This window comes from Falco rusticolus, chromosome 6 (assembly GCF_015220075.1).
Source record: "Falco rusticolus isolate bFalRus1 chromosome 6, bFalRus1.pri, whole genome shotgun sequence".
Taxonomy (NCBI): Eukaryota; Metazoa; Chordata; class Aves; order Falconiformes; family Falconidae; genus Falco; species Falco rusticolus.
Window position 1 is genome coordinate 53127901 of NC_051192.1, and position 62199 is coordinate 53190099.

The 62199-nt window shown below is 43.1% G+C and overlaps 1 protein-coding gene across 1 annotated transcript; it reads right to left on the minus strand.

Moving 5' to 3' along the window:
* Nucleotides 1-29564: 29564 nt before the first annotated feature.
* DACT2 (dishevelled binding antagonist of beta catenin 2) lies at nucleotides 29565-43373 on the minus strand. Its single transcript, XM_037393081.1, has 4 exons — nucleotides 43041-43373; nucleotides 37086-37218; nucleotides 35352-35639; nucleotides 29565-32155 (listed from the first exon to the last, which is right to left on the minus strand). Exons 1-4 carry the CDS (start codon nucleotides 43275-43277, stop codon nucleotides 30366-30368), a joined length of 2448 nt encoding a protein of 815 aa, XP_037248978.1. The 5' UTR covers nucleotides 43278-43373; the 3' UTR covers nucleotides 29565-30365.
* Between the last annotated feature and the right edge of the window lie 18826 nt (nucleotides 43374-62199).

The window sequence follows — 62199 nt, forward strand, 5'->3', positions numbered from 1 at the left end:
GCTAGACCTTAGCTTTGGAAAAGCTCCTCTGACAGTGGAAGAGCTACTGAGATCCACACTGGGCAACTTGCAGGATGGGACCCATGGTGCCCCACTGCACAGGCCAATGCAAATATTGCAAAACTAAGGCCCTGCAAACCAAGAAAGGAAACATCTGTGTTAACAGAAGTGATCCAGAATACAATCTCCCATTCAGGAACACCATCAGGCCTCCTCTGAGTCCATGGCAAGTGGATGAGCCCTTCAGGTATTTTGCTTTGGAAGCTGCCACGCACTATCCAGCACCATCACCTTCAGTGCTTGCACAATAGTGTTTCCTTGAGCTGGAAGTCACAGCTGCTGGATTTATGATGCAATTTTATGAAGGGGGCAAGCTTCCGAACATATTTTAAAGTGACTTGGGGCAAAAATATCTCATACTTGATTTATTAAATGAATGAATTACAGACTAACTATCTTTCTGCAATAGTTTGTTTTAATATTTTAATTAAGATGAAAATCATTAATCCAATTTTACCTTAATGAATAAACACCTCAAGTCAGCATCTGTTTCAGAAGAAAGATTTCAGAGTAATTTTTGCCTAAAGAGATGGTGGCTTTTTTCCACTTTCAGACATGCCATTGCTCTCAGAGGTATAAGATGGAGAACGCAGGATGAAATAGATACTGTAATTAAAAGTATATGTCATTGCCAGAAGATCTTGGAGGATTTCTTCTCTTTTCAGACTGTCCCTATTTTCACAGAGCACTTATGGCTAGGTGATACTATACTATTCCATACATGTCTCTGGATTTCTAATAAAAACATACTTTGTTCCATTTAATTTCAGTCCTCAATACTGTCAGACTCTATAAGTATTAAGTTGAACTTCAGCTTAGAAAGAGCTGTTCCCTTAATTCAGTTCCATTTTCCTGTTTCTATACAGGTAATAAATATCCATTTTACAGGAAGACTCCTTTTATCTAGTAATTTATAGACATCTGGGTTTTTAAGCTTTGGTGAGTTTAGGATTCCTCAGATGGAAAAATAACAGAATAATTCTCAATGGAGATGTTGGTAGGTCTGATATATTTGCTGAGAACTGAAAAATCAAGATTTTTTTTTCCATTTTTAGTATGATGAAAAGAAACAGGTTTTTCTTGCAGTTTATGTGAATTCCTGCTTCATAAGAATTGTATATTTCAGACAAATCACTGCCCTTTATTTCCCTATAAAACACATTCCAATTTTTAGTACAAATTTTAGTAAGGTTTCAGATATTCAATTCCAAATAATAGGAAAGCTAGGCATTTCACAGGCTTTCTCCCCTAAATGAGTGATTAATTTTTAACTTCAGCAAACCTGTTAAAAGCTGAGCTTTCAGGCTCTGTTATGAATTTTGTTCCTGCTCTAGTGATTGCTCTGAGTGGTAAAGTGCAACCTGATTTATGACACAGGATTGTCAGTTGGGAAAGCAAAATGCTGAATGAAACCCCAGTCATGCTCTCTCCCATGTTGTTGTTGACTTGAATGGGACCAGGACTTTACCTCTGTTCTCAGCCCTAGACTTCATCTGATTTCATCTGATTTCATCTGAAAGGGTTCTGATGAATTAACATGGCTGAGGTTGAATTCAGGCACCTGAACTCAAAAGACTTGTGGCCCAAACAGCCGATCAATCTCAGAACACTTTGGCTGCAGAAACGGAGATGGTGCTGTGTGCTTAAGTGCCTTGTGCCGTGACGTTTCCCACTCCCGGCGTGCAAATCAGCTGATTTATGCAGCATGACTATCTTGTTGGACTGGTGAAGAGCAGTAGGAAGACTGGCCCTGGTCCCTCCTCCCAGGGCATTTAGCATCGATTGTGGTGCACATGAACAATGACCCAGATGAAGAGTGCGGTGAGGACACCTATACATGAAGAAAGCAACGGTTTCATATTGGCTTTGCCTTGTGTTTAGTTGGTTTTAGAGGCTACATGTTCTGACAGGGGCCAAATATCAAATAAAATGCTGCTAGTGGGATTCATGGAGTGACATTAGTTATTCATGACACATTTTAAGTTTCTTGTGACATTCTACATGCTGAAAAACACCTTCCTGAAGTTAAAAGTTTTCAAATAACCCTTGCAGAAAGGTAAGAGGAAAAGCAGAATGATTAGATATGCAAACAAAACCCTAACGAGTTCTGAAGGACTCTCGTTTATCAAAGAGCATTTCAAAACACGAACAGATCAGCGCTGTGGTGTGCCAGCTGCCAGAGCTCTCCTCCACCAAAGAGGCACAGTCAAATGCCTCTTTCCTTTGTGCAGTCAATCTTTATATAATTTCTGAAAAACATTCTCAAGTGCATCTCTAAAAATCATTTCAGGCAGCTGCCCCAGCTTTCCCTTGCCTACCAGGGGTTGTGTGGCACATTAGCCTCCTTGCCTTCAGAAGAAGTGAAAGGCCAAAAGTCCACAGAATAAACTGCAGATGAGGCAGACTAATTGGTCTTAAAATCGAAACACATGGCTTCTTTCAGGATCTTGACTTTTTAAATACTTGTTTAAAGTAAACATTTGCAATTCCTTATGAAAGGCACTTTCCTCCCTGAATCCTCTTGACCCTCAGTGACCTTTCTTACCAATTGCACATTGCTTTACCCTTGGGGATGATTGGATCTTAGGAGGTTTTTTTTTTTCTTTTTCTTCTTCTATTCCCCATATTTGTCTCCGAGGACTAGCTTAAGGACTGGCTCGAAGAAAGCTAACCTGGGTCAGAAGGACAGAAATGTGCCAGATGCCCACCTGAAACATCCACAGGGGTGTCTAAGGCTGGGGCTGGAGGGAAAGGAAGTCACACATGTGACATGTCACACATGTGACACACATGTCGTCACAGCACTTTGTATTAAAAAAAAAAAAAACGGGCCACAAAAAATAATCACTGAACACTGACTCACCACAGCTAAGTTTTCAAGCTCATCTTTGAACTGAAAAGCAGCTGGAATGCCTTGTGTCCCACCGGCAGAGGGGGAGTACGGGGAGGAAAAGGTGGCCTGAGGCAAAGTCATTGCTGAACAAGACATTTTAAAAATATGGCCTGTGGCTATTGTCTCCTCTGACAGCAAAAGGCTAACAAAAGTGATTGACTCCAGACTGTAATTGCTGGCGAAGGCAGGCAAACCCTCCCAGTTTGTCTCCAGGGTGTCAGCACATGAAAGCTGACTGAAGTCTCTCTGAAGTCACATTACTCATAATCTGTGTTCCGAGCTTGAAGGCACTCCCGAGAAGCCCTTGTGTCGTTGTTAGGCAGTGCCAGAGCTTGTGCCATGGCCAGGTGTCACACAGCCACTTGCGTCCCCACGCAGAGGGCGCAATGCTTCCTAACAGGACTGGGAGGAGTTGTTGTCTAAGTCCAGGCAACAATTGTTCCAGACTTTCTTTTCACTCTTGTTTGCTGAGAAGCTAGGAAGAAGATTAGTTCTTGTAAAGTACTTAATTTTCAAAAGCTCTGCTGCCTAATTCCTCTGGAGCGAGATGTCAGCCTGCTCCCTCCATCTTCAATGCACAGACTGGAACATGCCTACAGGGCTGTGGCACGTGGCAGGCAGCGCCCGCTGTCTGGAGCGGAGCAGAGGCAGCGGGAGCATCCCCACATCCCTGGATGCAGGTGAGAGGGAGTCATGGAGGTAATGAGACAGAGCAGTGCCACGCAAAAATAGCCATGTGAAGCGGGCTGGTAAATTGGCTGGACACAGCATCCCTGTCACTGGAGAGATCTGCATTTGCAACCAGCTCATGCAGCCCTATGTGACACTGTGCTGCTTTGTGCCTGACAGCCTGGGAAATTCTGTGCCCAGTAGCTCCCCGTATGCTATACAGAAGAAGATGGGCTATCTATACTGCACCTGACATCGCAACACACGTGCTTACCTGAACTGACTCCAACCTGCCTGCTGAGCAGCTGTGGGCAGGCTGAATAGGTATCTTGTCCAAATGAAGGGTATTTTGCTGCTTTTCATCCTCTGCTGAGTGTGGTCCTCCTCATGGTCTTCCAGAGATTTCTGTACCAGAGCAGTAAGTCCTGCTCTGAGACCTCAGCAAGCTGGCAAGGACCTGCAAGGCTAGGCAGGAAGATTTGTCAAGGAGGTAGGCTGTGCCTAGGTATGGGCACAGACTATATGAGAAGGGTACCTGCTTCCACCAGTGATTCGTCAACCCACAGCTTCAGTAAAGGATTCAAAAGGAAAAGAGACATGCCTATTACAGGGTGAGGGCTCTCCTTTGCAAGGACCTGAGCTGTGCAGGAATTCCCCATTCCACCAAGTCTGAATTAAGACCTTGAGTCCAGATTTTTCATGTTGTCAGGGATTGTGCTCACTTCTGTATTGCTGGATACTCTGTCCTCCTGGCTGAACCTGTTTCTGGTTTGTGTAACTTAAGATTCACGGGAGACACGTGGCTTGTCTTGTTGCATGTCTGCTAAGTGCTTTAACCACTGTGCTATGAAGTCACAGTTTTCTGATCTCGTTAATGTTTATTCTTGAAGAGTGGACTGACTTCAAAAGAAGAGCTCACCTCATATTCCCACAGCCTAAATGCTACATCTCCCACCAGATCTGGCTCTGGGCCCCTTTCTGAGCAAGGTAAAATAGGGCTTTAATGCTGGGTCTCCTAGGCTGCAGGAGAGTGCCCTAAGCTGAGGAAACAGTGAAAACAGATGCTTTGGTATTAGGAACCCTCTGAGAAGATGAAGTAGAGCATGTCCTTCAAGCAACAGACAGGCATAAGCAGTCTCTGAGCATCCCTCCAGGCCTTAGGCATTTGCCTGGTCTCTGTACAGCTTGGTGGTGTCAGAATGTGACTTCTCCATGTCCATGGACAAAGTCTTGGGTGTTTAGGGGCATTCAGATGTCAACTGGTCATACAGCATCTAAGTAGATGTCTAAAGCTGGATCCAATAGAGATGTTGATTTAAAGTATCAAAATAACCTTTTTTGTGGACCTGCTCTTTCATAGCAGCGAGCAAGCATGTTTTTCTGATAAAAAGTTATACTACTTTCTGTTTTCTCTCATTTTGAAGTAATCTTGTTGGTCAGTCCTGGATTAGCAAGAGATTCTTACATTAAAATCACATTTGTAGGTGAAGGGATAGTCTTATATGACATTGCTGACACCAGGAGAGTTTAAATGCATGTGTTACCTGAGATGGATTCAGTCTTCAGAAAAAAAAAAAAAAATTTAGATTCTCATTTGTATAATCAAGGAATAATTAGGAGATAGTAATTCAGTAAGTAATGTCTTATTGTAGGATTTAGAGCTAGAGATTGAACCCACAGTTACCAGACTCCTTCAGGATGTTCTCCTGTGCCCCATTTCTCCTCCATCTGCAAAATGAGGGATCTTCTCCCATCTGTGCCCAAGGTACAACTGTATCAAAGGCCTAGACGTAGTATAACCGATCTGATACCAGATGGGATTTTAGCTGACTTTAAATGGAAGAAGCAGTGCCAGCTAGGCTTGAAGTACAAGCGTGACCAAATGTGAGGGCTTGCTGTGGCTTAACTGAATAAGTTTATAAGCTTATTTGTCAGATTCTTTCATATACCAGGTCTCAAATCTGGTGCATATGGCCGTACAAACTGACAAATGTATGTCAAAAGTGTTCAATGTCACGTGCCAGCAGGCTGCACAGACATTTTATAGGGAACATTTTTTCAGAGAGCTGAAGGTACGCATGCCTATGCTTATCAACTATCTTTGTTGATGAAGTTATCCCTTCAACTATTTTTTTCCTTAAAGGAACCGGCATTTTATCTCACATTAACATAGCTCGTGGAACTCGCTGGGGAAAGTTCTCTCCTGCTTGCTGATAAAAAGGCCCCACAGCTCTCATTTTCACTGCAGGTGAGATGGAGATATGCATAACCTTGTCTCTGGCTATATCTAGACTGTGGGTCTTTCTTAGTCCTTTATCTACGTCTTGGTCTGGCTGGAGTGTGCTATAACTCCTTGCAGCTTGCATGCCTGGATTCCCTGCTCAGATATTTGGGAAAATTGTGCATGGCCAAACCCTTTTCAGCAAGGTGAGCCTGGGGCATCTTCTCTCCTAGCCTTTTTTGGGGGGTTCAGGGAGGGAGATGCTGAAGAGCTACACAGCAGGAAGAGCATCCTGGAACTCTACAGAGCAGGACAAGAGAGAGTTATTACTCTGAAGATTTTAATAGAAAAATATTACAGTTTCAACCTGAATTGAAGTTGTATTACTTATTCAAATATTGAGGCTGCCTCTCTATCTGTTGGATGAAGAAGCTGTACAACGTAAATTTCAAACTACCTTGGAAGTAACACGCTAAAGATGTGCAAAGAGGTTTCTTCATCTAAGTTATTTCTTTAGGTGCAGATAAGAAACTCCTTCTTCCCTACTCCCACCCTAAACCTCATCATGAACATTCAGCAAAAGCAACTCTCCCAGTCTCCCAAGAGGTAAGGCAAACTCTCTGCACTCCACCTGCTAGCAGTGACGCTAGCGTATTTATACACATATTCTTACATCAGTATGGTTCAGATGATGTTGAACGAGGAGAGCACCCATCTTGGGGGCTGTCCCTGTACTGTCAGGCTGTCCCGTGATCACACCCCTGACCTTTAAAAGAATTCTTTTTAATCGCAGAGGACCATGCTGGGAGGGGGCTGTCCCAATCAATGTCAGACACAGACACACAACTTCCCTGACATAATTTGGCAATACAACATAAACAAAAGACACACTTCATGGAAAAGGCATGAGGCACACCCTGACCCAGTTGCTCTGTGCGCTCACCACCCAACATACAAAAAGGCTGCATAGCTAGACGATTGCCATTAGCTGAAGTAAACACCACTTGAGCAAAAGTAGGAGGGAGTCATACCTCCTATTGAAATATTTGGGTCCTTTCTGAAATTGACAACTTTCAAATGTTTACTGTCTTTTTCCCAAGACCCTGTTTATGGTTACTGTTAGTACTGTGCAGTAGCAGTGCCACCCAGCACCCCTCTGTTTTCTCATGAATGAGATTTTGGATGGGTTTGTTCAGATTCTTTTTCTGGGGCAACATACCTCATGGAGAAGACAAAAAGGAAAATGACATTTACAACCAGAGACTCACTTTCTTGTTCAGTTTTAAAACTGATCCTGTTACAGTTTTCCCTTCATCTCAGCTTTTTCAACTCTCTTAAAAGAACTGGAAAGTGAAACATATTTTGGCTATTCCGATAATCAGGGAATCAACATATGAGGACTACCGGTACTTCTCCAAAGAGTGTATCACCCATAGCTCAAGGGCTGATTCCTGGCAGAGGAGGAGATGTTTAGGAGCTGCCATCTCACCTTTCATTGCCTTTTGAAATTCCTGCCCCCGCTACCTCCACCCCACCACCCCCCCCACCTCCCCACCCCACCACCCCCCCAGTTATCTGCACCACTGATGGCAGCCCACAGACCTCTGTGCAGTATGGGATTAGAGGAATACTCACCCCTTCTCTCACTATTTTTTAAATTAAAGTGGGAAAAGCATGCACAGGATCCTGAGCCCATGCCATGCTAAGCTGGTGCAGAACGAATGATCTTGCTGCCTTCTCCAGCAGCAGCACCAGCCAGGGCTCCTCTTCTTTTAAACTGCTATAAACCACATTCTGCCTCGCAAGAAATTATGAGCTTTTACTCTGGTTTCCTCACTGGCAGTCTATGAACGGAGTGCATCTGTAGAAGCTTTCACTGTGGTCAGTGGTGGTTGTTACTGTGGCTGAACTAGTAGAAATGGAACAACCCTGCTGCTTCAGGCAACTCACAGTGAGAATTTCTCCGTGTGGAAATTCAACAGTGAGAGTCCTGGGTATAAAATCTTTATTAAAATATGTCTGCCTGAAAATTACAGCTTAATAGACAATACTCATTTTAAAGACTGACTTTTAGATGATCATTAAGTACTCAGGCTCCTCAACATCTTCCTGACCAAGCAGCACAGAGACCCTGGCTTTTCTGCACCAGCTGTACGTGTGGGGGCACTTAGCTCCACGCTCTGCAGGACACTGGCTCGAGCCTTTGCCCAGGCCAGGCTGGGCTTCACTGCAGCAAGGACAGGGAGATGAGGGGACGTGACAGTGAGGAACAGGACTGCTCCCAGCAAGCAGAGAGGCTGCTGTGGCTTTCTGAGCTGAGCCATAATGGCACCACTGGGTTCCTGGGTGTGTTTTCCAGCCAACAAGCTCTGTTGCCATTTTAACTTACAGGTCTGTTCCAGCAATACTCACATGCTTTCCACTTTCTTGACTTATAGGAAACCTTAATTTCTGTATGACTGAATATACTAAGGTCTGCTTTGATATTCTGGCCATCTGAATATCTGGCCATCATTATCTCTTGTTATGCCCAGAGTAGCTGCCTCCTAACACGGCCTGAGCTGACCCTGGCTTCCCTCTGCTTGTCTGTGCTACCATAACAGCAGCCCTGAGATTAAATGAACACAGAAGACATTTACAGGGAGTCTTTTCTGGAAAGTGGAAGCCTCCCTAAACCTGAAACTGCAGAGATGCTGGTAGGATGCTGCTGACAGCACCCCAAATTGATCACATTCCTGTTGAATGACAAGTTATTAATCCTGGGCCTGGAGCTGTATTAGTGCAACTGTGCAGCATTGGTCTGGTTTGCAGAGCAGACACAATGAATCTTCTCCTGCTGGCTAAAATAGTGTGAACATGCCTCAGGGCATTTCCTTTCTAAAACAGGAAGGATAATACGTCCCCAAAAATTAGGATGTTGCACAGCAAAGTCTGCAAGGCTCTCAGATGCAGTTGTTGTGATTGGGGGCCACATAGATATCAGCAATGATATTTCAGGTAAGTAGGTTACAATGTGATGATTGACTTTGTCAGCTTCTAGCTTACTTTGACTATACTCCAAATAAGAAGAATTGAAGAATTTTGCTGCTGAAAGTTTGCAAAAACTTTCATCTCTCAGATAAAGATCTACCTTGCTACACCTAAGGAAAAAGTTGAAACTGCAGAATGACTGATTTCACCAGGACAAGGACAAGCACAAGCTATTGCTGTGTACAACTGGCAGCAAAATTCACCAGTGTGAAGGGTCACTGTAAGAAGGTATGAATATAAAGCGGATAAAAACTAGACCACTAAGGTGCTGTACTGCAAATTCATGCACATGAGATATGTGATGCAATGAACAGCCAACCGAGGTTTTCAGCCACAATTTGGTAAGCCTTGAGTGGCTCTAAATAAAGTGGAATAGAAGAACAGAGCCAACAATTTGCAATTCTATTTCAGATGAGTTTCTCTTAATACATCCACACTTCAAAAGAGCATGAGTGTTATTATGTAGAAAGAGAGGAATGGAGAGTGATTTTGTGCTGTCTGCAGTGATGTGAAGAAAAACTTTGGCCAAGGATGTTAACCACTCACTGTTGTTTCAAATTTGCCTCTCACCCATCTGTTCATTATTGCAACCTCAGCACTGTAACATGGCCTGCTTTGTTTTTTTGCAGGTTTACATAGCACAAGAAAGCAGGACACTGAAGAGTGAGTGACCTCTGCAAATAGCTTTCCAAATTAATGTTCCACATCTCTGCCTGCAATTAGGCACTGATAACCACAAATTAACCTTTCAGAGCAGTTTCATACTTTGCAAAACTCAGATGGTTGAACAAATGATGTGTCCAAGCAATAAACATCTTTCTGGCATTCATAGGCAGTTGCAGCTGTGGAGGCAGGCAGTTGTTTTCAGAAATCTGATCATAAATGAGAAAAGAATGGACTTCTTAGCTGATGCAACCAATGTAGTTGAATGTAGTAGCTATAGTTCAAAGGTGAATTAAACAGACCAGTAAAAAGGGCACATGACTTGGGACAGTATGGATAAGCTCTTCTATCCTTAAACAGGTTGTTCAGGTTTAAATTACCTATTTGGAACAACCCCATGCCCATGCTGTGTCCTCAAAATATGTCCATCCCTTTTCTGGGAGAGGTGGGTCACCATGAGGACAAGCCTAGCCTGAAAGCCTGATACACACGCGTGCCACTGTCTGAGCCAGTGCCCTAGTCCTGCTGGGCTCACTGGTATAAATGCAGACACCGTTGACATGGGATGATGCAACAGCAAATTGTGGCTGCATCACGTGGCTCCAGCAACATGAGGTGTCAGTGTGGTGGAGTCAGGAAACCTGAGCCTGTCCTGTAAAACTGTCTGTTATAGAGCAGCGTGGGGTATATGAGGGTAATATCTTAATGCCATTCCTCCTTTCCTTGCCCCTGACTTGCTTTGAAACGGAGGAAGAGGGAGCAAAGGCACTGCATCACATAACAACTGGAATACTGACCTTGCATATGTTCATGCACAATCTTAACTTAGTATACTATGGTGTAGTCTGATTTAACCTCAAATGTGATCTTAGAAACACTTTAACAGCTATGTAAGAGTTTATCGTCTATGCAGGAAAGTCTCCTTCCTTGTGTGCTTTAAAAGATAATCATGCTGTTGATCCAGGCTGGTTTTTATAAGACTTTCACAGTCATTTTTTTTTCAAGGAAAGCTAAGAGACTGACCAAATCTTAGAAATAATCCACTTAAGCCTTTAAACAAAAGGGAAATATTGACACAAGGACATGTATGTACAAACCAGGTAAGTAATGATAAGGGGATACTCAGGGTGGAGCAGCTTTATGTGGAAGTAGCAGGACAAAACAGTGCACTGCACTAAGGGATGATGTGATGTGGTGGCTGCAATAGCCAGGGACTGGACTTTGAATCTAGGGAAGATGGCCCTGCTCCTGTGCTCCTGCCAGATTGCTCAGTAAGTAACTTCAAAATCCACACACACATTTTTACTGGCATGAGGCCTTAGACTGCCCAGTCTTTGATCTTCTGCATCTTCTCTGTACAGGGAGGGAGAGAAATAAGAAAGAATGCTCTTTCTTTAAAAGCATTAGTGTCATCATAGGAAAGATAAGTTATCCAGTGTATATATTCAGTCTCACACTGGTCTGGAAGGTTCATTTCAGATAAAGAACTGTTACCAGAGTTGTTTAAATGAAGGGCAGAAGGAGGCAATTGCAATTTCCCTCACTAAACATTTGTAGCAGAGTGGAAAAAAAAAAAAAGGAAAGTAAGTAAATATAAAACACATAAATTCCCCAGAAGGAGAATGAAAGAAATGTCACCACGGACATAGTTGCTGTGCTCCCTCCCAGCAAGCTGTCTGGGTGCACGTCATAGACTTTTCAAGGTCTGAGGCCATTACTGAAGGTAGCTTGAATAGATCAGGAACATTTCTCACTTTTATAATCTCTTAATAACAGGCTACACTCTCATAGGCTATGCTAGGGACGTTAACTTCTGCTATAAATTGCAGGAACTGCGTGGTTGTTTACTTGTGCCCTGAGCACCTAAATATTCCCAAGGAGGAAGATGAGAGCCACCCATGGTCAGTGAGGACAAAAGTATTTGCATCTATGTGGGTCTGCTTAGAAGACATTGTTAAAAAAATGCAAAAAATCTGACATTTTAATTGTAGGTGTTCCTGACAGTAAAAGCCTTTCAAAATCCACAGACCACTGCATTAATGAGCTAGGATGCAAAGGAAGTACAGTACTGCTGTAAAATGTACTGCACATTCCCTCCAAGTGACCAGCCCATCTGAAAGGCAACGGGGTCTAGACCCATTTAAGTACAGTCAAAACAATCATCTGCCCAAAGACAATTACCGCCTCAGGCCAAAAAAAACCCAACTATGTTCAAGCAAAAGAAAGGAGTTTATATGGATTCCAGCAGAGCCTCAGGTCTGCAGTCAGGATCAAGGGGTGGTACAAATGCTAAGAAAGAACAGAGAAGTGAGGTTATCTTGCTTATTACAAGAGTACTTTGTCTGGCCCATACTTGCACTTACATGTTCTCTCCTCACCGTAAATGGTGATGGCACTTTTGTTTCCACTAGAAAAAGCCAGCTTATCAAAACAGAGGTTTCTGTTGTAACACATTAATTTTAGCTGAATTTCTTCAAGACATCAGTTACAGAAAAGCCCTTCCAGCTCAGAGAGAAGGGAGGAGAAACACTCCAGAAAAGCCAAGCACCTGGGAGTGACAGTGCTCACCTCGGCGAGAGAGCAGAGTCATTCATTGGATTACATTAACTGAAACCAACAATTATTGGTCTTTGCCCTAAGCTTGAGTACCTTCTAGAGCAGGATGTGGCTGGACAGGAGGAGCCAGGAGGAGAGGCAACACAGAAACACCAGAGGGCATGTTTACATGTTTGATCAAGCAAACCTCAACGGTTAATTTATTTCAGGAAGGACAAAGACAAAATAGATTGTAAAGCAGTAGCACACTTGCTCTATGCCTTTCTCAGATACCACTTCTTTTTCGCAGTCAGTATTTCACTAGCAAATGGAAGCAGCCTTGCGTAGTCTTACCCAAAACATTTGGCTCCAGGGGTAACTTTAGACAGTTGAGTTTCAGGAGGAGGACTACAGCCAGGGAATGCCAAATAAGTGAGGTTACTTGTTTACAGAAGAAAAGCATCTGATTGACCTGGGAGAAGAATTTCAGAGGGAGGAGGCTTAGGCAGAAGTCCCTTGTGACCCTCAGGACAGCCTAGCATTGATGTCTTGCTACACTACACAGACAAGACAAAAAAAAAAAAAAAAAAAAGATGAAAAAAGGAAGGCGTGTGAATTTAATATTATATTAATCAACTAAAATAGATTACTGTAAACTCAGGAGCACTATCTAGCATAACAACCATAATGATCTCTTAATAAGCTTGTTCAAAACCCATATTCTGCCTTTCTGGTCCTTACTTATTTCCTTTCAACTGCCTAAGGGCTTCCTCTCAAAAGGTGTCACAACTTCTTCCTTTCCTACTTCAAAAACTGCTTTTCATTTATTAGTTAATAATTTACTAGGAGCCTCAGGTAGTTCTTCTTTGTAAAAAATGTAAGGGCAATCCCAGCTGTAGTGTCAACCCTGGCATTGTTAGACCCTCAGATCACCATTAAATTACCTTATAGCTGTTCAGCATAAGGTAAAGAGCCTGGCCGCTGCACCCCTGCTTCATCAGTACTTGTTAGGAAAATATCTGCCTCCATTTGGAGCATCCTAAAGGGCCTGAAACACTCATGTTATTTTTCCACCACGACATAGAAAACAGGTCTAAAATTGCTCAGAGCCTCTCTGTTTTTGTACCTTCTGTTCAGAGGATCCACACTGTTTGTAGGAAAAGCAGACCTTGGTATATTAAATAAGGGAACCATCAAAGCGTGTGGGATTATAAGTGGATGTTCCCCTGCCAGGCCATGTGGATGGGAGGTGGGGCTGTACTGTTGGATCCATGAGCAGGGTGGGCTGAAGCTCAGGTGAGGCATCCTGTTGAGTGAGGTTTTGAGGGTCTTCATTGTGGGGAGTAAAAAAGGCCAATGTGCAGAGCAGGTTTCCAACCACACTTGCCTGGCAGTGCTGGTGTACCCCAAGGTGCTTAAATCCCACTGGGAACACACAATAATGGTTTCCCAGATAAAAATGCATGTCAGTGATGCACCAAGGAGGGGGAGCATGGATCCACTGGACCGCTGAGAAGAAATAGGTTAGGTAAGAACTGGTAAGGAAATGGGTCAAGACGGTCGCAGGTAAGGACTGGATATGTCACACCTATTTTCATCTGAGAGCTGAGGATTTGCTGCTGCCATTGAAGCATTAATTCTTTTGAAGACCAAGTCCTTTGCTCCCTGGAATTGGCATTCTGATACTGATTTAGTTGTTTATTTGCATGTCTTTTCCTGAGGCAGATCAAGTGTTTTTAAGCTGAAAGTTCATTTCATGATACAACTATTGGCTTGTGTAAGTTTACTGAAACAACCACATAAGATTTTCTATTGGGTCCTGCTTTTACAATGATGACAAGTCACCATTTTCTGTGGTGTACAGTTGAATAATGAAACATAATCCCCAGCATACACTACCAGTCACCCTAATGACACCAAACCCCTTTGTTTTATTGGGATTTGATCCCAGGACATGATCCCAAAGACTTGGAACTTTCAATGATATGAAGAAAAGCTGTGAGTAATCAAAATCTGCCAGAATTAGACACCTAGCACCTACTTAGGTACTTAGGGACATAGTTTAGTGGTAAACTTGGCAGTGTTATGTTTAGTTGACTCGATGATCTTAAAGGTCTTTTCCAACTTAGATGATTCTATGATTCTGTGGAGAGCCTGACTACTAATATCACATGCTATGCATCACTGAAAAGCCAATTACTGGACATTATGTAGGAAAAATCTTACTTGATTTATGTATTCAAATAGTAGAGGCAAAACAAAATTCACATGCAACTTTGCTAAGACAAAGATTTTGGTATGAAATATACAGTTTCAATGCTCTAAATGTTCTAGTTTTCTTCATAATTACATCAAATGCTTCCTCCCCTGTGTCCACTACATGCGAGAACAAGCTGTGTAAATTAACAAAGTTTAGTTTGTGTCTATAAACTTGCTTTACACATACAAATACTTTGAAAACTGTGAATAAATTTATACAAATTTTGCATGGGTAATGGAATAGTAAGTGTTAAAATGCAGAATTCATATATGTATCTATGTGTACAGGTAATGGTTGCAAGCTGAAAAATGACTGATGGCTCTGGCCCAGGATGCAGTATATCTAGAGGAGAGTTTCCATGTTTAGTAACAGCTTTTCTCTGTCAAGTTGATTTAAAAACTGCAGCTGCTGTTTGAAGCTGCTGTATTTCTTGGAAACTCATTATAATCCCAACAAGATGTTTTATATTTGGACAAAAGCAGTGCATTCTAATTTTTTTTTTCTCACATGAATTTCTGTGACAGTTACACAGGATACAACAGATATTTGATAGAATTTGGAATACATAAAAAGGGACAGATGTCTCAAAGAACTTTGCAGGTTGTATGCAGAACTTTTTTTAACTTCCTTTTTAAAATATATTTCTGTGCAATACTCCCATGAAAGCCAGATTTTTTAATGGTCCCAAGTCAGTAGAGCTTTAGATGACTTACACCAGTCTCCTAGATGATGTGCAAACCGTGAACCAGATTTGCAAAGGTTGTTCTATGTAAATTAATTTTTTTGTAGCTATTCCTTTTGCAGGTCATTATGAAAGAAAAAAAATGGTGTGACTGTTTTTTGACAAGTTCTAGTATATAACATCTAAATTAAAAGATGTCCTTCCTCTTCCCACCTTCCTACCATAGAACTTTTTTACCAGGTGTAATATACTAATTGGTATCTTAATGAAATTTTCCTGTTATTTCTCCTTAGTCTTGCTATTTATGCCTTTCCCCTTTATTTACACCCCTAGTACATATACTCTACTCACACTTTTTTCATGGCACAAGTCTAATGCAGTGAGGGGAAAAGAAAATGAAGCCTGCTACTGTCAAATCCCTCTCCAGCCCCACTCAGGCCCAGACATCTGATACAAATTTAAGCTTTCACAAAATACGAGGCTCTTCAAAGACAGAATTACAGTTTGTATAATCTATATTTTGCCATATACAAGATCCATAAGAACCTGCCATCATAGCTGACAGAAATGAGAAGCCATAATGCTGCACATGAGCTAGCAATGTCCCTAAAACTGCTCTGACAGATGTAGCCGTAAATTGCATTTTTAATGTACTCAAATAAGTGATCTTTAATTAGGATTAACATTGCTGTCCCCTGACTGATTCATGATTAGTATGTGTGGGCTTTAGTAACACTTAGAAAAGGATCAAGTGACCTTAATTGTATCCAGCTTGTCCATTTAAGTGCTTGATTTTTTCTAAAAGTTGTTTGTATAAATAACACATCTCAGTGAAGGGAAACTGATCTTGTTCTGGTTAACTTTATTTTAAACATAGTGTAGACTACAATTTCAGTTATTAATGTCTTTTGTAGAAGTGTACTTCAAAACATTTCATATTAAAAGTAATAGAGATGAGGAGGCAATGCATGAAAAAGTAGGAAATGAGGTTCAGAAACCTTATTTATATGCATCAGAATAATTACTCCAGCCTGCAGAAGTGTTTCTTTCTCTTTGAGCTAAATATTTTCTTTTCCAATTCACTGTTAAAGCAAACAGAATATGTATGGTTTTGATCTTATTGTTGATTAAGAAGACCCTCCTAAAAGCCTGAACCAGACCTCAGAAGCATCATTGTGCAGTGACAAAAGCTTTTTATTGCTAATTGTAAAAGCAGGGCAGTCTCCAGCAGAGAGTTGCTGGGTTGCTGACTGATGCCTTGACAGATAACAGACAATCACTGCAACACTCCAAGATTCCTGGTGGAAAAACAAAAGATGCTTAATTTATGAACAACAACCAGGCATCCACTTAGCGATACCATTATGCACTGGAAAAGACTCTGTGCCATGCAGACATACAATGAGCTTGCTACAGAGTCGGGAAAGAGTTGGGTTTGTCCATGAGTGGGCAAATAATGAAGGAATGGCCATGACACTCATTAAAAGCCCCGAACCTTTTTTCCCCAGCTTGGGTGGGGCTGTCTGGTGTTTGCACAGTAGGTCTCAGAGACAGCACGGAGGTGAACTGTGTCCACTTGGAGATTCAGACTTATTTTAAGGGATTTTCTATCCCTCTGCTTGTCAAAATGAGACTTTCGGGGATTTCACTCCTGTACTGCACTGGAATGGGAGGGTGGCAGCCAGTAAAGCTACCAGAGGACTTCATAGGTGAGGCATGAGCCATCAGGACACTGGGGACACAGAACAAAGGTCCAATGATTAATGGGGTTTCTGAAGCTTCCCAGTAGCTTATTACAGACAAGCTGCAGCTGGACTCTTCTTCCTTTGAATTTACATCTCACAGCAAATGCACTGCAAGAGTGTGAGTATGAAGTACAGAATTGTGTCACCAGCAAAGGACAAGTTTCCCTGAAGCAGTGAGGTGCATCTAAGTTTGTTGTGTTTGCTTACCCCATTAACAGCCCCTTTTCACCCTTCATCAAATCCCTGTTGTTGTTGTTGTTGTTATTATTAATGGATGCTCACTGGGGTGACATGTACGTGCTAGCCACAGGCAAGACCCTGCAAAGGCAGATGTGGGCAAAGAGGCAGAGGGGGTCTCTGCCCCACAGACTCTTAACACATGTGACAGAAGGGCTCAGGCAGATGCCAGGGAAATGTATGAGAAAAGCTGAGGATGCCAAAAATTTAACAAACAGTTGAGGGATGCTGGGATCTACAGGCCTTGCAGAGCAGGAGCTGGCTGGTTCATAGTGCGTGAGAAACGCTGGGTAGGGCAGAGCTGTCAGAGCAGCCCTGCAAATGCAGGGTCTCTGAGCACAGCGGTTTAGCTGCTGTCATTGGTTTTATTAGGTCTTTTGCTTTTAATGTCACTCCAGCATCTCCAAACACTGTCGTTTCAGCGAGTGCTGAAGCTGGGTACGGTGATGTTTGCATTGTGGAGTTATCTGTACCTACAGAGCGTGGGAAGAGGAAGAGATGGATAAAATACATATAAAACCTGGTTGGTTACAGGGAAGACTTGTTCCTACACCTGCTGGCTATACGACTAAAGCCACACATAGTCTGCCAGTGCCTCAAGGAGTGCTGCGATGGAGGCTGGCATATCCAACAGCTTGTAATGAAACCAAAGGTAGGTTTGTCCAGACATGGAAAAGCAGTTGTGTGGGGAAACAAAGCTGGCAGACCTTCAGCATGGAATCAGACCAGCTGGGAAGTGCCTGGAGAAGAGCAGAGGCTTGACCAACAGATAGCCAAAAAGCCATATGAAGAATAATTTATGTGACGATAAATTACTGACTGGGATGAGGTTTGGTTAGCCCAGGCAAACCTGCATCTGGTGTGATGGCAAAGCTGACTGACCAACTGCTCCTCAGCAGTAGTCCCACGCAAGCACATACAGCTTCTTTACTGGGATTTAGACGCTTTGCAGGATACTTGAGAGAAATGGCAGTTTTCAGACAGTCCTTAGAGTGGAGCTGAGACACAAGCAGTGACCTTTTGACCATGTTTGGTGATTTTTAACACTGTGCTGGAATGTACACTGAACAAAGAGAGCAGTTTCTATGAAAACAGGTGCATTTGAACTGGTTGACCAAATACAGACTGCTGAACAAAATGGAAATGCTACTGAGATTCCTGCCAGACCCCCTGGGTGGGGAGCTTTCAGTTAAGACCAGAGGAAGCTATCTCTTGCATAAGATACAGCTAAGTCCTGTGGCACCCTATAGCTGAATGACCTGCCATCAAAAGCTACCCTTCTCCTCTGGCATGCAGGAAAATTATTCCTTCCCATTCATATGTACACGAAGAGCTCATGGAGCTTGCAGGAGCTTGCTCTGAAGTTTGTTGGGTTTTTTTTGTTGTGTTTTTTTTTTTTTTTAAACTCTCAATATCTGGATTACATTGCAGAGCTGAAACAAATACAGCAATGCAACCATCAAAACTATCAGCAATTTCCCTTACAAGTTACGAAAGTGCACCTCTTACTAAAGGAAAAAGAATACGTTACCTTTATTCAGCCCACCCAATGGAGTATCCTGCTGGGAAAATCCCTGTCTCTGAGGCCATAAGCTTTCCTCCTTTTAACTCCTTTTCTTCAAAGTTTGCTTTTTTGTTTTTACTTTAAATTACCTAGGAGAGTCACAGGGCTTCAAAACCTGAACATGTGTGCTTGCCTAAGTCGATATAGTTTATTTGTTTACACATTTAAGTATCAGTAAATGAAATGAGGTGCAGTACTTGATGTTTATAGTTCCTTTTTCATAAAGATGTTTGTGATAGGTCTTCTGGGTTCATTACATGAAATTGTGTATTTAGGTAAATCTACAGAGGTTTGATGGATTTGTTCCTTCTTATCCTGCATCTGGTAATTTGGACTACTGCAAACAGTACACAAACAGGTCAGAAATATGAAGGAATTAGAATTGTCATAGCTGTACAGAGGTCCCTGTGAAACAGGCACTTTTTCTGTTGATAAGTATATCTAGGACTAGCAGGCATCCAGGCTACCAAAGACATACTCTCTGTTTCCACTGAACAGTTTTATATAAGTGGAGAACGAAGCTTTAGTTGTGCCTTGAATTGACAGAGCTGGAGATTGTTTTGTTTTTGTTTTTTTTAGTTAGTATTTTTACCCTGAATAAAAGTTGGGTTCTTTTTTTTTTTTTTAATCATTTAACTGTTTATTCAGAGAGAAAGTCTCTTTTACCTCCTTTTTTTTTTTTTCTGTGGAAACAATAAAAGATTTCATTTCTTTGCCTTTGGAACAGTGTAAAGTTATATGAAAAACAGCCATTTTAAAAATCAGCTGATCTTTCAAAGCCTGTGAAAACCAATTATGTGCAAATTCCCTTTGATTTGATGTAAGTGACTACATAAGGTGCACAGGAATGGTAATCTGGCCTCTTTGATTCTTAAACAGATTATTGAACAGAACAGTAACTAGAGCCCCAAAGAAAAGGACGCAGCATTATGTGCTAATGTCTAAAAAGGTAGATGCTGCAACTTTCCAGACATTATTAGATATCATCGAGTTTTTGCAAGTCTGTTCAAGCTCCGGTGTCCTCTGGAGTAAAAAAATAATTCATCTTCTCTACAGAAGAAGAAGAAAGAAAAGTGCAGGTCTAAGGGATTTTTAATGTAACAATTTTTGATTGATAGGTTCCTGTTTTATTTCTTTATTCTTACATTAACCCAGCATTTGGATATAACCTACAACGTCTCACCTCTATACTGTGTATGTGCTATGGCTTGCCCCTACTTGTACTATCTGTATGTTTATGTGCTGTGCCTACCCTGAAACTTACTACCAGTATTGTCTAAAATAACTCCTTTATAAAAAACCCAGAATGTATTAATCCCATTCCATTTCTTCTAACAATTCCTTAGATATCTCAATGACAGCTGTATACAATCAAAAGCAGCTACCCACACCCTCAGAAATCAAACGTGTCTAACCTGATGTTACCTATTCAACAGTCAGGTATCGCTGAACTGAGTCATTTTGGCTCTTTACAGTCAGTACTTCCCGAAAACCATTCAACCCACCTATCTGGGAGACCTTGTTTGGAATGAGGTAATTTCCCAGCTGGCGGCAGCAGGACTTGCACTCTACTGGCAATACGAGGTGCCTAGTGGACTGGTTTAGCCCAGATTCCTAAATTTTAGATGGCTTAAGATAGACGTAACAAATTCCATCCTAAATGCATTGATACTTGCCTTCAAGGCATTGGAAAAGACTTTTTTCCCCAGCTTACTGGGAAATTTTAAAATTGCTTTGTGATCTAAGGATCAGTCTCCCCTTAAAAGAGATATACAGTAGAGGAAACAGAATAAAACTTAGTAGACCCTAAAGCTCAAAAGGATTGCAAGAGGGTTTAGTCTGACCTCCTGCACATTACTAACCACAGGCCACAGATGAGATGATCTAGAAAGATATTTGTTTTTTTCAGAATGACAACATGGAAAGTGTTAGTTTTCTAGCAAAAAAAAGAGCTTTTAATGAAATAATGGAATAATTTCCATTGAAGACAAATTCCTGGAAAGATACAATTTCTTTTTATAATCTTCCTAATGTTTAACTAGAAAAATCATTATATACTTCTGGAGATTTGGTTTAATCTGGCTTGAACTCAGAAATGCTTATTGAAATGCTAGAGGTGAGTTTAAAACACAGAGATAGTTTTGGCTCTGAGTCTCTTTAAAAATCAGGTTTGTTTTAGGAAGATTTAATTATCTGTTTGCTTCTTTAATCACAGTTTTATAAGTTGTCAGACGAATATTCAAAGCAAACCATAATCATTATCCAGGGTTTTTTACAAAAGGAAGAAGAGAACATCTGCTAGTTCAGGAAGCCAAGTAAACCATAGATAGGAGGCTCTGTACCTCAAAGAAAGACATTTAGCTTTACAGGAACAAGCTGCTTTTCCTGGGTGTTTGACTAAATGAGAGCAATTAAAACTGATGCAGCATTGTGCAGCCATGCAGGCCCAACATACAAGGACTATATTATATATTACAAGGGATACTTTATTTGTTGTATTCAATGCTGTGGATTTCTCTTAGCAACACGTGTCTAGTGAAGACAGTAATTATCCTAGCTGCCTTCCTTATAGTGTTGTATGTGTCTGTATACTTACAGTATACACAGTATTCTTACATATATAGTCTGGATACAGACTTGGCCTTCTTATACCTGGAAAGTTGATGTAAACTGAATGCATAGGGAAATACAAACAGCGGCTCTTTGTTGCAAACCACATTATCATATGGAGTTTTGTTACAAAACACATTTTTACTAAAGACAATTTGCACTCAAATTAATCTTGGAATATACAAAAAATGGTGCTCTCTATCAGAGAATCAGGCAGTATAACTTCAGATTTAGAGAGAGGCAGCTCAGGAAGAAGCAAAGCCTGCTGTGATAAAGGAGACTGCAGGTCATGTCTCTGCTTCCCAGCGCATGTTAGCACAGACAGGCACCAAAAGGCACGGAGCCTGGAGCACACCCTTGCCTCGCCTCAGCAGGCTGGGGTGGCCATCTCAGAAAAGTCAGGGAAAGCATCATGTGAAGGGGAAAGTGGGAGGAATTAGCTCTGTAATTATAGTATCTTATGACAGGTGATGGTATAGAGAAAAGTTTGTGTGAAAACAGCTGTATTTAATTTCTAGTCATTCTCCTGGCTGCCTGTGGAGCGTTCAGCTTGATCTTCCTCTAATCTGTGAAGGTGAAAATCACATATACTTGTGCCAGGGAGCTGAGCTGGTGTGGTGGGTGAGGATGCTGAGGGGTTGTGTGGTGAGTGGGATCACTCATCCCTGTGTAACTTGGGCCCAATGTGAGACCCAACACACGTGGTGTCTGCTTTGCGTGACGTGCCTGGTTGCACCTGGATAAAAGGCAGTGGAGGGTCTGTTCTTTGCCTGTTTGGTTTTGATTTCTAGCCCAGGCTGCATCCCTCTCTGCAGTGGCTTCACTTGCTATCTAGGCAGTTAACCCTCAGTGTCCCCAGGTTACATCCCCCAGAGACACATGAATGAACGCGAGTCATGACAGTACATTTCTGCAGGCTGATTGTGGAGAGATGACCAAACATTTTCTTGTTAAAAGTTCTCTGCACGCTTTGAGGTTAATCTTTATAACTTGATGAATTTTCTGAAAAAAAGAGTAATTCTTCTGGAGGAAAGTTCCCAGCTGCAGGTGTGGGACACAGCAGCCAGGGAAATGATGGAGGCTGGGTGGAGGGGATGGGGTACTGCAGCAGCCCGGTGGGAAGGTGACCCCCAGGCAGCTGGCACTTGGGAGGGTGCCTTCAGCTCTGGATGATGCAAACACGTTTGGGATACTTGGTTTCTAATTCCAGCGCATTTCCATGGCACACATGCCTCCCTGACAACCACACTGATGTTACTTAATGTGGGAGGCTGCTGTGATTATATACTAACCACAGTGCTAGAAAATTATTAACCATCCTATAATAACAGAGCTTTAAAGTGCCCCCTTTTATCACTCTCCCTGTCTATCTTGCAGCCTGTTTCAGTCCTCTGTACTTATTTAACACATCTGTGGAGGGCTTTTCCTCTTGATTTGCAGTAAGTTATCATCAGACTGTGAAATTGTTTTTTTCTCATCTCAACTCTTCTGGAATTCTTCCTACTCCTGGCTTTATAGATTCTTTGTTCTGAAGTCCTCTTCATCTTGAGCACCTAGGAGACAATATGTCATTTTCCAGCCTTTTTTGATTTGTGAGCTCCTGAATATTTGAAATGACAGTTCACACTGTGGTACAGTGTAGTTAAGCCTGCTGGCATTAGGCTTACTATTCATAGTTACCTCTCTCTGACCTCCTGGAAGCAGCCTGCACTCTATAAATTCTGGTTATAAAGCTGTGGTTGTAGGCATACAAGTATTACATCAATTCCAGTGCTCCAGTGACAACAAAGGAGACCCAGGATACAAACATAATCAAAAGCACAAAACCTAAATGTAGCAGGAAAAGCTGGAAAAGCCATTCCACAATCATACTCATTTTATTACAGGTACTTTGTATGTGTGCAACATATGCCTATGTTTTGGGGGAGTGGGAGAAAAACGGGCAGAATTTTCTATCAGATATTTATGAATAAACTTCAGATGATTCAGAGTTCAGGTGCAAATCAGGTAAGCACACACAAAGCTTCCTTGAGCATCTTGGGTTAACAAAATACATCATGGAATTATTTTCAAGAAATTCAGCCCACTCCAAAGTCAGATTTGATAGAACCATCCCCAAACTCGTTAGCTTCAGTAGGTGTGATTAAAACAAAAAAGGAAAATGTTCACAGTACTAATTTTAATCAGCAGCAACTCGTTCTCAGTACCTCTCCAGTACTGAGACCTATTTTCTTTGGAAAATATAGTCGGGGTCAGTGACAAGATACACTGTAGTCCAAAACCCTTTCTGTTTTGCTTCCAAAGCACTGTCTGTGGACATAACCACATCCACCCATCCACTGAACTGCCTCTTCCCAAATATCTGTATATACATCTAATGCTATGAAGACGTATGGCAAATTTCCATTCCAACAAATAATTTCATAAACTTCAGTCCTTAAGAAATGTAGAGTTTTATGTCAAGGTGAAATTCTCAGCAATCAGAGGCCACAGTGTAGCTGATAAGCATCCTGTTCTTCCACTAATGTCACCATGAAACAGCAGTATCGGGGAGACAAGAGATATTGATTTGGTTATGCACAGAAGGATGGCGAGCAACACAGTGAGCACACTTAGCATATAATCAGGAAAATCTCCTTCCCTTTGCAAATAATTTCTGTTCATGTAGCTCTTTGCCATACATTGTGTCTGAGATAAGGAATCTGTTTGATTCCAATGATCTCATAATACGAGACTCCGGGTATGCCCTAGCCATTAACTTTTTCCACTTCCTTACCATTGAATAGGTTAAAAAATGGTTTCAGCATTGAATGTTTAAGATAAAACAAATTTTCATCCTGACTGCAACTGTCTCTGCTCTTGCCCTTTTGCACGTCCAGGTGTGTCGAGGGAGGGTCAAGTCAGACGACCCTCCTAATGAAAAGCATGAAAATGAACTTCTGCTTCTCTTCTTCTGACTTTATTCTTTAGGGAATAAGTATAAAATGAAAAAAAATGCATAAAAAGCCATACTACTGGGATTTTCTGTCTAATTCTTTATATCGACAGTGGTCAAACTCAAAGACTGTTTTCATAATTGAATTTCTTGACTCTCATTAATGAATGAGCTAATAATCTCAGAATATTTAAGATTTTATTTGTGTTTTAACATTGCAGTGGTCCAGGCAAAATCGAGAACTTTTATATGTTAAATAGAAAAGTGTTTGTTGATGCTACAACGTCTTGTGTGGGTGCAAGTTTCGTTTCGGCATTCCCGCTGAAGGATGCATCCTGTTACCTCAAGAGTCAATGTGTTTATATCATTCCATCTTGGAAATTGTAGAAAAGTTAGGTAGTCTTAAGCAAAATACTGTACAGAATGAATTAAGACCTTTACCTTTTTAGATCTACTTTTGGAACACTAAGAACGGAGAGAAAATATTGCATGTAAATGTAGGAGTGAAGGTTTATTGTTATGCGTATTTCTCAGAGCCACTTGTTAGCCTGATGTCTCTATCTTGGATGCTGATGAAGACTAGGCACCCAGAGTGATGTGATAGAGCTTTTGAGCACATCCAGCTGCTCAAGTGTCCTGCTGAGACTGAAATTCTTCATTTCAGGCTTGTAAGTCTGAAGCTTGGGTTCAACATTGCCTGATCAGCCCTGCCTGGTCAATTTGTGGGCTTTCTCATGTTTTGGTTTGTAGCTTTACAGTATCACCAGACTGCTGATACGCTTTCAATTTGTGCTTTGAAAACCAATATAAACATGAAATTTTTCTATCAGAGTGCAATACTATACACAGCCCTAACCACCTCCCCTGCTCTGCCACTAACACAGATGTGACACAGCAGCAGGATTCTCCCCAGGCAAACCAGTAATAAACACAGTTACTTCCACAGCCTACAGCCTGATCAAGAATGAAAGTGAGATCTAAAATCCTTATTTTCCGTCTGTCATGCCAATCATCCCACTCGCTGACATCCTGAGAACAGCATGAGGGGGATAAATGAATCTGTGGGGTAGCTCAAGTGACTTCCGAGGAATTATGTCATGGGTGAATTTGATGCACTGCATCACTTACAAATGCTGAGCCTGGAAAAGAAAAACACTGGAATGCTTGGGGGAAAAAAATCAACATTAGCTAACAATAGTTTCCAAGCTCTGTTATAATGATAACTCATGGAATTAATAGAATTGATGGTGACTGGACTTCTGCTCATTTCAGCTGTTATTCTGCTGATGTTCTGCATTGCAGTATAATCAGACATACTGCGGTGGTTTTAAACCTGAGAAGTGCAAGCATCAAACAAACGGCCCTTAGCTGAGCATTTTCCTGTTGATTGCTCTTCACCCGGAGCTGAAGTAGCACCATAGCCGTCTGCAGAGAGTGGCAGCTAACGATGGAATCCCAGGTCTCCTTCACATCCGTATAAGTTATGGGAGATGCTGCCTAAATGCTGTATTGGTGTCATGGTGTGTTTCTATTCCTCACAGGCAGGTTTCAGACATAAACGTCTTGTTTTCCAGATTAACATGTTTTTCCCTTTACGCGGCCATTCAAGCTGCTCATCTCAGGGCGGGTTCCTGGGGAGCCTGTTCAGCAAGGAGGGCCGAGTTCATGGTTAGGAAGCGATAGGTACTACATCTCTCTGCAGGAGCCAAAGGGTTTGCTGTGGTGTGGAGGGCAGAGGGGTTGCTGTAGTTAAAAGCTGAGCTACTCTCTTCCATTGAGCACAGCTGGGGTGACCCCTTCAGCCTCAGGGTGGTTGAGGAGGGCTCAAAAGGGGCTTGAAAATGAAAGCTGCTGCTGTTGCTTCAGAGTAGCAATTGGGCAGGCCTTCTCCAGCATGCTGTTGTCTTGTTCCCTGTCAGAGACAGTGGTCACAAAAGCCTTGTTTTGCTTCAGGCTTCCTTTGAACAATCTTTGCCTGGCTGGGGATTTTGCAGTTGGTAGTCTGGAATGACTGGGGCGCTCCCTGACCTTGTAGCTCAGGAGTGATCAGCCCATGCCTTTGGGTGCAGGTGGTTTGTGACTGTTTCAAGTGCAGCATCCACACGCCAGCACTGCCACATGAGCAGCGCTGAGGCTGGGTTAGGGTGCTAGCAGTGATAAAGAAGCCAGCAAAGGCTGCTGGGGCTGGAACTGCCCAAGCCCTCCGGTGCCACGCTCAGCCTGCCTCATCCTGAGGGCAGCAACTTGCTTCCCAGAGAGCCACTGCTGTCACCTGCCTTTCAGCTGCTCCTGGAGCACCTCTCACCTTCAGCTCTCACCCCGTCAGAGCTTCAGGCCAGGATGAGTAAGCAAATATAAAACAGACTACAGCACAGCCTTAAAATGTTCACCGGACTCAAGTTCACCAGCATGAGCATCATTTGTAGCTGGTTTTGAGACTTACCACATGACAATTTCACTGGTGCCCTGCCTGACCAGAAGTCACTTCAAATGAAGATCTGGTCTGAAGGAAGGCATCTCCAACAAAACATCAGTTCTCTGACATTATCCCATGGTTTGGGTACTGAATGTGGACTTGAAAATCCAAGACTCTGTCAAAGCCAAGAAGACTGGTAATTATCCAGTTCCAAAATTATTAGAGCAATAAAAGGATTAATGAAGTTTTTAAAATCATGATTATGATCTATTCTGCAAATTGCTCTTAAAGCTTCCTTAATTCCCTCTCTATGCTCTCTTTTTTTCCTTTCATTTCTTTCCTTTGTGGTTTAGGAGCAATTTGCTCCTACACCAAAGTGTAAATGTCTGCCTTTGACAGAAGGAAACTGCTGATCTGGTGCATAGATTTCAGCAGTGGATGATTTTGATTCACAAGAGCCTGAAGCAATGATGACAGATGTTAGCTCCTGCTACAGCAACACTGCATAAAGCTGTTCTGAAACAACCATCAGATCTGTACGCTTGCTAATCAAGTCACAGTGAAAGTGCTAAACTTCTTACTCCTAAAGTGTATCAGGTTTGGTGCTAGACTTCTAATTGAATCACCAACTGACATTCTTTGCATTCTTTTAGGCCTTTATAGTACAAGATGCTGGAAAGTAAAACGATTTTGTGGATTCCTTCTGGAAGGAAAAATAGACAGTGAATATTTCTATGTTGTATTGCCATAACCAAGAGTAAAGCTGGGCGTCTCTTATTCTCACGGTGAGGCTTCATATGGAGCCGAGAGCTGGTTTTATGATGTTTAGTATATACATATGAAAGAGTAGTGCATCAGAGGATTTATTGACATTTCTTGATTTTAATTATGTTTCAGATCTGTTTGCTTAGCAGGCAGGTATTCCTGGCTGCTGTCAGCAGTGCTAGCCCATAAGTCTCCAACGGACAGAGCACTGACAAGCATCACACTCCTACCCAGTTGTTATCAAAATTCTCAGGGTACATGCCAACAAAACATACTAATTTTTACCAGTGTACTGAACTAAAATCATGAGTTTGGTGCCAGTACAGTTGGTCAACCACTCAAATCTCCTGCCCTGCTTTGCACTGTCCTACTTCTTCCTTCCAAGAGCTCTGATCCCAATGCAGTTTCTGCTCCAGCAGAGGAAAGCAGTGTTTCCAAAGGGCAGTGGTAGGGAAAAGGTCCAATGTCCCGGAGTAGGGAGGGGTGGCATCACTTGTTCTGCCCTGCCCAGGAAGTCACAGCTCAGTAGCATCACTGAACAAGGTGACACCTCAACCCCTAACAGCACGTTTCCCTGCATTGCTGGGGTTCTCCAGCACCACAGGTTTCCCCTGGATCAAGCGTGGGCACATAATCATATTTCTGTCAAATTAGCCAAGGCACAGGATGATGACGTTTGTGCCAGCTTTATGCTTTTATGTTGGCTTTATGCTGGCTGTGGAAGGAGAGACGTTATCTGACCTGGCAGAAAGCGTGAGCTGTAGAGGCAGTGATACCTCATCTGGCATAAAACCTGTCAGTACAAAATTAAGTCATCATTTTTCTTTATTTGAATTGGCAGTGTGAGTTCATTCTGGATCAGCACTTTCATCATGTGTCTGGCAACATTTCTGATGGAGTATTAACAGCCCTAAAGCAGGATTTACTGAGTTGTGGGACCACAAACTTATTGTTTGAACTTACTCTGACAAAAAGACAGGGAGCTACTGGGTGGTGGTTTTTACCAGGTTTCAGAATGCTCCTACCCAGAGCAGTTTTCTAGTTAGGAACAACTTCCTCTCCCATGAAAAAAACACTCTCAAAATTCCTGTCTAACCAATAAACCCCACCCCAGCACAAAAATCCACAGATTAAAGGTTCATATGTAACTTTTGACACACTCCCCCAAACAAAACCTTTTGTGTAAATGGGAAAAAGAATCCTTTTGTGGTGTAGAAAGTCAACAAGGCATAAATCACTATTGTGTTTGTTCTGTTGCTTGACATGCTGAACAAGAAACCACCACCAGACTTGTGAAATTCTCCCATTAATCCTACCGGAGTAATTACATCCAATATTCTTGGGACCATGAAAAAACTATTTAAACATATTCCACTGACTAAAATGTGTATTTTTCTAGTTGCAGTAAGGATGGTGTTATGCACTAGCTCATATACTTCAGTTAAATGACTACGTAACTTTTACTTTTCTCTACCTCATTTTCCAAAAATTACTTAAAACTAGAGTGGTTTAAAAACATAATGTAGCTTTCAAAAAATAGAAGGCATAGGGCTGAAAGTTTAGTCTTTCAATATCTCATTTGCTAATGAATCCTTGGAGTAAACAAGCGCTCTTTTACCCTCAGTTTCTGCAAAGCACTTGCCTTTTGTTTCAGACCCAGCACACTTGGCTGAATGAGGTAATGCCTACATCTCCTAGGCCAGGAATGTATTCAGATTGGGCACTGAAACAGGGTAGGAGGATAATACCTGCTCTTTGATAAACACAGGGTGAACTTCAGATCAGCTTCCAGATTGCTGTGCTCAGAGGAAAGAATTAGGACTGCTTGTCTGAACACAAAAAAATAGCTTCATCAGTTTAGCAACTGATTCAAAGCTTCACATAGGCCCTCAAATGCATTCAAAACACATTACGTATACATAAACATGTTTTAAATTAAGAGTATCTTGTGACAAAATTGCATCAATTTGAGTCAGTTAAACACTATGCGGTCCTCAATAAAAATACTTTTTAAAAATTCATTCATTTTGAAGCAGATGCTGAAGCAGGTTTCCTGAGGTAGAGGCTGAAAGGACCCTGAAAGGTTCTGACCGAGCTATAGCAACTCTCCGAAAAACTAAGAACAAACCCCTCTGCACAGTGACCATGAAAACACAGATCTGTTTCACCAAAGAAAGTTCCTCTGCAGTCCTCACATGACATTGGAGTTCAGAATAATTTTCTTGAGACATCAAAGTCAGACAAGCACAATTTTCAGAAGTACATTAAATAGTATTTATTGAGTTTGCAATTTCAGGGGCAAAGCTATAATCTCAGTCCCAGCTATTCACACACTGTGGCACTGTGCCCTCATGTTCTTCCACCCATTCGACAAATGAACAATAACATGGAACATCATAAAGAGGAGGTTTGAAAAAGAACAACCCTATACTCTCAGTTTTGAAAACGGGAAGTAAACTGAAGTCTTGTTCTCATTCACAAATACATTTGACTTCTTGATTAAAGATAGTATGTGTTTACAGAAGAATAGACTATCCTGATGCTTGGGAGAAGGTATGGGATGGTTGATCTGCAGGAAGTAAAATTGTGGAGGGCACCGAGAGCTTTTCCATAGCACAGTGACAGCTGGATGGTTAATGCAGACTTCAGACTGCAAAGAATTCCTCACTAGAGGGAGGGATGCTACCAAATATCCAGCTGGGAAGAGCTTCTCTTCTTGGGAAGCCTTTGTGTCTGGGACTGATTCTGTGGGTGCATATGGTCAACAAACCATCAAGAGCCAGCCTGTAAAATTTTACGGCCCAGGTTGTTTTCATTTTCACCATGGTGACCCTTCTGCGTAGTAAAAAAAGGCATCACACAATATACACAGATCCATATTTACACAATAAATGTAAAAAGAGGAAATTAGATACAGTGACATTTATGTCCAGGCATTAACAAACAAGATCGCTTGTGTTGATTCAGGGGTTATTCATAGTTCATTTAAGCAAGTCCTTTTCTCCACACATGGGTTCTCTTGTTTTGCAAATGAGAGCCAGCAGGATGTCTCACTGTAAGAAACAGATGCTTGCTCACCCTTAAACCATGGTCATGACCTTCAGAGAGGCAGGCTGGAATCTCCTAATCTTCTTCTTTAGTGCCTTTGAAGCTTTGATGCGACAGATTTTGGGCACTGGGGGAAGAGGCTTGGAAGCGGCCTGGACAGTCCCCGCTTGTCTGACGGAACCTTCAGGCCAAATCAGCTCGGTTTCATCCCCCTCATCATAGTCAAGGGCAAGGCTGCTGCTGCTACTGCTGCCATCCAAATCGCTTTCACTGGACTCACTGTCCCCAAAACGGTTAGTTGTGAAATCGCTGACCTCCCCTTCGCTGGTCTCTGCGATGGTGGAGTGGAAGAGGGAAGCACACTCGGCAGAGTACTCCGAGTGGTCCGACTCGCTCTTGGCATAAGCGCCGTGGCGCTGGCTCTTGGAGCGCGCCCTCATACTGACAGTGCGCAGAACCCCAGCTCGCCTTGCTGGCTGCCTGGGTGCTCCCAGGCCAAAGCTGCTGGAGAGGCTGGCCAGGTGGGCCTTGGCAGAGATCTCCACCGTGGACTGCCACTTGCGCTGCTTCTTCTTGTTGGCTGTGTCTGTGTCAAGGGAACACAGTGCATTGGCAGAGGCTCTGTAGAGCTCCGGCCTGGATGGTGCTGTGGGGAGCCGGATCTGCACGGGGAACAGGCTAGACTCAGAGCACGACCTGCCGGTCACGTCACCAGAGTATGAAGGTCTCCGTGCGAGGCTCTTTGCTCCATGTGGCCTTTGGGGCTGATTCCACTCAGCAGGGAGCCTGGCAGCCCCGTGGGACCCTCTCGCCTTCTCCATGCAAAAGGCTGGCTTTCCAGGACGTAGTACCTTTTCACTGTTCCTCCTCTTTATCTTCACTGCTTTTGTTTTGGAGCTGGCAAACTTGACCCGGACTTGGTGGGATTCTGCAGGGACAAACTGAGCATGAACAAACTCACTCCGTGTCACTCGCTCATGACCCCCAGCACTAGCCAGTTTGGCGTTGCCACACCTTTTGAGGGGCAGTTTTCCGGGTGGAACAGCTTTAGTGTTCCAGGCACTGGGGCTGGAGTCCTCCTGGCACAGCTGTGAGCCGGATGAACTGTGCTCCACACTGCTGTCCGTTGCTTCTGCCAGAGGAGAGCCCCTTGCTGCTGACTTGGCAGGGTAACAACTATTCACAGCTGACGGCTCTGTGTCAGGCCGAGCGGATGGCTGTTCTTCATTCACGCAGCGCATGGTCTCCTGCTGCTTGGCACATTCCCCCTCCAGCACCTCTCTCTGCAGCTTCCCTTCAGCTTTGTTACTTTCCAGAGAACTTGCTTGTTTTTCCAGCTGGCTACTGCTGCTGTTAATTTTCACTCCACCGGCACTGGGGGTTATAATGAGTCTCTGGTGCATTGTGGCTGGCTGGCTCTTTGTTGAAACCCACTCACTGGCATCAGCCCGACTGTTCCCTTTGCATCTTGTCAGCTGCAGTAATTTATTGATGTAACCCCCTGGCTTGGCCTCAGTGGTTGGCCTAGTCCTAATCAAGCTGGGACCTGTCACACTAGGCATGGGTTTGCTGGGAGGAGCCTGGAGGTCTGCTTCTGGGGATGTCCCCACCAGGGAGAAAAGGGGACTTTGTAAAGCCACCGCATGAAGGGGGCTAGGGTAAGGGTACACATCAATGCCATTCTTGGAGACCAAGTCATTCTGGAATTTGGGGTCCATGCTGAGCAAGTGCATGTCTCCGGCTTGGCACAGAGGCAACATGGATTTGGGATCTGTCTCTTTCTGAAATCTAGCGTCTGCTGGGATGAGTCTTTCCAAGTCACCTACAGAGTGGATGAAAATAAACAACCTAATTAAATCACAGACAATTACATTCAAACTGGCTTATGCTAAAAGTGCTATTTCAGAGGGGTGTGCTAGCTTTTACTAAAATCAGTGCATGAATGAAGAAAACAGTTTCAGTCCTCCAAGATCACCAGATTACTCCAACGCTTTTATTCACCTGAGCATAACAGAGATTAGAATGCCTTTTAATGCCAATAATAAAACTCATGCCTTTGCAGGAAATTTAAACTGTGCCACTTGGATGACAGTAAATCTGTGCATTTATAAAAATGTTCTAGAATGTCACAGACTAACAGGAACTCAACCAACTAAATGAAAATATGGGATTACTTTTAATTCTTAGCAGACATAAAAAGTAAATCCAACAACCAGAAAGCCTGAAGCTGAATGTCATGTAAAATTATCCATTAAAACAGATACAGTTTTTGAACACCTTCCTCCCAGGACAGGATAAAGACTTCCTCTGGACATATGACTATAACTCAGAAATTTCTGAGATTTCCAGCATGCAGAGCCAGTGGTATTTTTTTCAAAGTGGTTAAATTGCATTCCAGCTTTTCCTCCTACCCTTTTATATCATGTGTCTTGGAAAAGTCTATAGTACTCTACAGCTGTTTTAAGAGGACTTAAGCAGACACTGGGTTATAGTTTTTCTTAACCTCTTAAATGCTGGAAGCTGTAGTTGCTTTTCTTTTGTATTTTGCTTTAGTAAGGCATTAGTAAACAGAAGCACCCAATGCACACAGGAAAGCCATTAAGACTTATATGTCCCATTGGCCAGAGAGTGGAGTGATTCTACTTTTCCTTAATTCCACATCCAGTGGAAACTCCTAACCAGATCTCTCATTTCATTTGGTAACATTACCAGTCTCATGCCTTTCTCAAGTAAGTAACTTTTAGAGTATTTAATTTCAGAAAGAAATATTCAGGTTTTATCAAAAGGCAGAAAACCAGGAATGCCCTAAGTCTGTGTGTGGGTTTTTTAAAGTCAACCTTAAGGACATAGAAGAATGTACTAGAGAACCTTTACTCTGACAGAGAAAAAAAATCTAAGGGTAACTACTTACGCAGATGGGAGGCTCAGTCCCTGAAGATGGCATTTATGGCCACCAGTTCATCTCTCTTAAATTTTGAGTACTGTCAAGGTTGCTGCAAGTTACACTTGACTGCTGCACCTTCCTCTCAGGAGCATCTCCTGTGCACTGAGAGGACAGGTTGTGTGAAGCAAGACTGTTCCACTCAGACAAGTCATCTGATAGAGTGCTATGGTGCTATGTTACCTCTGGTACCAGAAGTACTGGAACCATCTGCAGTCATCCTGGGTTTCTCTGTACAACAGTGCAGACTTCAGTGCCAAGAAATCCTTAGCTAGCTGATTTCCTGGCTGCTTCATTCTACCAGGAAACCCAACCATCAAATCCAACCACATATTGCACTTAGAGTGACTATTTCTGTCCTGTGACAGGAAGCTTTTGAAAGACTTCAAAATTTAGCACTGTCTGCAGTACCCTACCTAAGGCACTTACAGACCTGTGGTAAGGATGATTTCTCAAACAGCGTATTTTCATAATGAGAATTCTTTAGGAAATTGTTGGCAATGTGTAGTGGTGCTCTCTTGTGCAAACCAGGAAGGTGTCAAAAGAATGCTGTGCTTGTGGTGTCTCAGCAAGCTTTCCACTTGCCATGGAAAAAAAAAGGCAATTGGTTTGTACCTGCAGTTACCTGTGGGACAAGCTAAGGAAAGGAAAAGAGACATTTCTTCCCCTTTCCAAATGATGCTTTTCTGAAGTAACTAACATCTTGCCTTACCTCCTGCAATGTTGTCACCTTAGCAGGAACTGTTTCTTCAGCACTTCAACCACTACTACCCCACTACTTATGTTTCTCACACTGAAGGAAGTCACAAGTTGTAGCCAGGAAGAAGGGAGGTGGTGGTGGAAAAAAGAAGGATGGTTGAAGGAGGTCTGTAGCCTCATTCCCACTTACTTAACATCAACTGTCCCTTTTTCTGCTAGTCTACGTCTGTATCCAAAAAAAACATAAAGCCCCAGGGGTCTTAGCAAAATGTTGCAAGGCAGGAAAGCTTCTGATAGAACACACTGCAATGTGAACATGGAAGCCATGGATCATTAAGCTCAGCTCCATCCCCATCCTCTGAGAAGCCTTGAGGAGACTTTGCTTTTATGCTATAATTTACCACCATCGCTTCAGGTGGGTCAGCACAGATAGGTACAGAACAGGTGGTCTTTCCTTCCGCTCCAGGCAAGCCAGAGATGAGCTAGCTCAGGTCAAGGAGCTGTGGGGACTCCACAGCGACAGGACTTGAAATGATGTTCCCAGTGGCTTCCCTTTTTCTATAATGGAACTGTCACACATTCGGCTGGGTCACTGTATGAACTCACTAACACAAGATTGCTCTGAGGCCATGGAAGGACCCAAAATAAGACACAGTATGATGCCAATTCACTGATGGGCAAACAATAGATTTGGAATATTAATGTACTTATCTATTTTGTCTAAAGGTATGATGTAAATTCATGGTTGATCCACTATTTGGGCTCATGACTGGTTCCTAGACAGTCAATTAACTTTTCCTGTCTGTTATCTCTAACCGTACATAATAAATTATGAGTACTGTTTGAGCCCACATTCATTTGGATAAATACAGAAAGGTATATATAAGTATTATCATACTCATTTTACAACAGATGGAGAAAACAGGCACTAAGTCTGGAAGTGTCTCTCCTTAGATTTCTATAAAATCTTTCCCAGTAAAATGCATCATCTCTAATTTTTAATTCACCTTACATTTTTCATACATTCTTGCACTTTCACACAAGGTACTTCAAATACTGCAATTTTTCTGATTTCACAAGCAGGTAAATTAAAAAGGTATCTCAACATTCATCACAATTTTATCTCATGCACTTAAATATTCTTCCATTTCTAAATACATATGTCTTCATATTTGTTATTGTTTAAAAGTATCTGAGTATGGAGACAAGTGAAAGTTGGACATTAAATGGTTTGGCTCTGTGGTTTTGATTAATTCTCACTTTGTGTATTAAAAATGAGTGCTATATATTGACTACACATTGGTATATTAGGTCCTAAAAGTAATAGCCAGGATTCTTCCCTTCTCTTGAATGAGTATCCAGTTCTGCAGTCAATTACCTGTGGAAACTGGCCTTGGTCGGGACCTGGCAGGAGTCCCAGAAATGTCTGTGCTAGCTGTAATCCGACATCCATCGCTGACATAGGTTCCCTGCTGTTGGAAGCTGGTGGTGTGCACAGTAGTTTCATCTGCAGACTTGGGTCGGTAATCAAACACAGTGAGCCTTGCTTTAGGGTGTTGAGAGCCCGGCAAGAGACTGGTGTGGGAGGAGGAGATGGACTCACTGTACACAGAGGTACAAGAATTGGAGAGTGAGCAAGAACCACCGTCGCTAAGGTCATAGAATCCTGCAGTTAAAATAAACAGGAAGATATTTCTTATTTACAGTAACTAAACATGCTCCGTAGAAGAAAAATGCAGAGAATAAAATAAATCGTTTGCTATGTGCCACAGGCCTAAATTTATGATCATTTATTTAGGTAACTTTAACAGAGGTATACTCTAATTCAACCAACTTATATTGGGCTTCTGCGTATTTACTTAGGCCCCGAGCCAGCTTGGCACGCACATGCATGCTTAGTTCTGAGGGTGGGATGGGGTGAAGTGCAGCACCATCACACCCAGTTCTTCACTGGAGAATGTCTTTGGGGACTATTATGCAACTGATGTAAAACAGGGCCGTCTTGCACTGTTGTAACTTGTGCTAGGTGCGTACAAGCACAGCTTGCATGGGAAAGTAGAGTAAAACTAGCCTGTGGTCAGAGCTGCCAGGTCTGTGATAGCTGGAACATCTAAGGGCAGAGAATAGAGGCTGTGTCCCCTCCCCAGGTCTTGCGATCCTTGCCAATTAATTATGGAAGTATTAAAAATGGTCAAGATAGGAATTTTTATTATTCCTCTCTATATAAAGGAAACAGAAAAGGAAGCTGTTTCCTTTTGAACTGTGTGTATGTGCCTAAGCACACAAGTCCTGAATTTAAAACACTCAACAGAAACTTGCACTTTCTATACCCACTCTAAGTACCAGGCTGCAAATTCATATGCTGTAAATAAAAAAAATATTTCTTGTCTCACTGAAGACTTAAGGCATTTCAAAATTATGTTTAAAAAGAAGTATTCCCATTGTCCCAGACTAGATGACAGAAACCGTTTTTAACAGACATCGTAGCTGTAAAAGTCTGCAATACAGCATGCTCTGTGAATGGGACCAGAAAACTGAAACTCAATTTCCTTCTGTCTATGACAGCTTTAGTCAACAAACTGTTGGGGTGTTTTTTCTCACTGTCTTTTAATAGAGCTGTTTCATTTTTATATAAACTATCAAACATTAACTTGGCCAGAGCACTGCGGTGGTAGTGATCTTCAAAGCTTTAGTGAGGTTCAGGACCCTTCTTGGATTCAATCAGAGCATTGGTATGGATGCTGATCTTCTTCACTTCTAGCAAATAGTTTAGCCACTTTGCCAATGGTCATTCTGCCCTTGACAAGGTAATTTAACAAATCTGTCTGCCTCTCTTTCCATTTGTGGCTAAAATGTCCATTTTAAAATAATAATAAAAAAAAAATCCAGAAAAAATGCTGTTTGAGTGAATAAGGATTTTCCAACTAAATGAACTTTGCAGGAAAATTTCCACCAGCGATGTGAGTGTGCTCTGTGCCGGAGGGCTACTCTCCACCTCAGCCATGGGGCACTGTTTCTGACCAAACAATACAGAGAATTTTGCTTAGCAGTTGACACCCTTCAGTTCTCCTAGCACTACAACACGGGGAATAAATGACCCAATGCACATTACCTGAGCTGGGCCGGCTGTCGCTATCCAAGTATTCACTGGAGGTCTTACTGACGTCTAATTTCAGCTCACTTATTCGCTGGTCTAGCTGATCAAGGTGGCTTTTCAAGCCGACATCCTGTCTCCTCAAACGAGACTAATTCACAAGTGAAGGGAAGAAGGAGGAAATGAAAAATAATCACAGTTAGAATCTCAGCAGCAATGCATGAATTCAGGCCATCTGTGCTGGACAGATTCTGCTCTTACAAAGTGTTTTTCTTAGCTAGGGACTGTTGCAATTGGCTTTCTTGCAACAAGACTGACATAATGGACAAGCACAAAACATTCTGCTTCTCAGCATATATTGTCTTCTGCCCAGCTGAACACATTCTCAAAACTTTTCATACTAAATATACTTACTTTAACCTTTTGTTACATGTTACATGGCTGGAACTGTATCTCTAAAGAGGATGCAATCTTTTAATTAATAAACATATTAATGTTATTTTGCCATATGCTGCCTCTGAGCAGAGGACGAGATAAACATTACAGATTATTTGCATGAACTCTTAAGACGCCACCTGATGAAAGGAAACCACTGTATGTAAAGGTATCTTACAGTCACAGAAAGTAAAGGCAGCACACTCATTTCTGCAAAACCCTTGGCTTTGACGATGCCTTTATAGTTGAAAGCGTACACTGCACAAATTGTGCCATCTATTTTGCTGAAAATTTTCCTTGATTGTCTCATGGCTAGATTATTTCCACGCATTTTACACAAGGAGAAGGTGGCATTTGAATACTGCTGTGAAAATGACTGCATTTAAAATAAATGGTGCCTTGAGCTTGTGAATAACCTTTCAGGAGCCAGCAACAAGGTCCTTTGCGTACTGTAATCACTGACCAGGCTGATCCGAGGTAACAGCTCCTGCAGTTGCTCCCCCAGTATTTATGCCATCAGCTTGGCTAGGCAGATGGCCAGGCATTAGGTAGCAGCCAAAGAACCACAGTTGGTTTCTGTCACAAACTTCTCACATGGCACTTGGCAAATTATCTAGGCCCGGTCGCTATTTAGGCAGCTTCTAATTATATCACCCTTCAGCATCCATCCAACAGTACTTTGCAGAAAGGTGGTTTCTTGAAGTTGGTTGTAAAGTTGTGCTCACAGCCCTCGAGGGGCTGGACTTCCACACAGTAATGGTGAGAAAAACATGACTAAGATGATGTGTATGTTTCAGATTTAAAAATAAAAGTGGCAGTTCTAGCAGCTTTACCAACCCCCAATATGACAAAAATATAATCTAGCTCCCTTGAACTAATTAAAGTATCTGTAAAATTAAATGACATGCAGAAAATAAAAATCAGTATGTACACATTTTTTACTCCACTTTCCTTGTATTCAGATTATTCAGCTTTTAATACTTGCATTTTTAGGTTTCTCCATAGCTATAAATACTAAAGGCAAGGACAGCTAAGGTCCTACGGTAATCAGTAAATGATTAGAAGGTAGGATTCAAGGAAAAAAGACAGATGTCCTGAGTCTCATAAGACAAGTTACGGCTGGTGATGCTGCTGAGAAGAATAAAAGGGTATTTTTAGCATGCTTTTATGGAGAACTGGAGGAACATATAAAACACAAGAAATAAAGCCCCTTTTTGTTAGTGTCGCACATCTTACAGTGAGCTCCAGAGGCTCATAACTGCTTCCTAGAAAAATCTGTGCTGATTTTCCCTCTTCCAGTTTCATATAAACAAAAAGGAAGGGAAGAATTGGATAATAAAGGAGATTTTCTACCCCATCTGAATGATGAATGACTTCCTCAGTACTTCTTTATTTCCTTTACGGTGAAAAAGCAAAAACATGTCGTGCCTCCTTCAATCCTACCTACTCGGGAAATCACAAAGTTTTGTTTTCACGGCTGGAATTAATTGCTTAATGATTAATGTTTTGCCAGCCAATCCCTCAGTCTGTGGTTTCTGATTAATGACAGAGAGGCCACAAGGCTCTCAGGTATTCAAAGATTATTTATTATACCTCCAGGTTCTGTCTGCGCCTTCACAGCATGTTAACCAACACACATGATTTACATCATCATTTTTAACCCTTTTATGGTGTCTCACGCCACCGAGTTTTCATGTTTCCGGCAGACTTCATGGTTTTGATCTTTCAGTTAACAACTCATGCACTCCTAGATGAGAAGCATTCCTCAAACCATTTGGATGAGGATGACTTTTCCGGTGTGTTTGCTTGAGGTTGTTATTGCTCTAATAACCACATAAACAGCACCCAGAACAATAAACCCTAAAAACACTCTTTCTCAATTCACAACATGAATTTTACATGAGACAAAACCTTGCAGGTGAAACCATCTGTTTGCTTTGGGCAATGCAGCTGCGAACACTTCTGTACACTGCACAATGCAGGACCAGACTTTCCAAATCAACTTGTACTATTGATGTCCTACAGTTTTTGGGAGCCAAATCTGGGATATTGTCATACCAATCATTTTTCAAAAGGAAGAACACTCTCTGAAAAACAGGTTCCTTTATGTGAACACGAACTGGCACCCCAGATCAAGGCACCAAAAACTGCTGGTCATACTTGACTATTCTTAACTATTAATCCCTCCAGTTAAAGATGGGGTTGACACTTACTGGTTGTAGATTAACACCTGACAACTTTATTAATCCATCTCTATTTTGGAATGGACAAAAGATAGCATTACTCTTATCTAGCTTTGCACATGTAAAATCTATTCACCATTGGGTCTTTTTGTAACTGATGGTGCAAAGCAGCTAGTTTCAGAGGAAAGTTAATCTCACCTATCCCAGACCCTTACTCTAGAGTGAGAATTCCTTCTGGAAACACCTCTTTCTCTCAGTTGAGAAAAACTTTAAATTTTTTTAATATTTAAAAAAAAATATCCCTGGTTTAAAAACTATCTGAAGGGGAAAAAAATGTGTGCAAAATGCAAGGTACCAAGAGTTTTGGGTGGGTTTTTTCTCTTCAGTATAATGTGTCCCTTAACACATTTTTATAACATCATAAGACACCTGAAAGCTTGCAAAACAAAATCATCAGATTCAAATCAAATCAACCAATTTTTATAAATATGCTATATGAGGAAACAGCTGAGAAAATACTGGATGCTGCAGCCTTAGCCATCCATGATACAGACGGTATCATAGATTTCTTTCTTTGTATTAGCCCAAATTTGCATGTCTCCTTTTTCCTCTATGTCTCACCAGGATATAGTTTGGCCAAGAGACTAGTTTAGCACCTTTGGAATCACCGACAGCAGATGGCATCACATAACGCTGCTTCTCTTCTGCTACAGACAGTTGATCTTGCCTGCACTGTAGTAACAGGCAGCTAGCTGCCAGAAGAGCCCCTGGCCACCAGAAAGAGAGACACTGGCTGGGGCAAAAAAGGACATGACAGCTACAGGCAGCAGAAAGCCTGCAGTCCTGCTGCCTACAGCAGACTGCTGGAAAGCCAGCTGCTGGCTCTTGCTGGTGCTTGTTGGGGAATTGACTGGAATGATGAAGTGGCATCTATACGAGGCATTTGATGGCTCTGCTCCAGCCATTTCTGCTAGGGGCACCGGACTCCTTGAGGGTACTACCTCTGCTCTGTTTCTCACCTTACCATTATAGAAGCCTGGCTTGACTCTTTGTCTGCTCTGTTTCCGTTGCTGAGATGCCTTCAGCCAGCTCCAGCTGATACAGCTTCCCTATGTTATGTTGAAAGGACCAAACTTTTTATGAATTAGAGTGTGATCAGGCTAAAGCCCTACTTGAAACTTGGATCAAGATACACCGCAAGACAAAACTACATTTACGTTGTTAATGAGTTTCTCAATCTGAAAAGTTTATAGAGCAGCGATCACAGTCTACCATCCAATGGGCCAAGAACAACAACAATGAAGATGTAACACTCCCTGAGCAATGCTTTGCATTGCATTTTCTGTTGTTTTTAGTTTTAACTTAATTTTCTGTGATCGTGAACATAATTTTCAAGGGTATTGAGTGCAATACACTGCTTGTGTCACCAAGAAACAGTTTTCAGCTGTGGCTGCCAAGTTCCTACGATCTGTGGACTACTTCTAACAGGACTGTGAAAAACCTGTTTTCAACTGGGTTTATGCACCTCTACTCAAATATATCTCTGCAATTTGCAGGCGAAGAAAACCAGCGAAGGTACCAGGTACACCAGTCTGAAAAGCTTCCAGCAGCCACGGGTCAGTCGGATGAGCTTTTTTATTACAGCTTTAAGCATTTGCACTTTTTTTGAAGAACCAGCCCCTGGATTTACGTAGTTCTGACTCATCCCTCTCAAGCTTTATGGATACTTCCCTCCCAGGCACCCCTAGAAGACAAGTTTCCCATAATTGCACTGGCACCTACTGGTGAAATCTGTCCCGCTCCTGCGGTGTACCGAGTTACCCTCATCTTCCTGACTCCTTAATTTCTAAAGGCAGCAATTAAAGGCCACTTTTTTTCTTCTGTTTTAATGGTTAGTTTCTCCCATGTCCTTGGAAGGCCTTATAAAGTGCCAGTAAAGTCCTGCCAAACTAATCTATTTTTCATATTTTATTTGAAAAATATATAAACAAATGAGTAATTAAAGCACAACAGCCGACATGAAAAAAGAACAGTCACTATGGTCAGAGGTCATTGGTGTTTCTGTTAACCCAGTGGCCCCAGACAGGCAATAAATGCCTTCAATTCTTTCGTTTAGTTAAAAAAAACCCTAAGAAATAAAATAGGGCCATTAGTTAAAATTATCAATGACAGGTAATCAAGTGGTTGGCAGTCCACTGGCCCTGCATTTTTTACTTTAATCAAGATATGCCCGCTGCTGTGATTTCATGTGTGTGACTAGGTTTCCGTGAAGGTTAAAGCCAAATTTATTCCAAGATGCTGCCTGATAGAGCTGCCTCCCGACAGCGAATAACCGTGTCGTTTTCACACCCGACTGATAACTGACGGCCAAGCCCTGTACCAGCACAGGGAGGGAAAGGGGTCTGAATGAAGCCCGAGTTTACTGACGCGTGTAATTGCCCATACTAGAGATTAAAGTCCTTTACCCTTTGATTGTTGTCTCACCTATGAAACTTGTTTCAGTCACAATTCAGAATTGTTTTTTCTTTTCCAAACCCCCAAGTGCCTGGTGTAAGGCTTCACATACAAGGCCTGGCAGTCAGTTACTCTCTTTTGATCACGCGAACCGTGGCGAGAACAAAGTACTCCTGGCCCACCAACACCCTCCTGACGGCCTGACCCCCACCGGCACACAACTGCGTGGGCAGCCATAGGTGTGCACACTTACGTACAGCCACATAGGCGTGTGCACAGCGGGGTAGGCACATAGGTGGGTGCGCACACACGCCCAACACCAACCCCCTGCGCCCTTAGCCTATTTCTGCCTATCTCACTCTGCGTGTCTTTTGATCTCCCAGTCAAACGGCCGCTGCGATTAAGAGCTGAGCGCTCGAAGGCGTGATACACGTATTACTGAAGTTAATCATCTCCTGCTCCCGGGCTCCGATGAATGAGCAATGCCGGGTAAGAACTTCTCCCCGGCGCTGCCGCTGGCACACAGCCCTCTAGCAACCCTGCGCATTTCGGGGCGATGAATACTGCCCAGGTGAGCCCCGCCTGAGGGAAGGCGGCGACCGTTAGAGCGGCTGCGGCGGGGGCGGGCACCGCTCTCGCCCCAGCGACACCCCCGGCCCCGCCGCTCGCACCTGCCGGCGGGGGAGCGGGGCCGGCGGGGCGCCCTCGCTCGCTGCTCCCGGCCCCGGAGCGGCGCCGGCGGCTGCCGAGGGGCAGCCGGCTGTCAGGCAGCCCGGTGCGGGGCGGCCCGGCGGGGCTCCCCTCCGCCCGCCCGCCCTCAGCACCGCGGCCCGCCAGGGCCCCCGGCGGCGGGGAATGGGCCCCGGGGCAGCGGGGCGTCCCGTCCGGTGCCGTCTCTTACCAGCTGCTCCTTCAGGGCGGTGAGGGTGGCCTCCAGCCGGTGCTCCTTGCTGTGGGCGGCCAGGGGCTGCTCTCCGCCGGCCGCCGGCCGCTGCGGCATGGCCAGGGCGGCCCGCACCAGCTCCCGCTGCTTCTCCCGCAGCACCTGGAGCTCGTGGAGGCCGGCCAGGGCCGCCTGCAGCCTCTCGCCCACCCGGCCGCGATCCCAGCCGCCCGCCCGCGGGGCGCCCAGCAGCATCGTCAAGGCTGGGCCGCGACACCGTCCATGGCGGGGAGGCGGCGGGGCTGCTCCCGCCCCGGGCCGTGCCACCGGTGGGGTCCTCCCGCCCCGCTCCGCGGCTGGCACCGGAGCGAGTGAAGCGCGGCCGCGGCGGCTCCTGCGGTTTTGGAGGAGAGGTGGGGACGGGGGAGGGAAGGCGGGGGGAGGGAGGGAAGGGAAGAGGGAAGGGAACAGGGCTGCAGCGCCGGGGCCACCTCTCGGGGTGGATACGCGCGGCGAGGAGCCAGTGCCCGTCCGCTCCCTCCGCCCCGCGCGGGGGCGGCTCCTGCCTGCCCCGGGGGCAGCCCTCGCCTCGGCGCCGGGGGCCGAGCAGCCGACACTGGGGGCCGGGGTACCGGGGGTCCGAGCAGCCGGCACGGGGTGCCGGGGGTCCGAGCAGCCGGCACTGGGGGCCGGGGTACCGGGGGGCCGAGCAGCCGGCACGGGGTGCCGGGGTACCGGGGGGCCGAGCAGCCGGCACGGGGTGCCGGGGTACCGAGCGGCGGGAGCGCCCGTCGCGGCCGGGCGCGAGCTCCCGGGGTGCTGGGGCGGCAGGACCGAGCCCGCCGTCGCGCTGCAGCCGCCTGCGAATGCAGCCGGTGCAAGGGTATAGTGCGGTGGGTGCTGGCAGGCAGAGCATTTCCCTCACAAAACCGGGGCGTTGTAACTCCATCCCTTCCCCTCATTGCTGGAGTTCCCTGTCAGGCACAGGCACAGCACCGGCACTCCTCATCCTGCTCTCCAGAAACCAAGTCAACTGGGACCTAATTGCAGAAGTTCGCTCACTTATACTGAACTGTTGGTTGAGACCTGTTTTGTGAGGTCAAGGTGTGGCTCAGCTCCCCCCATTCCCCCCCTCCAAAAAACCCCAAACAAAACCAAAACCAAACCAACCAAAAACCCCCAAAAATCATCACCACCACCCCAAAACAGAAAAAAACCCCGACCCCCTACTATGAAGGGCTCAGGATTTGCTTTAAATGGGACCTGAAAACACAACTGATCATGGAAATCCAAGGTTATGATGCTGTTGCTACCGAGAAATTCCTGTCTTAAAGCTCCCAAGACAGGCAGCTCCTTAGGTAGTTGGTTAGCAGGCGGCAAAGCCAGTATGTGTAGTCTGCAGTGATGCAGAGGGGGAGAAGAAGCTCTGATACCAACTGTGGTGAACACAGTGGAGACATGCTACAGAAGACTCAATTTTCTGCTGCCTACGCTGAAATAGGAAGCATTTGGATCCCACAGAACCTGGCATCACTGTGTGCCCCACTCAAGAGATGGAAATAATTTCAGGAAGGGGGTTGATTCTCTGTGAAGTAGTGAGCACACATGTGTCCCATCTGTCCATGGTTATCTTCTGTTCACCCTGCGGCTTATCTTTAAAAGCTAGCATACTTTCATTTGAATGCCACTTGACTTTGTACTGGGATTACGTGAGTTGAGTGAGTGGGAACCAGTTGCTCTGTCATCTGTGTTTCAAGTAGCCTTCTTTCAACACCATGTGTGGGTGGCCGTATCCACTACAGAGACTGCAGCCAGCTTACCCTTCCCTGTAGCAGTCCCTACCTGTAGGAATGTCAGAAGTACTAGGGCATTGTCAAATCCAGCTCCTGCTCTGTGTGTGTGTGTAATTATTCATGTGTTTGTTCACCAAGTCCTGCACAACACATTATTTGATAATCCAAGTAAGACCAAGCCTTGCTTTCACCATGTCACCTTCAACAGTTTTCATGTAGCTTGAAGATTTGAGAACTGCAAAGTTGAACTATGTCAGAAGGGGTCCAGAGAGGTCCTATTGTGACAAGTCACGCACAAATATTCACAAATGTCTCCAGCTGCAGATGGAACTGCAGGAGCAGGAGTGATTGATGGTCACAGCACTACAGTGCTTAGTTAAAGTGTGTATGAGGTATGACATGTATGACATCATCTAAGGCATATTTTGGGGTTTTTTTCTTTCTCTTTAATGAATATGCTTCTGCTCTTCTTCCTTACCCATTCATCTTGCTGAACTTCCCTCTGCAGAGCAATGCCTCAGTGCCAGGATGACTGAACTCTTCACCTACAAGGTGGAAAGAAAAACTGAGTTTAAGACTGAGATGCTTTTGAAGGTGCTGACAAAAGACAGCATGAACTGTCACCCCTCAGATGGAGGGTGGCAAACAGCCATCATTGTGTGGCATGTGGCAAGAATCTTGCAAAATGCCATTGCAGGTATGAGGAGCTGAAGCTTTTTTGTAAATCACTTGGCTTGGCACTTGTTAAAACAGACATACACCGCAGTTCCTTATTTTATTCAAACCATGTTCTAACATGACCAAATACGAGTCACTGACACAAATACCAGTTAGTATATAGTTGCTAGGAGAATTAGATAATATAAGGTTATATATCTTTCTTTTTCTCCTTCCTTTACAAGGAACTGTTATCCCTTGCTCTTTGTTCTTCCTCTTCTTTCATCTTTTTATCTTTTCATACATTAAATCCCAAATGGGCTATATCACAGCAGTATCTTTATTCTAATCATCTTCCTGATTATCCCCTGTGTTGTACTGATTACTTTCTTCCCCAGAACCCTTATGATGTCACTTAATCTTTTCAGATAACAAATAGCTCGTGTTACCTGATTTCTGGAGGAGAGAATAAAAGGTGTGAAATGCCCCCAAAATGAAAACTGTGAGATTATGTGTGTGTGTGTGTGGGGGTAGCAGTGAAGGTGAAAGCTTCATAGTAGGGACTGACAAAACTTCTGCTATTCTTAATGACTGATAGAGTAGAATGTTTGATATTGGTGCTTTTTAAAGTTTCACTAGACTTTAAGGATGACTTAAAAAAAAGGTAGCAATCTGTAAGTAACACACCGTTTTGCTGCCTAGCTTTAGCACAGTGAATCCAAATGCTGAAATTTAGCTTGCACTTTTCAGGAGCCAAAAGGTTTGACTTTTCACTTATGTTACTTTAATTCCATTAATTTCAAAGACATTACTCTTGATTTAAGCAAGAGTTGGAGTAAGATTCCTGTTTTCCACCTACAGATCCTGAGGATCCTTTTACAAAAAAGCTGTCGTAAAGGAATTACACGGCTGCAAAATCAGACACCAAACCAGTAGGAAATAAAGCAAGCTGTCTACATAACCTGACTTTAGGTCCTGATTTGTATGATGTGATAACACAGTGTTGTTTCACAGGTCTATTCCTCAATAAGTGTATAGAATCAAAGATGGATGATCAGTGGGCGACTATTCGTTGTCCTCTGTCCTCATGTTCCAGCCCACGCCTTATTTGTTGCAGATCATTTAAGCTGTGCGCTGCCGATAGAATTTTCTTTTGCTTTTTAAAAATATACTTGGCATTCTCACTTTTAAGTGTCTTACGGTATGAATGAATAATGTCTTCACAACATCCCAAAAGGTATAAAGCTGTTTTTGTTTTCAAGGAGGGACCCGGAGGTGTTGAGTTTCATTTCAGAAATGCTTGCTCGTTTTAGGTGCCCATTGGAGATGCCTTTGGCCTGATTTTTTTTAGTGTACTTAGTAGTACGCAGTTAATATATATCTCTTTTATTGTTTCAAACAGAGTTCCCTTTGACTTTAGTTGCAGTTCTGAGAACTCAGCACTTTGGTAAGTTGAATACTGGGCATTTTAATTTGAATCCCTAGAAAAAACACTAATTGTGCTCCTCATATGGAGCCAGCTTGGGTGTGCCTGCACCTGTGGTAGAGACATGCCCTCAGAGCCTCATAAACCACCAGAAAGAAGGCAGGTGTTATTTACCCTGTTTGGCAAATGGAGATGTACAAAGAGGTTAACCCTTTTACACAGGATCGAACAGGAAATCTGTGGTAGAACTTGAAAGTGAAGCCAAATCATTCATGTGACCACAGAAATTACTTTACTCCTTGTTTTGTGAATGCTTATTAGGCAGTTTGTGTGGGACTAATGTTAAGAGTAAGACAACTTCTATTGACCTCCAGATGTGTTTAAAAGTAGTTGAATGTTTGCTTTGGGTGAAGTCCAGAGTACACAAAATGCTTTTGTATACCAGACAACTTCAAGAGCTAAATTGCAGTTTGCTTCCCACCTTTGCTTATGTTTTGTGGTGAAAAATAATTCAAAGGGGTTTTTTGGTAACATTACCTTGTGGAGGTACCATTACTACATAGGCTTCAGCTTTATTTTATTGTGTTTTTAGCCTGTACTGACATTGCCATGCATAGCAATAGCTGACGAAGAATCTGTTTGTTTAGGACTACCTCTTGACATGACAGAAACTCAGTACATGCATCAGCATCCTCACTTTGCCCACCATCCTCCCTGTCCTCTGTGTTGTGCTGTTGTTCCTGGGAACTCCACAACCCTCTTGCCATTGATCCTACTGAGAGTCTCATGTAGAGACACTGCTGAAGGGAATCTTCTAAGCTGTTGACATCTGGCAGATGTTTAGAAGGTTAGTTGGAGGATGCAGAGCAGTCACATGTGGACTGAGACAAGCCTGACACAAGCCATTATCCTGTTCAAGATAAGGCAAAGTGCAATTTTTATACTTGTTGATCATTATTGTGTGCTCCAGAAGACATGTACTGAACGTATATCCTTTCACGTAAAAGATCCAAGGCACTGCTTAGTGGTACAGGGTTCCTCTGTGACATGGGATGGAGCCTTCTGCCTTTTTTTGGAAATGTTAAGGTCAACCATTGAGAATATCCTGAAAGTCGCCTAAACCCTTACGTTGCCCTGGGTAGTGTTACTTCTGCACTAGCACTGTTTGCCAGAGAATGCATAGGATTGTATGTCCCTCTGTGAGATGCTTGTAAGTAAATTGCCATCATCCAGGCATTTTGTCTAATTAGCAGAGCAGCTGCCTTTGAAAACATTCTTCTTAAAAGCCCATGTCTGAAGGATTATTTTATTTAATTAGAAAGAAACAAGTCACTAGTGGGAAGGTCTCTTTGCAGAGTTCAGAGAATTTGATTTGAATTGGAAAAAATGACTTTTTGAACTATATGGATAAGGAAAAGGAAGTGAGAGTGCAGCTGACACACAGCTTCTGCTACAAAAACAGATTTGAATTGATGGAGGTCTTTAGAAAGAGGAATCTTTTAAAAACACTAGCAAAATCCTGCCTTCAGCTACCAGGGATTAAGAGATGTCCATCTGGTTTTGTGCTTATTTCTGTTTATTTTTCACAGGGTTGCAGACTGAGTCTCTTGTGACACTCACAGCACAATGGTGGGGGTTGCAGGGAAGGGAGGAGGGAGGAGGCTCTGCTGAGGGCTGTTAGAAGCATAGCATGAAAGTGCTTTTTCTTGTCTCTTTCCAGTTTATGCTCTCCATCTGAAATCTTTGGAACTACAAGCCTATATTTTGGACCATGTAGAAATGTGTGCATGTCCATAAATCTGTGGATAGATAGGTAAACTGGAGAGGCACATGAGCAATGTTGTACAGATGGGGACTCAAGAAGCATGAATACGCAGGCAAATGGAGAAAGTGGTGGGGACCAGAAATCCAGGTAGGCAGAAAGAGTGGCATACCATAGCCAGGATGAATCTGGAGGCAAAAGCCTGAGAGTTAAGTCAGAAAACAGTTAAGGGCATCAGTATTCAGAAAGAATAGGAGATGTGGGAACCTAATAGAGAGTGGAAAAAGTGTGATAAAATTTGGTGTAGCTATAATGGCTTCTTGCAAAGGATCTTGAAAACATTGATGTTCTAAACTAACAGGGAGGAACATGAAGAACTAACCATTTGAAGTGCAAGAGGTCTAAGTTTACAATAGATTGTAACCAGAGGTGTTGGGGGGGCACATGTACTGACTACAGTTGGCTTGGGGCCAGTGATCAGAGAGTCACTGCACCTCCACGTGTTCATGGACACTAAGTTGGTGTAAGACTTTGGGAGTAAAGGAAACAATTTGTCTTCTCTAAGAATGAGATGCCAAATGTGGATGCTGGGTGCTTCTGCCATGGGATGGACAGACCCAAAAGGGAGGACCTGGGCCAGAAGGCTGTCCCACAGGACAGGAGTAGGGAGGTTTTTGAAGAGGAGCTATCAGTAACTTGCTGCTAAGAGAGGCAGCAGCCCTCCCCCGTCACTTCAAAATCTCACCTCGGTTGTGATGGAAGGAGCCAGGCTGGCTGCTTGGGCTGGGACACAGGCAAAGAGGAATTGGAAGCAGGGTCATTCTGCTGCCCCTGCGGGCTGCGCCTCTTTTGTCACTGCCGGCACGAGCCCTCCTCTACAAGGAGGCTTGTAGCCTTGCACTGGGTTGTGCTCACTTGGGGCTGATTGCGCTTTTTCACCTCAGCTTCTGCTAAGAACAGTTTGCAGGTCAATGCTCACCTGAAATCAGGCACACAGAGCAGGGCACAGTCTGCCTTGTGCTGTTGCATCAGAAGCCAAGAAGAATGATGGTCATTTCTTCACATTGAGTGGTATCTTCTTTTATACCCATTGATCTCCCTCACTGGCGTCCTGATGAAAATTCAGAACTGACTGCCTTATAACCTAATTCTCTCTCACAGCCTCCCTTCTTTTCATATTTAATCCCATACATTATAGCTTGTATTTTTTTCCCATCAGAACCTCACTTTCTTCCTGTCCTTCTGATTTCCTTTGGCTCCGCAGCAATATTTTTCAGCCCTCATTATCATTCATAATGCTTAGCAAGTTCACATCATTACAGTATTGTTCAAAACCTTCTTCCTGGTCATTAATGTTAAATGTGAATTCCAGCAACATTGCAATACAGTTCCAGACATTCCTCCCAGTTCAGTCCTTGCTCTTCATCATTGCTTTTCCTTAACTTCTTTCCCTTCAATGGTTTTTCAATATAACTGATCATGTTTGCATATCCAAGCTGCCACCTTTTCTGTTTGTATGCCAGATTGCCAGGTGACCCCTCATTCCGGGGTACGCTCTCATTCTTAGATGCACAGAAATACTTTTGGATTGCACAGCTGTCTTCTAAAAATATTTGGAATCACAGTCTCTGCTGTTTTGTTGATTAATCATTTATAATTTTTATTTTCCTCTAGTCCAAGTGATCTCAGTTTTCTTCCTTCACTTGTCCACCATTAAGAAATTAATCCATCAAAGCCTTTAAAGTTATACCAATTGGAGGACTGTTTTTTCCATGCTTTATATTTCACATTGTATGTTTCACATTAGATTCTTAACTAGCATTTGCTTGTGGATTTGTCTTTTCACCATTTTTCATGTGTGTATATGTGTGCATGTGTGTGAAACGCTCTATGATCTTTCTGTTTTCAAAGTTCCATACATACTTCTCTGAAAAACAAAGCAAAACCTGGTGTGTGTAAGGTTCTGAGTCTCCTTCTTTGAAAAAGGAATGTGTTTCCAACAGGAGAAGCTTCATGCCAGTGTGCAGTTCCAGAGTATAGAGTATTATTCCTGCCCTACTTCAGGATTCCACTGGTTAACTCTGAAGTCTTATAAAGGAAGGGCACTACCCTTCTTCTGCACAGATGTAGCTTAAAGTTTAGTTAGTGCAAACCAACCTCATATAGTTTTTCCATTGAGAAAAAAACCACAATGCACAATGCCAGAGAAAAGAGGGACAAAAAGGGGTCCTTTCATGGTGATGTATTGACAAGCTTAGTTAAGGATGGCAGAAGTTTTTAGGACCTATGGTTAGAAAGCCCCAAGGCACCTATTCAGCAAGATATGTAAACACTCACCTAACTTTAAAAAGGTCAGTGGTCCCACTGAAGTCAAAAGCACTACTTCTGTGCTTAAAATTAGACACATGCCTTAGTATCTTGCTAAACTGAAGCCTAAAGACCCATTAATTCTGATCTTGCCAAATACTTCTGCAAATTCTGGGTCAGGGCATTCAGAACAAAACACCTTTTGTTAAAAATAGTTAGCTTAAGGATATTCAGGAGAAACATCGAAAGAAAGAGGAATTTCTCTTACAGTTTCACAGCATGCTGATTTAGCTAGTGTTTGTATTTATTTGCATTGGAAATCTGTGCAGGTAGTGGGGGTTAGACTGCAATGCGGAGAATGGCATGGTAATGTACTTTTATTGACTAACAGGCACTGAACGTATTCAGATAACGCACCCTTAGCTTGCTGGATGCTCATAGGCCTGCTCCTTTTGGGTTCTTTCACTAAAAAGCAGAAAAAACAAGACAACTTGCTGATTTGCGAGGACTGTGATTTTATTGGGCATGCTTTAAAATACATTCTCTTCTCTAGGAGAGATAAAATGGGGCAGATCCAGTTTGCTCCACTGACCTGAATGGCTAGTAGGGATATTTTTGTGAGTTTTGTGAGCTCATAAGATTTATACGATGGCTTGTAAGAATCACACTGAGCACTGTGGCGACTGGGAAATGTTTTCACTTAAATGAGTTCTTTTAGAAAGTGCAGATGTGTGTATCCCCACAGAAGCGCGTCAATCTGAGATGGGAGAAGAAACCTTATCAAATTCCTTGTTTCATTCCTATAATGTTAAGTCCTTTCCTTTCACTAGGATGGAAGTATATGAAAACTCATATACTGGATCCTGCATTTCAACCATTGCAACTATTCCTTTGCTTCTGTTTGTAAGAAGGAGCAGACATACGCAAAACATGCCTTGGGGAGCGCGCTTTCCTGCTGAGTCTACCCTGAAAGGCTTAATCACAGAGCTTCAATTGTGTCTCCATTTCCCAAAGCTGGAGCCTGTCTGGGCCCCATAGCTAGGTCAGTGATAAAACCATAGCAGAGATTGCTTCAGCATTATAAATTGGGAAAATGTACTGGTATACATCATACCACTGCAGCATTGCTAAACGTATCAGTGGAGCAATATTATGGCAGGCTTTTCTCAACAAAGCCTTGCTTCATTTTGTCATGTCTAAAAAGAGCAGTAGAAAATGAAAATAGTGATATTTCTTACTTACTTCTTTCCTATAAAGGTTAACTAAACTAGCTACTGAACAAAATTTAATTACTTTACAGACAATGGTTCTTTGCTCTTAGGCATGTTGCAGAGGAAGAGCTGTGCTGGCAGGAAGATGGTGCTTATTCTGCGAGACTGTATTTTCAGCATGTAATGCAACACCAGCAGGTTTGCAAAACTCCAGTTGCGTATCTGTACCATCAGCTAGCATTTTGCATGGACTACCATTTGCATGTAGGGTCTGCTGAATTCATCATCATCTTTGCAGCATGGTGATGATCGGGGCAGTTATAAGTCCTTAGCGAGCCGTGGAAAAACAAATGGAAAACTTACAAGCATACTGAGACACTGTGTGCTCAGCAATGGGATGGGCTAAAGCACATATTGCACATTCCAGGATGGGGAAGATGAATGGGAGATGCATAGCTGATCTCTAATTCCTCTCTACTGAGGCTGTGCAGTTTGTGCTTTGCTTAACATGTCTGTTCACAATTTTTTTTGGTGTGAATAGGCTGTGAACAAACACACACACATACACATTATCTATGCCCCGACCTTGCTATGTCATCCTCTCTACAACTTATTCCTTTTCAGCAAATTTATGTTTATTGCCAGGTGCCTATGAAGATTCCTTGGTTACCTTCTTAACTGGATTTTTATTAGACAAGTTTAATTGCAAAGTACGTTGCCATGTGAACACCTGGGACAGGGGACAGGAAATTTTAACTGGAGCTTTTTATAAAATACTGGGTTCTTAAAATCTCTTAAAGTATTATAAATATTCTCAATCCATGTCCAGGTAGTCCTTAATCATAATTTGATTGCAAAAAGACATATGAGACAGTTCATTGGACATGAGATGATTTGGTGTGGTGTGAAATACGTATTACTGTTCTGTACATACTACCATACGTAACATCTCATCCCTTGGCACAGGAGACTCACGTGGCCTTGTCTCTTCCCACATGTCTTTCTGATGTAAGAAGGTGAGCATACACGGCATCTCTTACCTGTCTTGCTGTCCTTTTGGCTGCAGTGATACCAGGTAGTCTTCCCACCTGTGCCAGGCTATAAAATATGTATCTTGAGACTCACCTCCTGCTGAATGTTCTTACACTCCTCTTTAGAGGTATTGTGGAGGGCTTGCTAGGATGGGCAGGAGCAGAGGAGCTTATAGAATTGAAAGAGGCTTATGTCAAGAGGGTGCTGGGTTAAATCTGCATCAGGATTGAGACAGCAGACAAGTTCTCCCAAAGGATGCCACTCTAATTCCTAGAGAAGCACAAGTAACACTAGAGTGTATTTCAGCTATGGCACTGCTAGAAAATGTCACGTATTAATGACTCAGTACTCCCTACATATAAATTATCTGTCTGTTAAAGATATTCAGCCAGGTCCACTTTGAGCATACATGAATCCAGCTTGAAAAATGTCCAGGGAATTAAGCTTGGTCTGAGCTTGACCTGTTGCCTGTAAAACAGTCTCCTGTGATTGATAATAGGTTTTCTGGACAACAGGCATGCTGCCATTGGGAGTGGATGCAGCACAACCGCAGGAATTGCTAGTGCTGCTGTTCATGCTCCTGTTCCGCTAACTGAGATAATTGTGCTTTGGTGTTGCGGGCACATGTGTTCTCTGAAATACCAATGCCAAAGAGTTGGCAAAGGAATTTCAGAGGAGCATTTACCCCTCAGGTGGGAGCCTTTGTAATTATTATGTTTATACAACACTGTAGACCATGACACAGTTACTGCCAAACATAATGGTGTGAGAACCAAAGTACGACAGTGCCACAAGGCAAGCATTGCTTTTAGGTCAGCAAGGGGCAGGCGTTTCTAGATCTCAGTCAAAGCTTTGCCTGACCACCTGTCCCACTACACTAATTTAACCTGGAGCTTGGAGAAGGGGTTTGAGGATGCAGCATCTATTTGAAAGTGTTTCCGCAGCTAGATGTTTAAGAATGATTATAGAGAAAAAAAATAATACCACCGTCAGGAATCCTGAATGACATGGAGAAAAATAGAGGAAATCCGAAGTCACTTAAGGGATTAACTGAACCTCCAAAAATTGCTCAGGTTATGTTTGGATTTGGTGGCTTGTCCTTCTCCTATCTGCACATGTTTGCTCTTCGTGTCTCAGATCTGACATTCTTCACTCTCAGGACAGACTGCTGCTCTTTCTGTTCTCACTGACCGTGGGATCACTGTGCCATTTTGGAGATCTGGAGCGAACTGCTATGTCAGTGCAGTATGTGTCCAGAGATACTCCTTCAGGTCCTAGCAGGACTGTGTGAGTGTCATTGTGTTGGTGTCCCTGAGCTCTTTCGTGCCTCAGCACTGCTCTAGCACAGCCGTGCTGTTTGTAATTGTGGTGCTAGCTCATGGCCTTGCACCATGGCTTGGGCGTCCCCTGGGAGCGTTGTGCAAGCCTGCCTGGGAGGCACCGTAGCTCTCTCACATCTGTGCCTTCTGCAGCAGCATGAGTAAAGTAAGATCAAGTAGTACAGACTCTTTTCTTTCCATTTACAAGGGTGAAATTGTCCATCAGGCCTTTCCATTCCTGCTTCCCAGATTCTTCTTCCCTGAAGCACTGCTAAATGTCCTCTCTTTTCTGAGTAGATACAATTCTTCAGAAGATCTTTCTCAACAGAGTAGATATATGGCAGAAATCCTCACCCAAAATTTGCCTTGCAAAATTAGTGCCCAAATCGACTTTAGCAGCAAGGTAGATCTTTTTTGCCCTATTCTTCTGACCTTAAGTGAGACATTAGTGCTTTTTTAACCTTGCTAGGTATGCCAGAAGCCCTAAGACCAGCCCTCTCCAAACATCAGCGTGGATCAAGTTCTCTCCATTCTCTCTTCCAAAACAGAGGCAGCTGCTATTGAGTTTTAGCTGTTGTTGCTACCAGGAAGAACATCTGCCATCTGTTATCAGGAGTCTGAAACCTTAGCTAGCAGCTACCCTGCTGAATGTTTTTAATACCTGTAAAACAACACTGATTCACCAGCTGCAGTACAGATTAAGGATAAACACAGAAACACTTGCAAAAACCAAAGTATCTCTGCATGTGTGGGGACCCAAAGAAATATTTCATCTGGACAGAAAAGAATATTTTAAATCAGATGCTCAAATCTCCTTTGGAAGCAAATTGTTGTCTAAATCCTGTAAAGCTCTTTCTACAGAAAATTTGGAAGACTAGATTTTCTTTGTGTGCATTTCCTGTTTGCTAATCAATGTATTCCATTGCAGATCCATCCTAGCTAGAAGACAGTAACCCACCCCTCCCAGGACATCAAATGAAGGCAGCAACAGGACGACTGTTTTCTTTATAGTCCTCTGGAAGCCATGTTGAAATGAATGGCATTGTCTCTTCTGTCCACCACATAAGGTGAGATGCAGAGAAGACAGCAGGCATTACTTTACTGTGACAGAGATTTGGGATGAGGTTCTGGTTGTCCCCTGGATAAATGTGGGAAAATGAGGAAAGAAGAGGAGACTCAAGGGGGTATGATGGAGAAGGAGATGCTCACTCCTCTTTCTAACATTGCGGAAGGTGGGACAAAAAGACACACTTTACTGTCTCACAGGCTGAGAAGACAACTGCCTCAGACATCCCTCAGAGCCTTCAAGGACACCAGCTGAATCATGCAGCAGATTTTCTGGAGAATGGTTGCAGTGCAAGTTAGCCATCCTTTCTCCAGCATGCAGAGCAGCAGCTTGCCCCTTGTAATGGTAAAGGTGATGGTGACAGGAGTTGAAAAGTATCGGTTTTCTGTTGGAAAATGGGCCACCTCAGTTTGAAATGCCTCCGTTTGAAATGTTTTACTTCTACCCCAAAGAACAATTCCTACCTGATGCTAATATCAAGTCAATGTTTACACACCAGGCTGGATTTGGAACGGTAGATTTTGCAGCACTCCCACATCCTTGGTGCCTGTGTTCGTGCCTGTCGTTTTGTCTCAGGCACACTGGGAGCCCCCTAAAACAGCACAGCCATGCGATGTGACCACCAGGAACTTGTGCTCTGAGTACCCATCTCTGGAGGAGGGATAAGAATTGCTTCCCTATGTCACTGGTTTCTGGGTGAGGTTTTCCAATGAAAGCTGTCATTTCTGGTACGTGAGCTCTCAGCCTGACAGTGCTATGCTTCTCGCTTGATTCAAAGTGAATTTCACTTACATGGCTCTCAGGGCTTATACCTAAAGCCGCTGTTCTATTGGCTTTTCCCTGTGTGTCTATATGCGGTGTGGTTTCTGAGAGGGTATTAATGCCTCTGCTATCAAAAAGCAGAACCTTTAATAACCTCTGGGTGTTATAATTCTTTCATTTCCTTTTAAATGAATCCAACCTTATCTTACTGCAACATATGAGGTGCTCTGCCTGAAATGAAATAAATGTGATTAGATTATGAAGTATTTCAAAGATGCCCCACCTTCGGGTCTTTGTGAGCTGCTTAGAATTAGTGGAACTATGGGGCAATGGGCAAAAGTCTTATTCCAAGCAGGACTTTTCCCTTTGGCTGAAATGCCAGGATGGGCCCAAAACTCCACAGCTGTTGTGTGCAATACAGTCATGTCAGCAGGAAATCTGGGGGCTTTTAAAATTTGTCCTGTTTTGACATGGCAGCTGTGTTCCCTGCAGTTCGTGCATAGAGTACCGTGATGTCTTAGACTGTAAGGTTGGGAATATAAGTAAGTGCAGTTAGACTCTGATCCTGCTGCCACAAGAAGTCGGTATGTGGGTTTCCCCCCTGCCCCAGGATTTCAGCATCAGCAGAATCCACCCAGCAGATGTGGGAGCACCTCACCTTGCCACTGCTATTACTTCCGACAAGATCAAAGTTACCGTTGCTCCCCGCTTCCCCTGGGGGAGTTGCCAAACAGATGAAATGCTTCACTGGGAACAACTGAGTCAGGAGAAAACTACAAACAAACAAGCAGAGCAACCAAAAAGACTAAAAGAAGCAGAAGACAAAAGAAGCAGTGCAGGAATAGGGTGGTTAGTCAGTTGGCTTCAGATCCGATCCACCAAACAACTCATTTGCTGGATATTTGCTCTAAGCTCTGATGCCGTGCTCGGCATTGCCCTCGGCCCTCCAGAGGGAGCGAGGGAACACCCTACAGCCGTGGTTTTTCGTAGTGTCTCTGTGTGACTGAAAACTACGGACCTTAGAAATTGTTCCTTCATGAAATAAAAGGATAGGACCGAGTTTTTGCTGTATGGCACCTGACCTGCTTTCCAATGTGTGCTGTTGTGTTAGCACCGCCAGTGCCTGCGGAGGAGCGCGGAGGTGGAAGCCAAGGTGTGCATACTGGGGAGGGCACATGGGTAAGATGCAGTCCTGGAAGATGTATCTCCTCTTTTGAAACTGGGGTTATGTTTGCTGATGGGAAGATGCTCCTTCAGGCTTTGGTCTTCTTTTGCATGGTCCAGAGTGACACCTAATGGCACAATACCAGACTGCACCGCGTCTGGGGAGACTATAGTTGCCAACCATCTATCAAAGGACCAGGGCAAAGTAAATTCTGTGTGGGTGAAAACCCAAATAGACTGTATGAAACTAAACTGTACCAGTGTTCGTAGCCACACTTTGATATTTATTGCTTGAATAAAGCTGGGAAGTTAAGTAGTCTAAAGGTAGGAAGTGGCAGAGTTAAGCTGCCTGTGTTAGGTTAATGAAATATTGGTGAATTTAAACAACACAAAAGGAGGAAGTCAGGACAATATTCCAGAAAGGAGTCAATCACAAATATTCTATTTTGATTTTAATGTTATGTACATCTTTTATATATAACTGCTTTTATATAAAAACCCACAAGATGCTACAAAATTCTTTTGCCAGTAACAGCATATTCTAATAAAAAATGCTCCATCAAATATTTTCAACCAATGCCATGTTGTGGCATCATTGTTTTGAACTGTGCAAGTTGTAGATAAAAGATCTTACCAACATGGAAATACATTTATATATGCTGTATGAATTCCCTTTTAGCGTGGATGGCACTTAAAAGCAATTTTGCATGATTAATTAATATTGCAAGAAAAATACTTTATCTATTGTGTTCATTTGTAGAAGGCGACATTTAAAATATGTAATCCCCAATAAGGGATAACAATAGCAAGAAAAGCTTTGGAATTATTCAAGCTAACTTTTGAGGGAGATAACAGTTTCCCTGTTTACTGGGTTTTATATGCAGCAATGGGCATTGAATGATATTCCATTTAGAATAGTTTCAAAACTACCAAATTAAAAGGAAAAATCTAACTACTGTATCTATGTACATGCATCTATATACATTTATATGTGTGTGTTGATGTGTAAAACACAATTGTTAGGGTGTGCGTAGTACACTGAAAGAGTGTTAATGCCTAAAAAGCGTTAGAGCACACACAGGTTTAAGGTAAGGTTTTCATCTCTGGTATGAATCCATAAAGCAAACCCACACCTAGTAGCACCAGAGACACATGAGTAAACTATTGGTTCTGTCCTTAAGGTGGCTGAGCAGCATACAGTGAGCCCAGGCAGAAGGTGGCTTTGGTGCATTTTGCGTCTCTCTAATCATGACCTCCTGACAGCGTGTTCCTCCTGTGATCCTTTAGACTTGCAAACTCATGGTAAAGATAATTTGTCAAGGAAAAAGGAATGAGTTCTTGCCTTTTAAAAAGAGATTTCTAAAAGGCAAAGATGTCATTTTCAAAGGATTAATTTCTTTATGGATTTTTACATTAGGGAGTTGAGTTTCTAGCTACTTTTTTGCCTGGAAGTCTTTATAGGGTGGTTGAAAAATTACGCTTGTGATAGTGGAGAAGCTGTAGAAAAAAAATCCTTTTTGCACAACACAATTCGGTTGAAGAACTCATTGCTACAGGATACTGTGGAGACTAAAGTTCACATAGCTAGACAAAGGGAGATTAGAAAAAATCATGAAGGATTGGTCCACTGGTGGCTGTTAAATGTAGCTGGAGTGCATCCATCACCTCAGGAACTCACAGCTGCTGATTGCTGAAGAACGGGTGTGGAAACAGTGGAAAGGATTACTCTCAGGCTGCACCATTACATATATATTTCCCTTAGCATCCAGTATTAGTTACTGTCAGAAATGCATTTCAGCTAGCTGCACTTTTGCTCTCTCCCCTGTGGCTGTTCCAATGGCTGACTTTTTGTTACACGAAACTCCAGTAACAGCTTTCCTTTTTTGTTTTTTTTTTTTTCTCCCACCAGAAACAACAAGCTGAACATAAGCTATTTTTTTTTTAATTGGGGTACCAAGTATATTAATTCAGACTGCAAAAGCATTTGCTTATTTTAATCAAATTATAAGTGGGCTCTAGTTTTAAAGGCAAAATAGTTACTGTTATGGCCATGTCCCCTTAATCCAGTATCAAATATCTTAGACAATTATTAAGCTGGCAGATCTGGAAATGTAGTTTTTGGTAGCCTCAGGCTTCCTTTCACTGTATATTGGTTGTGCTCAGAAGGGGCTTTCAGCCGAACATCTCCAGCCTTTAGGCAAGGAGCCTTTCTCTCACAAAGTCTTTGGCATCCAGCAGCTGGAGGTGACATTTTTAGACACTGGTCCTTTCTTCAGCTTTGAGGAAGGTGTTTAATTATATATCGTTTCACATCCAGGAAGTAGCCTGGGAATGCATGGACTACTCTGTATGCTGTCTTTGTGGAAAGACAAAGAACGTTATCTTTTCATTGTGTTGGCTTCTTAAAGACCCCTTTCCATCTCAGAGGAAAAACAGTACATTATTTGGAGATAAAAGGCATTAGAAACAAGGCATACTTTTTTGAAACTGGGGTAATTAAGCACTGGAACATTTTAAAACCAAAGGGAGGTGACATAAAGGGTTGGAAATTGCAGAAATCCTGAATAGGCTGTGACCTGTTGGAGGTCAATCTGACTATGATAATAGCGGGGGGGGACGGGGGGACGGGGAAGGGCCAAAAAAAAAGTGAGTTGGGGTTCTGAGTGACTATTACCTCTCAGGGACAAGACAATTATCATCGATATTTCGATGGAAACATCTCACCAGCACTCTGTGCAATCCGTGTGAGCTGCCTGCCAAGCTCCTTGGAAGCCAGCAGGTGGCGCAAAGGCGTCAGGCGGCGTCCCCGGTGTCGCTCGGGGCAGGGATCGGGATCGGCAAGAGGGAAAGAATCCCAGGAGGCGTGTAGCAGTGTTGCTGCTCCAAATCCATCAATGATCATGTGTGGGAGGAAATGAAAAAAATATGCGGCCTACATGGGTACTACACATAGCAGCTTTAAAGTGAACTGTCTGCAAAAGTTATCTGCTGAAATATTTCAATTACATTGTTTTACAAATACACCCTCACCTACGCCTTTGTAGCTTTTTCCAGTGTGACTGTTTTTAGCTGTTGTCTCCTTCAACTCTGGAGTTTCCCACTCTGCCTTGAGATGAAACAAAGCCTTCAGAGTTTTGCAAAATAGTCAATAAATTACTGTGCAGTGCTCCCACACACCCAGGTTATAGGAGAGGCTTATTTAGCGCCTCTGTTTCCAACCTCCCCTATATCCTTATTCCAGGCTCTGTAACTTGGATGCCCGAGTTATCAACCTGTTTGCAGCAGACTAGTCTCTTCCCACCTCTTCCCATGAAAAGTTTCATTCTGGAGCTGAGAAAATTTCCCCAACAAAAATCAGGTGTGAGTATTTTGGTGGAGCAAGTGAATCCTTATGACAAGTGATGATGACCCAGCATTTCCTGACAAAACTTCCCCTGACAGCTTTCGAAGCAGTTTGATATTTCCTTGCTCTGTGGGACACAGGAGCCAGAGACACTCCAGCCCCTGGCTCTATGATCATGGAGTTGTGGATAAGCAGAAGCCACACAGGCTCTACTCATGGCTTAAGTACATCAAGCCGATGAGTCTGCCAGTTATCATTTGCCCTGGCATCTCTATAGCTCTCCACACAGCTGCTGCCATCTTCACAGCCTCACAGGTATGTCAGTCGAAGGAACCACCAGGCTTCTCAAGTGGTCTCCCACCACTGTATGGCTGAGAGACAAAACCAGCTCAGACGAAGGGTCATAGAAATTTTCTGCTCTAGGTCAAAACACTCTCCCCAAATTGATTCTAGTACTTTCCTCTTCATGCTTTGGAGTCACTCAGCATCCTCTACTCTGGGAGGTTGGCAACAGCTCCTTATGCTACCGCTTTGATGTAGGAGACTCTCAATGAAGTGCAGGGGAGCAGCAGCTGCACTACGTGAAGGGCTTTTCTGGGATGTGGGAGGGGAGGTACGAAAGGGAAGTTATGGTGGTGATGAGTGGTGGAAATCAAGGACAAAGCTGTAACTATATGTAAGCCAGCTTGGTAGGATGAGGAGGAGAGAAAAAGTCTGGGAAACTGCCTATTTTGGAAAGCCAAGAGTAGGCAGTGCCTCAGGGATAGAAGTGTTTCCAGAAAAGGCACCTGCAGAGACTGTGGTGTGCTCAAAATTGAGCCAAGCTAGGGAGCAGATGTGGGTATAGCTGGGAAGAGCTGGAAAGACAGGTTTCCTACAGAGGAAGGTGGGATTTTGGCAGTAAATAGTAGTTATGGAAGGATGACTAGGCGTGCTAGGAATGTTGCTTGCACGCTGAACAGTGGGTGCCTTCTAAGGTGGTGGCACCTTAAAAGGAGAGGACCAAGGGAAGGCCAGGGATTGTTAAGAGTATTAGTGTGTCTGTGCATCCAGAACTAGCTGGGAGTGAGAAAACAAGCTTCATAGATCTTGAATAAACTGGGCTGCAGACAGGCATGGGAAGGAGAGTGGCTTGAAGAAGCAGCTGCCTGCCTGGTACATTAACAGAGGAGCTGGGTAACTGCTGGAAGCAGAGGTTGTTTGATGAAACAAGTATTATTTGAAAACCAACAACTTTTCTAATGGAAACATTTTCTAACAATGTATTGGCTTCAACAAACTTTGGGTAAAATGCAGGTAGTTTCTTTCTAGACTACCTGGAGGCAAACTCAAGCT

Coding starts and splice junctions, on each gene's coding strand:
- DACT2 (XM_037393081.1), bottom strand. CDS start 43,277: ATGCTGCTGGGCGCCCCGCGGGCGGGCGGCTGGGATCGCGGCCGGGTG. Junction 37,219..43,040: donor CCGCCCTGAAGGAGCAGCTG/GTAAGAGACGGC, acceptor CTTGTGAATTAG/TCTCGTTTGAGGAGACAGGA. Junction 32,156..35,351: donor ACCAAGGCCAGTTTCCACAG/GTAATTGACTGC, acceptor TCCACTCTGTAG/GTGACTTGGAAAGACTCATC.